Genomic DNA, 72,089 nt, shown 5'->3' with positions numbered 1-72,089 from the left:
AAAGTGTCAGACACCGGGCGTTCTCCGCCATAGTGAAATTTTTCCGGGACATTGATGCAGACAACAAGTTTTGAGCCTATGTGTGTTTCGTGGGTTTTGCTGTTCGACTGTTTGCGCGTCACGTGTTTGCGCGTTCTGTGACATCTCAGTGTGTGTGTACTTGCTTTCTGTCGGATTCACCACCATCACTACCACTAATCATCATCACCAGCATCATCATCGCCATCATGCTTCATTGGCATCATCATTCCAGGAGTTTTCCCCAAAGTAACTGGTGCAATCGGTGTGGAGTTGCGGGCCTCACATTAGTGAAGCCAAAATTTCCATTTTATTTTTCCCTTAAAACCAAACCAACACCTAAATTGAAAGAGCTTGTGTCGCACGTGCTGCTTTTCTCGTTGTCACTGGGCCAGTACGAAAACGAAACATACGAAAGCATCGACAGTGAGAAGCAAATTTGCGGTCGATAGTATAGAAAAACCAAGTAACAGTGCTATCGATAGTCAAGTATCATAAAACTATCGATACTACTATCGATAGTCAAAAATCGATAGTCGTACACTACCGATAGTACCATTGACAGTCGGCTATCAATAGCTTTTACAACACTATCGATAATTGTGAAAAAAGGCCATAGATAGTATCGATAGTCAAGTCATCGATAGTTTTGCGTCACTAAGCTGTGCTTGAACGATCCACCGCTGCAGTATCCCGCCTACCAACATTGCTGTCCTCCATTCCACCCATACTTTGCGGAGGGAGTCCAAAAGTCACCAGGAGCCAGTGGCAATCTGTTTGCCGGAAATTCAGCCCATCAGTAAGGAAGAGGCTTCTTGTGTGTTCTTGTGTCTTGTGTGTTCGCAACTCACGTAACACGCCTCGTTATCGTAATGTGTCTCGTGAGTTGCGAACATTGCATTCATGGTTTTGACCAATTACACTCCATGTGATCGTACCAGGCCTCGTTAGCGTAGCTTGGCATGCGAGTGACGTCTCGTGTTTATTCATTCTTTGCTTGTTCTTGCTGAACGTCAAACATCCTCTGGAGAAGGCCAGGAATCATCAACCCGGACCCCAAAAACCAAGACCGCCAAAGTCGAAGCAGACTTGGATTCATCAGCGACTCAACACCGCCTCACAACCTCAAGACCTCACGACCGGAAGACCCAGAGACGTTCTAATGAAGTGCCTCCTGAACTGAGGACAGTTCAGCCTTCAACGCGGAGGTCGTGTGAGCAGCAGCAGCATCGTCATCGCCGCCGCTGTCCAATCATCGTCTTCATCGTGGCATCGCCCATCCACAATAGCGATGGGCGCGAGAGAGGCCACGAGAGTTCATCGGCCAGCGTCGACGCATCAACATCTCATGAACTGTTTAATTCGTCCCTTTACCAACTTAAAGCGTTAATAAACGTATATCTTGCCTTTTTTAACATGCCTGCTTATCCGTACTTTATTCAACATCTGTCCCGGCCAAATGAGGACGTCATCTGGACCGCCACTTTGTCATCGCAGGCCGTTAGCGACCATAGGGACCCACGCCGTCTTCCCACTTCGTGCCTGACAGTTGCCACAGATTCAGGCCGTTTGCATTCGTGTGACATATTCATTAAGGTAATTTGCTTCATTAAACTCGAAAAATTGCCGAACAAACGCATCATTTTTCTTTTTGAGTTCGGAAGCACACGTTCCAATCAAAATCACCTGTTTTTGTTTTCTTTGTTTGTTTTCGTGTTTCGTGTTTGTTTCGTGTTTGTTTTTCGCGAGAATTCTACAAACATTGGACGGCCGAAAATCAGTCTCTGGGCAAAGCACGCCCAGTGAAATTAGCGTTTGCGGAACTCTTGACTCCGCCTATATCGAGGCAAACCGGAAAGAGGCGAACGTTCTCTCAACCGCGAGCAACTAGAGAGAGCTCCCAGGCCTCGGCAAGTGTGTCGCCACTGTAGTATCGATTGGGGCGCCATCACTTCGCAAGCCAACAAAATGTGAGCCGTTTCTTTGAAAGCTCGTTCTCTTCCATTTAGAATGTGTGTTTCGCGTGGTCACATTCTCTGACCGCCGGCGAGCAAATCGAATTCCGAAGCTTTGGGCGCGTGCTTTGAACCGTTGGCCGTTTGAGGGGAAGCTGGCAGCAGGTAGCAGTGGAAGCGGGTGCCTTAGTGTGCGCTCAGTGTCAACCTGAATTTGTGAAAGTAATGAACCGTAGAAATATTATAAGTTATGAATGGTCTTGGGTGGGTGCGTGAACTGCTGTGCCATTTTGTATTCCACAGATTGGGGGGGGGGGGGGGGGATAGACAGGATGGACACGGCCTGCGGAGGGCATGCGTCATTTCAGGAGTCCAGGAACCGTTGACCCAGTCAAAGAGGATAGGATTGGAACTTCTATCACGTGAGGTTGGAAACTGCCTTCCCTGTGGCCGGGAGTTCTGACGACCAAGACAAGAACAGCCTACTTATATCGTCATTGAGTCCAGAAGCCTTCAAGCGACTATACCATTCATTACAGCCACGCGACGTTGCCCAGGTCCCCTTCAACGAGCTTCTCAAGAAGATGTCAGATCATTATACGCCGAAAAAATTCAAAGAATTCGAGAGGCTGAAGTTGTTCTCCACCCGTCAAGAGGAGGAAGAAGCGGTGAGAGACTACATGGGGAGCGGCTATCTGCTATTGTCGGTCGCTGCGGGTATGAAGCAGAGACGGATCTTCGGACCTGCTCGTTGCTAACTGCGTTCATCGTTGGACTGCGAGACGAACGCCTCGGGACACGGCTTGTGCTTGAGAAGGCCCTTACCTTGGATTCTGCATTCCGGTTGGCGGAAAGTTGTTTGGCAGCGGAGTCTGAGTCTCAGCAGCCGTGAGACAAGAATGCCGTGCACTTGCTGAGGCCTGACGGCAACATTCGGTGCTTTCGGTGTGGAAACACCAACCATACGGCAGACGACTGCCGTTTCCGATCCGAAGACTGCCGTTCTTGCTTGAAGAAGGGCCACATAGCGAGGATGTACCACAGTGGAAACTCCCCAGCGACGTCATCAGGCCGGTCGAGAAGAGGAAGGCGCTCTCGCAAGGTCAAGCTCGTGACTGACGTTTACATAGCGGAAGAACGTTGTGACTTGCCGGATCCAAGGGGAAGAGGAATAATATGTCCGAGTTTGGTATAATTGCCTTCAGTTTCATGACGTGACATATTTGTCAGCTCTGATTATGACATGATGTACCACTTACAACAGCAGCAGTAGCTATCGGCACTGCCGCTTCACCTCTGGAGGACACAGGAAGCCCTCCTGCGATGCCGGTCACCGTGCCCCAGCCAACTAGTGTGCCATGACACGTTGATTGGTTCCAGACAGGAGGGATACAATGTCCACTGGCGCAGCAGACCCAGGAGCAATGAAGCCACTGCCTCCTCCTGTAGTGTGCATTTTCTCGGATATCTCTCTCTCGAACTCTGTAGCGCCAATCTTTCCACAGCTGGTGCCACCCCTTCCCATTCTCTCCCACTGGGCTCTCCTTTGTGCCGCAGTTTCCTCCGTGATTCCGTGATTCCTCCCATCAGGGAGTGCTAACACACCTCTGAAAAGCCCGTGCAAAGCCAGTGAAGTATGTAGGGGAAACAATATATAATTTGATTGTGCACTCCCTATATATATATATATATATATATATATATATATACGCTACAAAATTTAGGTTCGAACGACCAGGATGTTGAATATCAATAGGGGAGAAAAGACACCAGAGACTGAAGTAGGGAGTAGGGGAGAGTTATTTATTAAGCTGACATTTAGACTAAGGGTCTGGGGAAGTCTACGTTTCGGCGGAAGCTCCGCCTTCTTCGGAACTGAGACGAAAATCTATGTACAAGGTCTTTTAAAAGGTTACAAAAGTGTCGTCACAGTTGGTACAATTCCACTGCGAGGCAGTCGTCAGTGAGTCATGTTCTGGAAGATTCCGGAAGGTTCCTGGGTCATCGGCCGGGGAGATTACGTGTCAGAGCCTTGGGTTGCACTCGTTGAAAACCTGTTGTCCGGGGTGTTCTTAGAGTCATTGTGTCCAGCTGTAAAGAAAAGAAGAAAAGAGGCAGCGGGCACTCCGAGGACATACAGAAAAAAAGTTATCCGGATATGCTTCTTACAGTTGATAGCACTCCTTTATCCTCATTTATTAGAGATTGGAATTTGTAGATCAAGTACGATTCGCGTTGCTCTCTGCAGCGATCGGATATGAAATTTGACTCTAAAATAAAAAGTGCGACGTTATTAATGGAATGACCGGGTCGACTAAAATGGCGAGAAACCGGGAGGCTACCTTTTTTCGAAACATCTGATCGGTGGTTATTGAATCGAATCCTAAATGAATTTTTACTTTGACCTACATATTGCGCGGAGCATGTTGTACATTGAATGATATAAATAATGTTACTGGAGTTACAGTCAAAGTCGCCATTGATTTTAAGGGAGAAGTCGGAGTTTGTACTCTTGATCGCTACCGTGCTTTGCATTGATTTGCATATTTGGCATCTTTTACCATTGCATGGATGGCATCCCGCCGTGGGTGTTAATGGTTTGGGAACTTTGGAGTTGACTAGTCTATCTTGGAGGTTGCGGGCACGTCTGTAGGTAACTCGTGGCTTCTCGGCAAATATTTGTCGTGTCCGTTCAGATTGCAGAAGGATGCTATGGTGGTGGTGGAGGATACTGTTAATATTACCCGCGCCTGCACCAAAGGTAAGAACAAGGTTTACGCGGTCGCCTTTGGCAACGACGCAACGACGAACCCAAGGGCGACCGCCTAAACCTTGTTCTTACCTTTGGTGCAGGCGCGGGTAATATTAACAGTATCCTCCACCACCACCATAGCATCCTTCTGCAATCTGAACGGACACGACAAATATTTGCCGAGAAGCCACGAGTTACCTACAGACGTGCCCGCAACCTCCAAGATAGACTAGTCAACTCCAAAGTTCCCAAACCATTAACACCCACGGCGGGATGCCATCCATGCAATGGTAAAAGATGCCAAATATGCAAATCAATGCAAAGCACGGTAGCGATCAAGAGTACAAACTCCGACTTCTCCCTTAAAATCAATGGCGACTTTGACTGTAACTCCAGTAACATTATTTATATCATTCAATGTACAACATGCTCCGCGCAATATGTAGGTCAAAGTAAAAATTCATTTAGGATTCGATTCAATAACCACCGATCAGATGTTTCGAAAAAAGGTAGCCTCCCGGTTTCTCGCCATTTTAGTCGACCCGGTCATTCCATTAATAACGTCACACTTTTTATTTTAGAGTCAAATTTCACATCCGATCGCTGCAGAGAGCAACGCGAATCGTACTTGATCTACAAATTCCAATCTCTAATAAATGAGGATAAAGGAGTGCTATCAACTGTAAGAAGCATATCCGGATAACTTTTTTTCTGTATGTCCTCGGAGTGCCCGCTGCCTCTTTTCTTCTTTTCTTTACAGCTGGACACAATGACTCTAAGAACACCCCGGACAACAGATTTTCAACGAGCGCGACCCAAGGCCCTGACACGTAATCTCCCCGGTCGATGACCCAGGAACCTTCCGGAATCTTCCAGAACATGACTCACTGACGACTGCCTCGCAGTGGAATTGTACCAACTGTGACGACACTTTTGTAACCTTTTAAAATACCTTGTACATAGATTTTCGTCTCAGTCCCGAAGAAGGCGGAGCTTCCGCCGAAACGTAGACTTCCCCAGACCCTTAGCTTAAATGCCAGCTTAATATATAACTTTCCCCTACTCCCTACTTCAGTCTCTGGTGTCTTTTCTCCCCTATATATATATATATATATATATATAGTGAAGAAAAATAGCATAGGCTCTTTGGCTGCACGTTGAACATATGTTTATAAGTCCCAAACGTCGCCACACCAGCATTGGACAGCTGTTTCGGCCTTATTGGGCCTTCATCAGCAATGCGTAGGTGGGCGACGTTTGAGCAACTGGCGTCGGAAGGTCACGTGGAACGTGATGTCCTCCCGTCAGGGTGAGTGACGCACCTCTGAAAGCCCAGTGCGAAGCCAGTAAAGTATTAAGTGAAGAAAAATAGCATAGGCTCTTTGTTCCACGTGACCTTCCGACGCCAGTCGCTCAAACGTCCCCCACCTACGCATTGCTGATGAAGGCCCAATAAGGCCGAAACAGCTGTCCAATGCTGGTGTGCCGACGTTTGGGACTTATAAACATATATATATATATACAGGGTGTTTCAGTTAAATCCCCGGGCTAAATAATTCTCGAACCGGTGCACCAATCGAATAACTTTCTTTTTTACAAGTATCTGTCCAATACCGCCTACAAGATGCGCACCGCGTGAATGAGCGGGAGGCGCTCATTATTTAAATAAAAATGCAAATGAGTTTCGTAAAAAAGCGTAACTTCTAAAGCAGGCCGCTGTCGGTATTAAAATGGGTACTACCCCTTTTGGGACCTTCAGTGGACACCTTTCAGAGGAAAATCTGCCACCGAAGCGGGTCATTTGTTGCAGTAATTAATTGGTTTCGGTTTACGTATTTTTGTCGCGGCTGGTCGCGGCGAAGCGCAAAAGGACGTTATTCATTGGTGTAATTCATTGGTGTAATTCATTGGTGTAAGGATGTAATTCATTGATGGATAAGGGAGTGAAAGAGCATCTTTTTGCGCTTCGCCGCGACCAGCCGCGACAAAAATACGTAAACCGAAACCAATTAATTACTGCAACAAATGACCCGCTTCGGTGGCAGATTTTTCTCTGAAAGGTGTCCACTGAAGGTCCCAAAAGGGGTAGTACCCATTTTAATACCGACAGCGCCCTGCTTTAGAAGTTACGCTTTTTTACGAAACTCATTTGCATTTTTATTTAAATAATGAGCGCCTCCGGCTCATTCACGCGGTGCGCATCTTGTAGGCGGTATTGGACAGATACTTGTAAAAAAGAAAGTTATTCGATTGGTGCACCGGTTCGCGAATTATTTAGCCCGGGGATTTAACTGAAGCACCCTGTATAAGTAGAATTAGAGGAACGCTGTTGACCACGAAAAATGAAGATATTCAACAAGAATCAGAAGGGTGGAGACAGTGCTTCTACAGAAAAGGTATAAAACGGGGACTTTATTAAAAACTAAGAGGGGGTATTCGACGTTTCGACAGGGCGCTGTCTTCAACAGGAAAGGCTATTTCGTCCTAGCTAAATAGCTATTTCGTCCTGAAGAAGGCGGAGCTTCCGCCGTAACGTAGACATCGCCCCTCACTTTTATAACTTGCAAGTTTTAATAAACCCTTTTTTGTTACTTCCCCTACTTTAGTCTTCTGTCTCCCATTTATCCCAATGTTCACTATAATTACGTAGCCGTCCGACCTAGCTTTTCAAGATATATATATATATATATATACAGGGTGTCCACGCCAAGTGTGAACAGATTTTTAAAAATATATATAACACTTTTTCCAAGATGAAATCAATTGCAATATAGCATATGCTGAAGGGCACTCCCTAGCCGGGCATTAGCAAAGTCCAAAGGCAATGTCTTAATTAACTTTCATTAATTAACTTTTTAATTATAAAAGCTACAAAGTTGTCCCAATGAGAACATCTGTTCCTTTCGGTCACCTGATATCGTAACCGTTTTCAGAACAAAAATCCGTTCGATAGATCGCCCGCAAAAAATTCGTGAAGGAACGCCATTTTTTCTTTATTTTGTTCATTGCGCTTCTTAGAAGACGCGTATTTCCTTCATCCCCAACGGGAGAGGGGGAAGGAGCACAGTGCCGCCTCATGCGTTGAAGATGAGCTTTAACTTGCGGAAACAAAACAAAAACAAATGTATCGGGTGACTCTATCGGAACTGGCCTTATCTTGGGTTGCATTTTCTGTTTCCTTTTAATCTCTCTCCAGGACGCGAGAGCCGAGAGGCGATAGTGTGCTCTTTCTCCCTCTCACATTGGGGGTGAAAGAAAGACCCGCCTTCTAAGAAGCGCAATGAACAAAATAAAGAGAAAAAATGGCGTTCCTTCACGAATTTTTTGCGGGCAATCTATCGAACGGATTTTTGTTCTGAAAACGGCTACGATATCAGGTGACCGAAAGGAACAGATGTTCTCATTGGGACATCTTTGTAGGTTTTATAATTAAAAAGTTAAATAATGAAAGTTAATTAAGACATTGCCTTTGGACTTTGCTAATACCCTGCTAGGGAGTGCCCTTTAGCATATGCTATATTGCAATTGATTTCATCTTGGAAAAACTGTTATATATATTTTTAAAAAATCTGTTCACACTTAGCGTGGACACCCTGTATGTATATATATATATATATATATATATGACTCCGTTATCTACAGCAAAAGCATGTGTAGCGGGATGTCGAGGTGCTCTTCGATACCACCTTCTCCGCGCAACTTCGATCTGGAACACGGTTATCCGTAAGGATGCCCGACAGAGTAGTAAAGGCTCTCCTCCTCCTATACCAGCTCCCCGTTTTCACCTCCGCCAGTGAGATCCTCCAACGTTTTGCAGCGATCACTCCAGGGATGTTGAGGACTGGCTCCTCCACACCTCTGCAGAGATAATACAGATAATACTACTGCGGTGCTATAGAGGCAGAGGGAAGACCCGTGTGGGCCCTCGTACGTCGTCCTGTACACGCGAATGGTGCTACAACACCAGTATACAATGGCATTTCGTGTTTTATCACTGATGTAAATGTTCCACTTATGTTCCTTTATACGCGCTTAACTACACGAACTACAGCTTGCGCTAAAACTCCACGGAACACGCGAGCGGCATTTTTCTCCGCGCCGCGCCACCCTAGCGGCGGCCGGAAGTTGGCGGGAGCGGACAGGTCCATTCATTTTGAGGGGGCGCAGGGCATAACACAGGCAGCGACCTACTGTGGCGTTTGCAGCAATTACCCCAGAAGGGCATGCCCGTGGAGCCTTTCACCAGGAATGACACAGAGCGACAACAGTTGGCTAATGCAGTTTCTTTTCTCTTTTTCGTTCTCGTCTTCCTTTTATTTTGTCTGGTAATGACGGGCGCTGGCACATAAGAGCGTATGATATTGACGTAGAAACAAGAGAGGGAAGAAAGAGCCAAATGACACTTCATTCATATCTTATTTAGTACCGCGTGAAGCCCCCGTTCGCGGAGATCACAGCGGACGTGCGGTCTGGCAGCGATTGATAGAGCCGGCTCACGAGGTGTAGTACTACGTCTTCCTTTAGGAACGTCCATTCCATATTTATCGCCTCCCATAAGGCGTCCTTGGACCGAATTGGCACCCGCTTTTCGCACATTCGGAATTTCATCATGTCCCATATATTTTCAATCACGTTCAGATCCGGGCTGCACGCGTGCCACTCAAGCTGCATGATACCAAGATCGTCTAGTCTGCGCTGGACAGTCGACGACATGTGAACCGGGCTTTTGCCTTGCTGCAGAATAAAGCAACCACCGTCAGGGAAGAGACCGTCAAGGACGTATGGGAGCAGATGATCTTCGATGACTCTAACGTATGCTGTTCCGTTGAAGCGGCCGTCTAGGCGGACAAGAGGCCCCAAGCCCTGGTGCGAAAGGGCGCCCCACACACGCACGGAGTGCCGTCATGTATTTCAAAGTATTTCATCATGAAATACTTTGCAGTGTTGTAACAAGTGTTCCTTTTGTTTTCAGTCAGACTCCACTGTAAGAAAGGAAATTTAAAATATTTTTTTTTTCGCACGGAAACGTTTAAACCGCCTGGCACTGACCTTTCAGTAACACCAGATGAGTGGATGGTTTCAGGTTTTACTGCGGTTGGACGCACCTGTGACAGTAAAAATGGCCTCATCGTGGCAAATTACATCATAAATCAGTCGCTATTAAGACGGAAATACAAACTACGTGCAAGTGAGTTGTACATGAAACACCATGAAGGGCTTGGTGTTACGTATGAACGCATCCCTTTCATTAATAATGCAACGTATTTGAAAGCAATAAGCAACTCACAGCAGTCAACACAAACACTTGAGACTTGTCAGCGATGAGATCCTCATCCGCTACGTCTATGTTCCTTTGGAAGACTTCGTCGAAGACTTGATGAAACAATGAGTTCCGTGACAGTATGCTACTTATACTACGTTTTACTGTAACTTAGAAAAACTGTCTCAAGTGCAATGTTATTACCTGAAATCTGTCCTTGTCTACGTTCACCACCGGCGACAGCAATGAACATTCTCGAACTGCAGCTTTCAACGTGCTGAGACGCGCGTCACTCAACGTGAACTTTCGTACAATATCCGCGCTTGAGACAACAACCAAGCACGACACCGATGCCATGGCTATTGCGCACAAAACAGCAAGATGTAATCGCGCACTGTTGAAGCCAGAAGTGCCGATGACAAACTTCAGTAATGGAAAAAACAAATTCTAAAACCGCGCTACGCTGCCGATCACCATGAGGTTAGAGGTGTGCGCCGAGGGCAGTTTTGTCGTCGGCGGCGCATCTTCTGTTTTTGTGCCGGCTTCGGCGGCGCAACGCCGATCTGCTTCTCTCGGCGTGACCCTTCTCCGCCTTGGTCCCGCTTCTGTAAGTGTTATGTAGAAGTGCGGAGTGAACACGATACCGTCGTTTTATAGTCTTTTAAGCACTAAGTTTCGAAGCTTTTAAGTTCAAATTATTGCCAGCATGCTCTGAATGGACGTCTGTCGGAAAAAGCAGAGTTATATTTCGGATTTAAGCAATACAAAGAACGTGTACGGGCTCTTGCCACGGCCAGCCCTTGCGGTATCGGCGCCGCGGCGCCGCGGCGCCGCGCCGATCCCTCTGCATCGGCGGCGGCGGCGATGCTTATGCACTCGGAGGCGGCGCACCGGCGCGGCGGCGCACACCTCTACATGAGGTTGTACTGAAAAGGATGCACGGCAGCGAGCAACATAAAGAGGCCGCCGCCGTCGTGAATGGCGCTAGTGCCTTGTTCGCATTTATCTGCAAGAATTAACAAGTAAAAAAGCCCAGCCTTCGTCTTTTGCGGCCTATCGCTTAATCAAGATATACGGGCACGCCCAATTGTTCCACGAAGTTTTTAATCCTTCTAACGCAGTAGTAAACAATGGAATTCCCGTTGCTAAACCGAAACTATACTTCATGATGAGGAGGTCAGGACTTAACAGGAGGCTCAATGGTGTGCACGGTGTGTCTGTGATTATGTTATCGGTTTTGTACTAAAGCTGTAAAGCGCGCGGGCCGAGAAGGGTGTTGCGACTCTGCGAACTCAGATGAGCAGCGTAGCTGTTCACCCGGCAATGTCATCGCTGAACCGCGGCTGCATATATGTAGGGTACGTACCGACGTTAAATTCCTTTAATGCTAATCTGACCAAATGTTTCACAGTTTGTTTTTGTATGCATGTGCTTGTATGTGTATCTATGTTTAAAAAGAAAAACATTCTGAGTGCCATTTTGAGTGAAATGTTATGGCCCATTTTACTTGAACCCTTTGTGCGGTTTGTAGTATATCTAAATAAATAAATATTTTACAGTGTGCTTGGCGCAGTACATAGCGCTTCACAACGAGAGCGATAAAAGAAAAAGAGACGCTCTGCTACTTGAGTTACAAGCAGGTGCTCCGTCAAAGGTAGCATCTGTTTCGAACACAGTGCCACAAAGACACCCTCCGGTTTCCTTTTGCTGCTCTCCTCGTGAAGTGCTCTGTGCTGTGGTCTAACATACCAATGTCGTCATATTACAGATGCCTCCAGTCAGGCACTTCCGGTGTCCCCGTTGTCGTCACAGGGCTTTCACTCTGAAATCGCTCCTGCGTCACGTAAGGTCATCCCACGGGCACGAGCTGAATTGGAAATGTGATTTGGGAAACTGTTGCGTCACATTTGAGTCATTCCCTTCCTTTCGTCGTCACATCCTCACGAGACACAGTGATGAGAACCCACAGAATGTGCCCGCAAGTATTCCGCATCCTTATGTTCCTCAAAGTGTTGACACAACGCAAGTGAGTATGAGAATGTTGGCAGAAGCATCAGCCCTCTGGAACAGGAGAGTGAAGCCGAAGTAGCACACAGCACTCCAAGTACAAGCAGCAGAGCCTTGGAAGCAGCAGCGGAGGACAGTCTAGGGAAAAACTTTGCCCAGTTGTTACTCAAGTGGAAAGAGGGGAAAAAACTTCCGGAGTCTACCATAAATGGGATTGCAGATGACACGATGTCACTGCTTCACAAGTTAGGAGCACAGCTTTCAGAGCTGTCTCCCGAGAATGTTGATCGAGAAGTTTCACACTTGCGTACAAAGGCTGGCCGTGAGCGCTTTGGGGAGGACATGTTCAGTTATGTCTCACCTCTCAACGTGTCCCTAGATGAAGCAAGTGGAGCACGTGCAAGCTACCAGTACATGCAAGTCTTGGAAGTTCTGAAGTGCTACCTCGAATGGTGTACTGCATCGTTCACAGGTTACCACACTGACAGTGACAGCATGCTGAAGTCGGTATTTGATGGGACCGCTTTTAGAGTCCATGACTATTTTTGTGGTGATCACCAAAAGCTGTGTATCCATCTCTACACAGACGAGTTCGAAGTTTGCAACCCCATAGGAGCACAGAAACAAAAACACAAACTCATGGCAGTGTACTACACAGTTTTCAATGTACCAGCTCACCTGAGGACACACGTTGCGCACATCCATTTGGCACTCATATGCAAAGAGAAATACATAGAAAAATATGGGATGGATAAGGTACTTGAACTGCTGCACCGGGACGTGGAAAGCTTGGAGACAGAAGGAATAAGTGTGAACGGCAGAAACGTCAAAGGCCGTGTGCTTTGTCTCTCAGGTGATAACCTTTCAAGTCATCGTATTGGGGGGTTCAAGGCCAGCTTCAATCATGGACACATCTGCAGGTTCTGCATGGCGCTACATAGCGACATAAGCAGCAAGCATCGAGAGCAGGACTTTGTGTTGCGCACTCCGTCACTACATCATTACCACTTGGACATGTTGAAAGGCGGAGTGGCAACGTTGCCGCTTTTTGGGATAAAAGCACCCAGTGCATTGCATTTCAGTGGGTTCCACCCCACAGAGCACCTTCCCCCAGATATCATGCATGACTTGCACGAGGGTGTCCTGCCATTTGTTTTGCGTCATGTCATAGCAAATCTTATTTCAAAGAGATTTTTCAGCCTCGACGAACTCAATGAGCGCATACGTAACTTTGCATATGACAAATGTGACGCAAAGAACAAACCTGAGTCAGTCTCACCCAAGTTCTTGTCCAGTGGTGGTGTAATGAGGGGAAGTGCATCACAGAAGTTTTGTCTATTTAGGAATCTCACATTGTACATAGGCAACAGAATCCCCAATGATGACGAAGGCTTGGCAGTTGTACCTTTCACTCCGTGAAATCGTTGCTGTCATAATGTCCAGACGCATTCCACTGGTGTATGTTCCCTACCTTGAGCGCTGCATTAATTTGTTTCTGAACAGTTTTGCATCATTGCTTCCGCACGCTCGGCTTCCTTGCAAAATGCATTACCTTGTGCATTATCCGAGATTTTTAAGGATGTATGGTCCTCTTGTGGGCATCTGGTGTATGCGATATGAATCGAAACGCCAATATTTCAAGGACATTGTCAGGAAGGTTCGTAACTTCAAGAACACTGCTTTCACTTTGGCAAGACGACACCTGTTGTACCAAATGTATGTGTGGTCTCAGCCTCACATGGACCATGTCGGAGCTACCACAGGAACAAGAAAGGTTGCAATTCAGGGTGCTCCTGACAACTTTAGGGCTTATCTCTCACAGCACAATGCAATTGCTGAATCTGTAGAGTATGTGAGCAGCATTACAACTGATGGGCAGACACTGACGGCAGGCTGTGTCATTGTGAAAGAAATACCTGTTGATGACCTGCCACGATTTCCTGAAATATCGGGAATCTATGTAGTGAATGGAGTGCTATTTTTGCTTGTAAAATTGCTATTAACAGTTGAATTCGATGAGCATTTGCATGCTTTCATTATGTCTAGAACTGATGAGGAGTTCGTTGTGAGCATCCTTGACATTGGATAGGACATGTTAAACCTCCATAAGCTCGCAGATGGAAGGCTTGTAGTGAACCCGCATCATGCGCTTTTACAGTGATTTTTTTATTCAACTATTCAAGTTGTTATGCTCACTTTGTATGTTGTGCCTGTGTATGACAATAAACCATGTTCCTCCTCAGATTGCACTCAAGTTACACCCTCTTTTTACACCGTCAGCCAAAAAAGTGTAACATATGGCTATTACACCCCAAAGTTTTTCAATTACACCCTCAGGTATCCTTAAATGAAAACTTGAGGGTGTGAAAAGGGAGTATACAAGCATGGCACACCCCTTTTACACCCCTTAGGGTGTGAAAAGATTTAGAGTGAAACTCTTTTCTTATTTATTTAACCCACATCCAGAGTTCAACTAGCATACATGCATGTATGAAGGTGTATATGTTGTACAGAAGCTATACAAGAAGTGCTATCGTTTATGACTTTGCTTGTAAATTGCTATTGTGCGGAGACAAACCCCAGCACATCAGCTGATGAAATGTTTGAAAGATTATTGCAAAGCCAAAGTGAAATTAGAAATGCGATTGTGGAAATATGATCATCACACTGAACCTTTGAGAGGAGTGTAAGCTCGGCGAACGCCGAATTAAAACTGACGGCATATAAAACTGTCATTTGGCCTAAACTGGAATATGCTAGTATTGCATGGGATTGTCATACAAGGATCGGTATTAGGAAAGATGGAAATGAAGGTATTGAGAAAATAGAAAACGTTCATAAATTAGCATTACGCTTTGTCAGTGACAGGTGTTGTGGATTCACCTCAACTGCTGAGCTGTTACATAAATGCAAGCTCCCATTGTTACCGGAGCATCGCAAACAGGCAGGACTGAGATTCATATGTTCTCTTCATTCCAACAAACTAGGTATTAGTTCCTTAAATGATATATCAGGACTAAATGAATGACAAGGGTTCAGGGCAACGAAAGATACCATGAATAATATTATGAAGAAATAACAGTCACGAAGTTTACTGCGACTAGCAAGGGTGGAAATATCAAGGAAGTTTACTTAAAATGCGCTCATAGTTGTCAAGAGGTCGCTTACAAATAGATGAAAAAGTAGATGCCCTAGTGAGAACCAGTCACATAGTTTAGATAGGAGCCCATATAGTGCAATTTTACTATAAAATGTGGCCTGCATAGGTGGGCATTTTCGTGCGGCCTCACTCATCCTCACCTCACGAAGCACATACTTTATTGGCCTCACTCACCCTCACCAAAGTTTCCTCACCAGTAACTAAACCGCAGTCGCCCTCACCCTCACATTCCATTTTAAATGTTGCCCTCACAAACCTCACCTCAGGGCATCGGGATCCAGAGAGGCCTCACCATCCTCATCCTCACATGCCTTCACCTCATGAGGATCCTCATCCTCACGTGTCCTCACCTCATGAGGGCCCTCATGTCCTCACGTGTCCTCACCTCATGAGGGCCTTCATGTCCTCACGGCGCCTCACGTACTTTCGCCTAATGAGGACCCACATGGCCTCATGAGTCCTCATCCTCACGTGCCCTCATCTCATGAGGGCCCTCATGGCCTCACGTACCTTCTTTTCATGAGGACCCTCATGGCCTCAGGAGCCCTCGCCTCGTGAATGCCCTCATGGCCTGACGTGTCTTCAAGTCACTAGGAGCCACATGAGCCTCAAAATAACTTTCCGTCATGTTCACATGGCACGTCGACGTTGAACTACTGTGTCGGTAGTTGGTACTAATGATACTGCGGCATTAAACTGTTTATAGGGTTTCGTGCTGTGCTTGGATAAATTTTGTAACAGTTGTTACCGAGTGTCCCTATTTTTCGTCGCTAAAAAATGGAAAATGGAGTTGTTACTGTCACAGTGAGGTTTAACGTTAGTGTTTTGGCATCAGGAGCACGGACAAAAAGGAACCCGAACCCATCACCTCATCCGTGAGGCCCCTCACGAAAGGCCTCATGGCCTCATTCGTGAGGTCCCTCACGAAAGGCTTCATGGCCTCATCCGTGAGGTCGCTCACGAAAGGCCTCATGGCCTCATCCGTGAGGTCCCTCACGAAAGGCTTCATGGCCTCATCCGTGAGGTCCCTCATGAAAGGCCTCACGGCCTCATCCGTGAGGTTCTTCACAAAGGGCCTCACGGCCTCATCCGTGAGACTCCTCACGGAATACGTTGTACCCTCACGTATTGATGGCCTCACGACGACTGGCCTCATGAGGGCCCTCACGGTGGGCCTCATGAGGGACAGTGCCTCACGACTGTCCTCGTGAGGAACATTCAGCGTGGCCTGGCCTAACTCACTCTGACCTCATCGTCGTGAGGTGAGGGTGAGGCGCCTTCATGGTGACCTGTGACCGTCTATGGTGACCTGTGAGAGAGAGGGCAAAAACACGTCAATGTGAACGATATTATTGTGTATGTTTCACTATCCCATTCCAGGACAACCAGCAACATGGACCCAGACATCGCAGACACAGAAACACACCAAGACATGAACACTTCCCGCGCACTTTCCATCGACAGTAACATCACTCCCTCTCAAATTTTCCAATCCATGTCTCCTTTTCCTTCTTCTCCACTGGCCTCTTCTTTTTCTTCTGCTATGCTAATCACTACTTCTGATTGAGGTCAAAGCCCTAATTCTCCTTGCTGCCCCTTGTCCCCACCTTTGCAATTAACGCCTGGTTCTCCCTCAGCACAGCAATCTTCTTCATTCTCACATACCCTTTCCCCAGGCACTAACCCCTTTCGGAGAGCACGGGCTCCATCACACACACAGAAAAAACGAAAAAGAGGCGCTGATGCTCTCATTGATGAAATTGATGGACAGCTGGCCCAGAAAGTAGACGAGGTGGACCACTTGTTGCTGTCGCTTCGTAAGCACTACGTAAAGATACCAGAGCATCTCCAAGGACGGTGCGAGATGTACTTGCTAGAAGTGTTATTAAACTGCAACACAGTCGCTTGAGGCAGTGCCTCTGCTCCCAAATGACATGTTACAAAATGAATGTAAACAATGTACGCTGCTGGATTACTTGATTGTATTACATTGCGAATGGATACACAGAGCAATACTGTACTATACTGTAATATTGCACTACTGTAGCTGCTCCAAACCTCGCAAAATATATCACCACGAAAATCAGAATGAATCGACGATGGTACAGGTCCCGACAAAAGTTTACGGAACGCGCGGTGTATTTTCCCCTCGGTGCGACACCTTGTGCGGCGCCCCGCAGCACGCGGAAGCGGGCTTGTTCACTCGTTCAGATGGTTAGAGGAGTGCGCTGGCAGCGACACAATCAAGCAGATGGGTCATAGTCGCCATATTGTCATGTATTTCCGCCTATTCGCCACGTAAAACCACGGGGGTCGCCGTCTTGTGGGACGGTTATCGCCAACATCGCAAAATCTGGCACCTAGATGTGTACCGAAGTAGAAATTATCTACAAACAATGTGCACCGAGTGTGCTATTTCTCAGAATAGCCACTTCAATCCGTATCCTATCCAGCGTGAGTTCTTCTGCGGATGCCGTCCGTGCTGAATGGGTGTGTTCACACTATATCGCCTATCACCGCGGACGTAGGATCCTGTAGTGTTGTGTTCAGTTGTATCTGTCGATTGTGATGTTCATGAACTATTGTGATGCCCCCCAGGCAGCGCAGCCCGCTTTGGATGATGTAATGGAGGTACGCAGCGTAATTCTACGACGACATTGGGCGACGAGATGACTACATTTGTATCTGTCATCCAGTGTAGGTTGGGTGAAACACTTCTTCGTTAGTGCACAGATTATGTTTTGTGATCGTCCATGAACGGCAGCGCTTGAAGTATAGCTTTGTTTTCGCTTGCCCAAGTGGAAAATGTTTCCTGTCACAAGTACTTCATGAAGCAATTTTCTCTTGAAACCACCCTGAGAACCATGTTGCAAAGTTGTTTGCTAGTGGATTTTTTTACAAACGCTATATTCGCAATTGCAGATATTTTTGCGACTGGGTTGTGAAGTAATAACACAGAGTGCATGGTAGTGGCAGAATTTATTTCTAACAAATATATATTTGATATATCAGACATATTGGAAAGACAAGTTGCACAATCACTTCGAATCTCTCGGAAGTGGTTTATGATTCAATTTCAGACTAGAAGTAAACTTTTTTAAAATTATGGTATGTAAAGTCCATTTGACATTTTTTTAAGTTTGTGAAGGTGAAGTTTTGTCACCGGCTCGTTCACGTCAGCAACCTTCTACATTCAAAGAAAGCGGATTCAGGGCGCAAGCTGTTCACCTGTATCGTAAACGACTGAATGGACCGTTTCTACCGTCGAGGACAGGCTGTTGACACTGATATTCACACAAACCATATACTTTTCAGTTTTCCACATATGCAAGCTTAATACAAGAAATATGTAAAACAGTCATTACGTACACAAAAGATATGCACATACGTAGTTGTTACTTTGCTGTGGATAACTGATTATTGATTTCTTAACAAACTATGCTTTGAGGACACGATAAGCATAGTTGCCCTGAACTTGCTCTCACATGAGCCGAGACATCCATGTGAGTAAGGAATCTGTGCAGCAGTAGAAGCTTATACATTTCTAATATCTGTAACGTTCATATTCACCAGAAGCATATGCTTGTCACTTCTTCCACACAAACGCTTCATACTTGATAGAAGGGTAGTTTCATTTTAAATCGAACGGGTAGTTTCATTTTAAATCGATACGTGTGAAAGTCGTATTTTTTAATTCGCCCAGAAAAAATATATGTTAGAGGACTGTTCAAACGACGCAAATCGCGCCATGTGCGGCGCTCGTGCATGGAGTAGTTTCCGCGTAGGAGAGGAGGAAAGTCTGAGGCTGCTTGGGCGCGCTTTCTTCTGGACCGACTTTGACGGGATCTAGCACCGCTGCTTTTATGTCTAGGAACTGGAGAGTTTTTGTGATTATAGGCTGCACCATAGACACTGTCGACAGCCACCCACAGAACTCTGAGAGTCACAGATTTTCTGTTAAAAAATTCCAAACTTGGCGTAAACGTTCAAAAAGGGCAAATTTTGTTACCAATTTGCTTCATGACGGAACATCTGACAACATTGAGCTCAGTGCCATTCGATAGGACATTGAAAGAGCTTTCGTGCTGTACAGAGTTAATTTTTCTCAGCCCAGTGGTTTCTGTGTTATTAGCTTGAGAATCACACATTCTAGGCGAAAATTGCCAATGTTGCATCTCAATTTTCTCAAAAATGCCATCTTCGATTTCCTTGATTATTTTTGAAAAGGTGGCGTCATGTCTCTACTTTAGACGCCAAGTGAGATAATCTTATATTTTTTCCTGAGAGACGCGCAGCGATTTTTTTTTTTTTTGTGAGGCAGGGTGCATGAGGCTCCGGCCTTGCGCGCCCCGCCCACGAGCACGCGACCTTCAACCTCCTCTTTGCTACAGGTGTCCCGCTTATGGAGAAATCAATGACCACACTGCGTGAGCTTGTTGTAGTGTCCCCAGAGCGTCACTTTACGTTTATCCAATGGTCTCCCAGTTCCGTCAGCCTCTTTCAAACCGTGGGAGGGCACATGAGTTGCCTGTGCGCCCTTGGCGAGAAGCCCCAGTTCGACGAGCGCATGGATGCCAGAAGGACTACTGAAGACCACACCGAGGGTTTAAGGTACCTACGGGGTACCGGAAACGAGGGATTTTAGTTGTGCGTTGTTCTGTCGGAAATTTTGATTCCCACGGTGACACTGACACATCTCGTGGAAGGCGAACGTGTTATACTTGAGAGCAGCAACATACTGTCATCATAGCGGTCTTATGGGTTTTGTACCACTCGTCGTGGTTCCGAAATAACGCTACGGAGCATAAAACTAATTAAATAGAGCATGCACGCCTTCGGAACTATCACTTATTGCGCCCAAGCTAAGAGGTGGCTGCAACCACGCGGCCACAAGTTTGTATTCCCAGGTGTTGTAACTTTCTGCCCCCCGTGGCCGTAGTTCTGCCGCCTTAATATTAACTCGCACGACAGCCTCATAGCGTGCGTATGTGCATTGCCTCAAGCACATGTGCGGGAGAGTACTGAATATGCGCACGTGCGTACGCACACGTCGTGCGTGCGACTCCCATGAAAGAGCGTAACAGCAAGTTCAAGTCGCCCACGAAAGTATTGCCCTGCGTCTCCAAAGGAAAAAAAATAAGCATAGGTACCATCAGTGCAAAATAAGTACATAATGCAACATCTGGGCATTTAATTACAAAGCAAAGACTACGTGCAAAACACGCCCGCAATAGGAAGAGCGCCTTTGTGTGGAAACATCGCTCCACGGAAAGGTAGCCCTACGTCTCAATCAAAAAGAGAAAAGGTACTTTACCAGCAGCGCAAAGCACCGGCATAATTCTGCCCCTGTGGAATAAATCGTGAAAAGCATTCCGGCTTTTTAGAAATAATTAAGATCGAACATGCAAAATTTTCGTGTACCACTCGTGGTTTTTCGATACTAGGCAGACAAAGAATGCGCTTGAACCCAGTCACTTTATATCATGTGAGAGGTCATGTCTAAAGCTATCGGATGATGCTAATCCAATGGTGGCAGCCATCACCTTCAGGGGTCTCGCAATGGGCACATTTTACGTTTTTCGAAACTTTCGGTTTTCGTTCTTTTACCAATGAAAAGGATGTGCCTTTCACACTGCCTGAGGGACTGGAGACAACCTGAAACAAAAGCTACGATGTTACCAGTGGATAAAGATCTTTACGAAGCGCTTCGTTTCTTCTCACTGCTTTGTCGGTATGTTCGTCGAACTGGGGCTTCTCGTCAAGGGCGCACAGGCAACTCATGTACTCTCCCACGGTTTGAATGAGCCTGACGGAACTGGGAGACCATTGGGTAAACGTAAAGTGACGCTCTGGGAACAGTACAACAAGCTCACGCAGTGTGGTCATTGATTTCTCCGTCAGCGGGACACCTGTAGCAAAGAGGAGGTTGAAGGTCGCGTGCTCGTGGGCGGGGCGCGCAAGGCCGGAGCCTCATGCACCCTGCCTGACAAAAAAAATCGCTGCGCGTCTCTCAGGCAAAAATAAAAGATTTTCTCACTTGGCGTCTAAAGTAGAGACATGACGCCACCTTTTCAAAAATAATCAAGGAAATCGAAGATGGCATTTTTGAGAAAATTGAGATGCAACATTGGCAATTTTCGCCTACCATGTGTGATTCTCAAGCCAATAACACAGAAACCTCTGGGCTGAGAAAAATTAACTCTATACAGCACGAAAGCTCTTTCAACGTCCTATCGAATGGCACTAAGCTCGATGTTCTCAGACGTTCCGTCATGAAGAAAATTGGTAACAAAGTTTGGCCTTTTTGAACGTTTACGCCACGTTTGGCATTTTTTAACAGAAAATCTGTGGCTCTCAGAGTTTTGTGGGTGACTGTCGACAGTGTCTATGGTGCAGCCTATAATCATAAAAAACCTCCAGTTCCTAGACATAAAATCAGCGGTGCTAGATCCCGTCAAAGTAGGTCCAGAAGAAAGCGCGCCCAAGCAGCCTCAGACTTTCCTCCTCTCCTACGCGGAAACTATTTCATGCACGAGCGTCGCACGGGGCGCGATTTTCGTCGTTTGAGCTGTCCTCTAACATATATTTTTTTGGGGTGAATTAAAAAATACGACTTTCACACGTTGTTCGATTTAAAATGAAACTACCCAGAAGTGAAATATGGAAGGCGGTTGTTACATACACAAAATGTGTGCACACGTAGTGTCGTCACTTCGCTGGGCGTAACTACCGATTGCTTTCTATTGAAATTTGTTTATATAAGATGTCTCAGAAAACGTGTTATTGAATTATAATACAAACACAACGCCATCTAGAATCACGCGATCAACGGTATCTGTTGTTATTCGGTTTTTGCCACCTCTTGATATGAATGTCATCTGACTTAAGTTCTATTATGCTAATTATTACTAACTGAACTCAAAAATTTGCTAAGTAAAGGTCGCTTTTTTACCCTACCAATGTGAAACGCGTGGCATATTTACTCACATTCATGATAAACGACAGAGTCATTGAGGAGCTATCCCATTGGAAAAAATAGCCGAACACCATGCTTTCCGGAGCCACCAGAGTGTAGCGCTCGACGATTTTTTGAGCGCTTTCGTGCAGTCCGACGAAAGGGGGTTGCTAAACCCAGCCCACAGACTGATAGTTGAAAAAGTGAGAGTTCCTAAAATCGGGAGAGGGAAGCATGATCCCAGCAGAAGCGGGATGTGATAAGCCATGTCTGTCTTATCTATCTCTACTATCACGGTTTATAACACGAAAAACGACAACACAGACAAGGTCTCGACCTTGAGACTTGAGTCTGTGTTGTCGTTTTTTGTCCCCCAGTCTCGGGTTTTTAAGTTATGGGTATTTTTTCATGCTGAGCTTAAAAGAGTTCGTTGCAAAATGATCAACAAGTAAAAATTAGTAATGACTAACCTTTGTTGTCTTTGACGTTCTCAGCGACTGTTAGCACACACCCCTACGGTCGCATGGCCGCAGTGTAACGCATGCACGAGCTAGGGGGACAGTTTCGGTTTCCTGTTTGCGGATTTTGGCGTGCTACATACCATACACAGCCACACCTGTAACCAGAGGCTGAGCCAAAGTCGCCCCGAAATGTTTTTTACTAGTTACTAATTTTTACAATACATTACATTACTGATTTTTACTTGTTGATCATTTTGCAACGAACTCTTTTAAGCTCAACATGAAAAAATACCCATAACTTAAAAACCCGAGACTGGGGGACAAAAAACGGCAACACAGACACGGTCTCGACCTTCTGACTTGAGTCTGTGTTGTCGTTTTTTGTCCCCCAGTCTCGGGTTTTTAAGTTATGAATCTATATCAGCAGCTCGCTTGCTACCTCCCTATCATGTCGTTGTGAAAAAAATGCAACAGTGATGTTTTGTGCTTGTGCCGCTGTAAAGAGCAAACGTTGTTTCTCAGGGTCTGGCATCTGCGGTCCACAAGATGACAACATGCGCTGTTGGACGCTGATTCAACCGCGGCTTGTCCCACCTGCATTCAAGCCATACCGAAACCGCCGCGTTGTGTCGCTGTCAGTGCACTCGCTCACCCCTCTGTACGAGAAAACGAGCCCCTTTCCGCTCGCCGGTATAGGGTGTTGCACCGAGGAGGAAATGCACCGCTCGCGTGTTCCGTAAACTTTTGGCGGGACCATTACAATAAATGCTCCATTACGTACTCGACGGCTTCTCCGTCGTACAGTGCCTCGTCATGCAGCGGCAGCGTAGCCACTAGTCCGTCGTGGCAATACGATTAGCAAGCGCACAATTACCTACAAAAAATGAACATTATGAGCCTAAACTGAGTCACACCGCAGAAAAAACGGAAAAGAACAAGGGTGAGGCGCGTCCTATCCGCGTCAGATCAGTTTGCTGCTGGTCGATCCGTCACCAACGCTTTCCGTGTCGTAAAATGGCAACGGGTCGCTTATGAAGGATGGCTGTCGGTCACAAATATTAATGCATTAATGCCGTCTTTCGACTCGCAATCTGCTGCCGAACAGTCGCTCCGCTAGACACATCTGCGTTTATGGTTTGGGTGCTATGGCGTCGCCGTCAGCTCAGCGATTGGAAATCTCGTCGGCAATACCAATTATGTCACCGGAAAACATGCGACGGGGAAACAGGAAAGGGCGTTTCAACCAGAAGGTGGCATTTGGTTCCGGAATCGATGTTTTTGATGTTTTATGAAGAAATACGAACGAATTTTGCGAAATATTTTTAGTGTTTTCTTCATGGAAGGCATCCCGAAGTAGATATCACATTCACTTTACAATTCCAGATTCCCGGCGGACACCAGCTTTAAAAGCACACGGAAGCAATACCACAAAATAATTCCATCATTTTTCAATATATTCAGTGAGGCCTAGATTATAAGAGTAATTGAAATTGAGGAGGATCGCAACGCATGTCTCCCTGAATGGCAAGAAAATGAAATATACAGGAAGAAAAAACTATTTTGTCCGTGTGGCGTTTTTTCTCCTGTGTGTTCAACGTTTCCCCCCTTATTGAAATTAGCGGCAGCGCTAGTGGCGAAGGAGTAACCCGCTATCCGAATTTGCAGCGGGATTCTGCGAAATGGCTCTTGTGCTACTGAAAAAAGTAGTCAATGCGGTAGCGGCGCTACCAGTAGCGCCACTAGGCATAGCTCTGGCTCAAACGTCTTGGGCTGTGCAGGTTGCGTGGTCACGCTCACAAAATACGCAGAAGGAGCAGCAAATAAAATTATATCAGCACGACTTTTATTCCAACAAATTGGTTCTTAATCAGAGCCACTTGATGTTTCACTTCATTCTTCTCCTTCAAAAGTTGCTATAGTGTAATCATAAGGATCATATTCACTCGTAGCTTCAGTCGGACGTGGTCTCAGGTTGCTGCACGTGATATTTGAAGGCAGGCAAATGCCTTGAGAGCAATTGCCGATGAAGTTATCGCCGTCACTAGGCACCTAAAGCAATAAGACGTAAAAAATAAATAAATAAATGAAGGTAGAGAACAGAGCACGAAGAAAGAAGACGCAGTGATCGTTACGTCATGAGAGAACTGATGTTCTGAGGCTGGAACATCAGTTCTTTCATCTTCAACAGTTGCCGCTTGCGTCGATCCCTGTCGTATGAATGTGTGTATGAGTGAGCAAAAATGTAAGAGTGAAAGGAGGATGAGTGAGAGAGTGTGACTGGTTTGTCCTTTCAGATGACGCACCCTGAAAGTCACTGAGAAGGTGTCTTAGCTTAGCTCAATTGGTAGAGCCCTGGACCGGTAATCCAGAAGATGTGCGTTCAAGTTCCACAGCTGGCTAACCGTTTCAGTGACTTTCATCTTTCATCGTTATGTCGTCTATGATTTCAGGTTCAAAAACGGTGAGTGCCTGATAGAGCTATCATGAACCGTACACTGCGGATGCACCTTCATATGATGACGTCATGGATGATCAATGGACGTCATGGATGGACAATCACGGATGCCTACACGGACTTCGTACGTTAAAATTTCCGTATGAGATGGGGTTACGCCCGATTAACGGGAAGTTTGACAGTAGTGGCACTGTTGATGGTTGGGGTAGTTGGTAACGTGACATTGTAGATATTATGCAGCAAAAAGACAGGGACACACATAGAGGAAGACACAACACGATGACTGCAGTCGTGAAGATATATTGCTGTCATCGTATTGTGTCTTCCTCTATGCGTGTCCCTGTCTTTTTGCTGCATAATATCTACAATTGACAGTAGTGAACTGCTGTGTTGGAACACCACACCCTTAACTTCACTACATAACACGGTTAAGGCCAGCCATTGCACAGAATGATACTCTTATCACTAGACCCCGGATATCTAAGCAAGTGTTTTCTCTCTCTCTCTCTCTCTCTCTCTGTAGTCCTAATAGTGCGTTTTCAGTACAGGAGCACGAATTGTGTATTGGGGATGGCGGCGTAGTTTTAATAGTTTTAATAAATGCCTGCTTCTGTGTTACTGCTTATTTTGGCGCAAGGGCCTAAAACGCCATTTTTTCTGCCGGCCAACCCAACTGTGGCACCTGTGGGACTGTTGAGGACACTGAACATATGTTATTATCCTGTCTACGGTATCAGCACCACAGACAACCTGTACACGCTTCCTTAGCTCGGCTGGATGGCAGACCATTTGATGTCGTCGCGGTTCTGGGCCCTTGGACACCCGACCATCAGTTTCACGCCATGCAGGCGTTTGCGCAATTTTGCACAGACTCCAAGTTGGTGGACACAGTGTGACTGACAGTGTGTGTGGACCGTGTGTGTGAGTGACTGACTGAGAGTCTTTGTCACTCATTGGTTTTATTGTAGATAGCCATTTGTGTTTTATTAAGTGATCTAGAGTAGCCGGCTCTCGTAATGAGTGCCTATTTCTCCTTTTTTTTTTTCTTTTCTTGTCAACTCAACTCAACTCAACTCTTGGAACATTGCCTAAAATTGCATTTTAGTGGCAGCAGTGAATAGGGAATTGGACATCAGCAATTCAGCCACTTTTTTCTTACTTTTCATCCTGCAAAGCAGTGGCGTTTCCTACATCATAATTGAGAACCATCTGCTCGTGCCACAAGAGTCCGTACCTTCCTCAGGTTTTCTACCATTATGTATGCGTCCAATTTCTCACATCTGAAAGAGCATCTCCGACAGGATTCAGCGCGAACTGCGCAAACTGTACACATTTGAGAGGAGACTCAGCAGAACGCCGTTATGTATGGGGGCGCGTAAACGGTGCCGGCTTTGGTGACAGGCACACGCAACCCTGAGTCCACTCCTAAAACCTTTTAGTGACCGCCTTTGCTGGCTGTTGCACGCCTGCAACATGCTGAAACCAAAGTCGAGCGGACTCCGCCCCATTAATTCGTGGATGGACAACTTGAACTGTTCCACTACCGATTGGAAAGTGGGATTGTGTCCCTCGTGCGGGGGTGGGGGTGGGGGGAAGGGCGTATACTGGACGTTTCCTAGCTCCTCGAAGCCGAACGAATCACGTTTGCAGGTGCTTTAGCTGCATAGCCTTTTTCTCCTTGTGGGCAATTTTGGATTTTTTCTTAAATACAGGTACCCTGCGAGGATACTGTAGAAGTGTTTTTCTTTTTCTTGTTTTTTTTGCAGAATTATTTTTATTTTTCGCGGTTTTCGAGCATTCCTCCAAAATCGGGAATAAGTTTCCCCCGAATAACCCTGGCCATATGAGGGCGAAAATCGTGCGGCGTTCGACGCTATACCGTGACTACCTTGACCCTTTCTGCTCCATCCAGCGTAGGCAGTTTAAGGAAGCCGCGGAAGAGTGTTTTATCCCATCAGGCAAGATGTAACGAAATGGAAATTGATCACGCTTTTGTTACTTCCACAAACGCATTGCAGTGTACATATACAGGGTGCTCAAAATTAAGCTTTCACTAGCACTTTATAAATAGGCGAACAAAAGAAACACTGGTGCTATTTTTCTGTTCCTTGAGTAAGAAACAGACATACTACATAATTAGCAGCACATGTTTCTTACACAAGTAGCGTAAAGCTATCATCCGGTTTCCTGTCATCGCTGTGTTTGCGTAGCGCTCGTGAAAGCTTAATTTTTAACACCCTGTATACCACTGTACCGCGAAGCCGCAAAATGCCTTTCCCCGCGTTTTCAGAACCAGCTCGTATGATAGTGCATCTCAACCGAACCGTTCAGTGCCCTCAGTTATAATGAATGAGAACTGCTAAAATGAATTGGCTGACCTGCACACGGCCAGTACTATGGCCTCCTGCAGGGTCCCTAAAGGCCATTGCACAGGGCCTTTCTTCCCATGTCTGTGAGGAGAAGAAAGGGATTGACCTAGAACGCCGCGATCCCCGTGAAAAAGAGATATCTTAGTACGTTCCGAAATATGCCCGAGTATTGACGGCGGCACGATATGCAAGAGCGAAGCACTCCCGGAATACTGTGTCGCGAATTTAAGTTCTCGCGAATCATTCCTCACACCAGCTTTGTTCTAAAACGCGAAAATATTTTCCACGCGGAAAAAATGACTTCTACAGTAACTACAACCCAGACCAGTGCGGCGACGGTCGTCCACAAGCTCAATTCTGCGATAAAGCTTCCATCGACGTGTCTTCACAGCTTGGATTCGCTCAATATATAACAAAAATTGAGAACAGACTCATTTGTGGACAGCCCTCGTAGCGGCGAATATTCCGTGGAACAAACTCAACAACCCATTATTAAAGACTTTTTGGAGAAGTACTGCAACACAAGAATACCATGTGAGCCCGGATGCTGCGCAAGAATATCAGATCTATGTATATGAAAAAGGGTTTGCGCAAAACTCAATCTCAGATCGAATGCTGCTGAGATCTGAGATTGGAGGACACAGGATATGACCTTCTGGGATGGGACTGCCGGTGCTAATCATCTGTACATCGCTAACATGGTGATTGCAAAACTCGACCCGGATGGATCGAGCAGGCGGTTCCTGATTACTGACAATTAAGCCACTCGAAAAGAGAAACAACTCTCATTCATTTTATCACATTTTTGTGCAAACTTAACTCATACTGCATCGTGTACTTTCCGTAGGGCCGAACACACGCACAACGAACGCAATAGTTCATAGTGTCTATAATACCACATTTAGTGCTTAAAGGGACTATCGCTACCACCGCGGTCGATTGCGAAACTTTAGTACCATGATATTCCCGGTGATCTCTGACAAGGGCAGCGAAAGCCCCACGTGAATAGGTTGCGTATTTACTGAACAGTCTGATGAAATACGTTGCATGAGCAGACGACGGATTGCTGAAGTCCCTCTCCACAAAGTCCCCGAAAACGTCACGCGTAATTGCACCAATGAGAGCACGTCTTCTCACGCAGCTGATCGGCGGGCAGCGGAAAGGCCAACCAGCCAGCCGGCCAGCCCCGGTTTTGTCAGGATCCTCGGAATTGGAAGCCGACGTTGCTTCGCTTGCAAGCGATTCTGAGGAGTACAGCAGTGATGAAATTGTGCTAGATGAAGACTCTTACTCCATACACCCTCCGCCACTCGGTCCTGTCGCAGGTGAAGGTGCAGACAGTGCGAACGAACCGTTCGATGACACTTTCGTGTACGCTTCGCATCTGATCGCTCATGATTGTGCACAGTTCAGCCAAGCGTTTTTACCGCGGTCCACTGAAAGATGCCTCTGTGCTCCAGTGGAACCTGACGAACACCTATGCTGTAGTTCTCAGACGGGTAGAAATCCAGTGAACCGGTAAGGAAGTATTAAGGGAATTGCCTCAGGACGAGAGCCGCCGATATTTCGAAAAGAGAATGTTCTTCTTCTGGGCACCGTCCTCATCATTGGCATGTTATTTAAAGCGTTAGGTATGACGTGTTAAAGGTTCATGCGTATTGAGGGAAGCATGGTACAAGTATGGGCACACCTGTTGCACCCACGTGCGCAAATATCTTCATGGGGTGCCTAGAAAACAAAATTTTTGGTGCCCATCTTTTGTCGCAGTTAGAGCATCATGCGTCTTTTCGAGACACTTGGCACATGGCAGTGATTTTGAATATCGCAACAAACATTACGGGGGTGTCCCCAATAATTTACGTGTGCGGTGCTTGTGGGAAGTGGGAGGGTATGAGGAGTGTCGATGAATCATTGCCGATTGGTGTCCTTCCTGTCCAACATGCCGTGCATGCACTCTTGTTTCCAGACACGAATAATGAATAAAATCCTGCTGAAAAGCGCGGCGTAGTGGACTGTCGTATATTCTTTTGCAGGGACTTCGTTCAGGATAAACCTAAAGCAAATGCTCACCTGCATGTCGGTTGTTTCCATTCGGTCTTGGAACAACGTGGGCACAGTGCGTTGGGCTTTAGCCGCTTTTATTTTGCAGTCAGCCCCGTAAGGCTTTGCAATAAATCTCCTTCCACACGCTCTTCGTGGGCAAAATACGATGTACAAAGGTGCCGAACGCGGAATCCTTCTGCCTCTACAGGAAGCCTGCTGCTGCCGTTTTCGCTGGTACCCCTGTTCTTGGGTTCGTGAAATGTGAACTCTGATTTAGCCCCAGACGGTTTTAGCAGACAGGAACGCAATGCCACGCTCCCACATTCCGCCTCATGTCGCAATTTCGCTATTGGGGAAACTCATAGCAATTTCGAGGGAACAGGTTCTTTCGAACACGAAGCCATGCACGACGTCATGCACAAAGCAGACAATATCCATATCTCGGAGCGTTGCTCGGAGTGAAAATAAGCAAGAGCCGCGCTACCCTCGCACTGGTCGAACTATGTCTTGCGTCACGATGGTGTTATCGTTCGTTTTCCAAGACAGTGTGCTGATGGAAAAAAACTAGTTTATTTGACACCCGAGCATTGCTCAGCAGAAAGAAGAAAAAGAAAAAGCAACGGAGAAATGGAATATCCAGTAGTGCCATGCAGTCTAGTAACTGTTTCCTACCAATGTGTCCAGATGCGACAGTGACTTTAAACATGGATATTTGTTGCCTATTATGGGCAGCCTCATTTTTTTTTTTCGTGCCTGAATGTCAGGGCTCTAGTCGTCATCCCTGATATGCGGAATGCACAGAACGTACGCCTCTTTGGAACAATTACCATAACTGCATAAGTGTCACAAAATGGCGTGCGCCTCATGTTTTCGACAAATCAGGGGACAGCGATGTCATTCAGCATTATTGTTGGCTGCGGTGAAGTTGTTTTTCAAGAGTGTAGAGTACATCAACTTCATAGTTGAATATACTGTATAATTCAATATCTACTGACTCACAGATACACGAAAGTGTGTGCAAGGGTTGATTTTGTGGAATGGAAAATACGTTCGATTCTGAATAAGTCGGCTGATTTTGTCGGGTTTGCGGGCAGTAGGAAGATCATATGAAACGGTCAACTGGCAGCAAAAACTAGAGCTACTGCAGGCGCGTACAACGTATCGAGTGTAACGGCCGTGACCGTGCCCAAGGCCACCAAGCCGTCGGTCACAGTGCCTCGATGCTGCATTCCGTTTTCACCAACTTTGCAAAGCTGCTATTTGTTTACTTCGTGCGAAAGTGTAGTGCATATAGGCACTGCATATCATGCGTGGGCCTCAAAATGGCGGATATTGTAGCAGACGACGCAGTTTTTTTCACCCTATATAGAGGAAGCTAGTATTCAGGCACACTGCACACTGGAAGAGAAGAACCGTGGAGAGATTGTAGTGAGAAAGACTAAAAAGAAATGTTGGAAGAGAGGGAGAAATCGGGGAAAAAAGGGTTTTGTAACGGGACGGCGCTCTCTCCCATCGTCCAAGGTCAGAAGCCGCCATGACGTGCACGACCACCACTGCTGCAAGGTTATGTCTCCGCCGCCAACGTCAGCGATTTCGGAGAAGTAACGACAGCGTTTTGCATTCTGGGTATCTAACCCAATCGGAGTCGCGTCTACCCTGTGGACACTGTCCGCGAGCCGTGTTTTCCCTGCTCGCTGGCATCGTCGGCTCTGAAAGCGCTCACACTTACGTGACATGGGGCTCCATCTTGCACGAGTCCATAATCATACCCTGTCTCCGCTTTTCCACATCGGTACAGACAGCTTTTATATATAACAGCCGGCTGCAAAATAAGGAGAAAATAAGTTGCTGAATCGGAAGATTGCCTCATGTGTCCGAAACGGATCATGCGGCAGTGATGTCTCATAGTATCTGAAGAGCTTGCCCGAGTTTGTTTCATACATGCCCAAGCTATTTGCCGTTTTTACATTCAACAGCTAAGAGTTTATACGCCCATGTCATCATCACTTCTTCATTTATTGTTGTTGTTGTTATAGGCCTTCACAACAATGTTACTGTAGCATACTTTAAAATTGACTGTCGAGACGCTTGTCTCTGAATATCGAGACAGCAACCAATAATCCAGAAACGCAACGCAACAAAGCTCACGAAAAATTGTATGCGGTACTTTTCTAAGAAAGAAGGTGAAGAAATCTTCGCCGTGAGAAAACATGCCGTGACAGAAAGCGTAATGGTTAAGGCACTTTACTGGTACGTGAAACATAGGGAAAGCCGCATCGGCACATCACTGCCCCCCTCAGATGCAGAGCGATGCTTGCGGCTGGGGTGCGCGCCGATATCACGAAAAGGAGAATGGGGACAGGTCCGCCCGATGCCCCGCAGGACCTATCTCCTATATACTTGTCCTGCCTACCCGCCTGAGCTCTACCTTTGCGGACACCCAACGCTGCGCTCTACACCTCAGCTACGACGGGTGGGCCTTCCAGTGCCCACAACTGGCATCGGCAATGCGCGCACAGACACCGTCCGCGCCCCCTTTCAGTCACCCTACGATGACCCCCTGTTTGGATCTGGCTCTGTCGGAGCCTGACGTATTTCCGCCTACCCTTCCACGGTACCCTGACAATGTCTCTGTATGGACCGCCTCAAAGCCGCATAAATTCCGAGGCCTCGGCCGCCGCCTGGCGTCTAGAGCCCGCTACCTGAGATATCAGACCTTGGACACATTCTCATCGCCTCCAAGCCCCCCCCCCCTCCCTTCCCCTACGGCTTCAGCATTTCGGCCTCGCGCCCGTCGTGTCCTGTGACATACATCCCCCATCACGCCACCTAACACCCCATGTCACATCTTCCGCCAGGGGGGAGCCATATAGCAACCCGCCCACTTCATCCCTTCGGCATGGTCACCATCACCCTGGGGTCGAGCCCCGCCGCGTGCCTCGGGTTGGTTTTGTTTATCCATCACCGCTGACATTCCGTCATTGACCTTCGTTCCATTGTGAAGTACAGTGGTTTATGGCCCATTACTCTAGAATGTAATTCTGCTGGTGTCAACAACAGTGATACAATTAGCCAGCCAATTGGTTACCGAGAATATTACTGTTTCCGGTTCCGTTTCCAGAAACTGAAAAACTCGGCTTTTCGTTTCCGTTTCTAGACGATTTTCGGTAGTGGTTTTTGTTCCCGTTTCCTTTAAGAATTTTTCCGTTTCCGTTTCCGAGGTAATTTCGTTACTGGTTTCTGTTTGTCATCCGGAACTCGTACTGTCTGGTTTTTCATGTCAGATACCCTAGTTACATAATAGATGCAAAAGGACAGCCACACCAAACACAAACACTAAAGACTTTAATGCAAAGTTCGTCACGAATCTTATACACCGCAAGTAGATGCCTCTCTAGGTTGCAGAAATACATGCCTTTTTAAGTTTAAAAATATCCGCTCGTGCGCAAAAATAATACGTCAAACTTTCGCGTTCATCTTGCGGCGCAGTGGGCTCAACACGAAAGAAAGTCTCGAAAATAAACGAATGAATGAATGAACGAATGATGACTGGAAGAATAGTGCGGATATATATAATTTTCATATTAACGCGAAAATACAGGGAAACGTCCTGCGAATTTGGTTTCCGTTAACGTTACCACTTTTGAATTTCGTTTACGTTTATGTTTCTGGTAGTGGAAACTAAAACAATTTGTTTTCGTTTCCATTTTCGTCTCCTGTTGAATTTCTGTAATTACCGTTTCTCGTTTCCGTTTCCGGTAGCCAACCCTGCAATTAGCATCCCGTGCAGAAGGACAAACTTGCGCTATTGAGACGCTCCGACGTCTTGATGATTTCTTTATAAAGGGTGACGCTGACATAAACCGTTTGAAAATGAAACGTTGCAAAATAATTACCTTAGAAATCCAACTTCCAAAATAACTTTTTAAAAATAAATCATGTAAATATCAACATTGGAAGAATAAACTGTGGAAAATAAGGGTCGCGAAATCAACAAGTCGAAATAAAAATTCGTAAAATAATAAGTTAAATAATAAAAATAAAAATAAATTAAATAAATTCCATCCTCTCTAATTGGTGGACAGCCGGAGCTGCCTACGTGCGCGTCGCAAAATAGTACGCTATTCACTCTTGGAATGAGCATTCATCTATAAGAACGACGATTTCGCTCTACTGGGAGTAGATTGTGTACACATTCTCCGTGACTACGTCGTTCGGAGATTTGTATTTCTACTCTAAAGGAGAACAGTAGAGAAGGGGACGGATTCGAAGCGTTTGCCAGTTGAACCCACTTGTAGCTGTCCATGCGTCCACCACTGTTACGTGCCATGACTACGCAGGAAGCATATCGTTGAGTTGGGGGAGAAAACAAGATAACGGACAAACAAACATACAACACAATCCCTTTATGTCATGAGGCCTTCCAGCTACAGGGTGACTTGGCGCTCTTTGGCCTAAGTAGCCCATGCGCCAAAAAAACTCGTACTACATACATACATACGTCCAGGTTACCCGCTAGGCCAAATCTATTATTTATTTTGACCGTGTCGATTTTAAGGACGTGGATTCTTAAATGGTTTCATTTCAGTAGATGGATGTTGGCGGGTGGAATTTTAAGCTTGGATTTCTTAATGTTTTAGTTGGAAGTGCTTATATTGGCGTACATCCCTTTATAATCCATGTATAAATATGAAAATTTTCGATTTTTTATGCTGGGTTTCTTGATCAGGGACACCGTAGGAGGTACAGGACCCCTTTGTGATTATCCCTGGTGGGAATAGTAGTGTTCCAAGCTGCTGGAGGTATAAAAATGACTCTGGGCGCCACCCATTGGGGGCAAGCCATAACAGGTCACAGCCTGTTTTCCAGTGTCGTTTTTCTTTTTCTTTTGTTGTTGTTTGTTGTTTTTTGTAGCGTGTTTTGCAATTTTGCGTGTAGTCGTTTCGGGATTAGTTTAGGAATTTGGAGGTATAGGTAGTCATAGCGTATCAAAGTGGCATGTACAAAGCCGTCCTGACGGCCATCTCGGGTAACGTGACACATATAAAGTACCAACAACGTCTCGCGTGGAAGCCATCAGCACAGATTACAAACCTCAAAGGAACTACGTTGAAATCTGCGCCAAACCGGGAGGTATTGAAGGAAGTCTTTAAGCACCTAAACTGCTAGGCATTAGAATTGTGCGCCTCTCTTTCTGTTCCATCAGTCTATCAAATCACTGTTTGTCTGATCGAACCGCTCTAGGAAACGACTTCCACCTAGACGTTACAATGCAACAAGAAAAATTCGTTATAACAAACTTCATTCTTACTATTGGCACTGTTATACCGCAAGTGGTGGGTGGCCAGTAACGATCCCATTCAAACGATAATCCCATCTCTACAAAAGGGAAAGATTAACATCATCATTCAAATTGACGGTGACAGCATGTTGGACTTCACTTTGTTCCATGCATGGCAAACTGTTCATGACGTTCTATGGAAAACCAGTGGTCTATGGCCGTGACCCCCTGGTCAGTACGCTCTACCGAAACAAAGCTCTTGTACTGGTTTTGTTCATGTACCATCGTCAACGTTGTGAACGTCCTCGTACTAACGATATAAGTTAACATGCATTTGCTATAGTCGTTCGTAACAAAACGTGTCCAGCTAAAGCCAGACATCCAGACATGTTAATTCGCGGAAGTCCGAGGGGGAATCGAAAAGGCGCATCAGTACGGTTCCTTTTGATCCTAAGACGTTGGCAGAGGGCAAAGGTATATACTAATATATATAATGAAAATCATCGATGAATCAGGTTATTTTGCTACATATAAATTGATACTATGATGCCCGGCGTAGTGGTTAAGCCTACTTTTCGCTTCAGGTGGTCAATAATGCTTTCCTGCAAACATAAAAAGTTATGCGCTGCTATAGTGCTACACCTAAGACTACTTGTAGTGATACTTCCAATCACCACAAGGGGTCATATCACGGCTTGTTACATTGCGAAAGGGCATCAAAATTCCGTTTTGCGACGATCACCTCACACGCCATTGCTCGTATGGTACTGTGTCGTTTTATGATGTAACTCTTACATGGAACGCCAATTTGTCGTCATGCACATACTATAGGTGTACAAAAACAAGGTTTACACGCTGGAGCAGAAGATATAGGCTATTGCAAATCACTGGAAGAACTTTGTTAAAAATAATCTTCTGAATCCCCCTCCGTCGCCCGTTGGTATTATATTCTACGAAGCTGTATGGACGTTTCACCATGGGTGAAGCTTACCGTAGGCGATCGTCATGAAAAGAAGGAGTCCCCTTACTGCAGCCATGCTCGTTACCACTTCGTTCCGCCTCGTGGTCCGGTTTGTGTTTCGGAAAACAAAACTCACTTTTATACTGCTCTGTATTGGACGAATAAACAACTTAACGGCTTAAATAAAAATAATTTGAAGTGCGCGTTATATCGCAGCCCAACGAAATTACTTGGTACCAACACCATTAAGGACATGACCTGCGGGACCTATATGTTTCGCATGACAAAGGATCTGCGCTAACGAATGATGATGGGAACAGTTCAACGTTGTTCTAACGTTCGCGGTAACATGTACGTAGTGTAGCCACGGCACTAATACGCAATCTCTTCCTGTTGCATATTACGGAGAATATACAATTGGATTTGTACGAACAGTCAGCTTTCAGGAAAGCGTCCCGTGTGCTTTTATGGAATCCTGTTTTAGTGAACTATTTCCTGGTAATGTGGCCTATACCATGCTGGGTGGAAATTGGCAGTGGACTTCCAATTAATTTCGTTTAATTTCATTGTGTTAGCTGTGTTTTGGCGCGCGCCGAGTGTGTTTCGCTGGACAGCCGCTAGGATACCACTTGAGTGTGAAAAAGGTCAATTGAAATGCTTTCAGTCGTTCGAGCACATGGCTGGCACATTTATATCTGTCCGGACGGGGAGAAGACTGTGCTCTATCATTCCGGGATAGATGAGCAGGCTATGATAAGCGCGGACGCGCGACCCAATGCGGACCAAGACAGCGCGCTCATTTTCATGTTATTTTGCTTTCGTCAGTGAGCATTCCCTCCCATTTTCGAGCCAATCAAATCCTCTTTACCTCCTGAAGAGAAAATTCGACTTTGGGGTTAAGGGTGGTTTTTCAGTGCCCATATAAGCTTTCTAGTATGATTCCGGCCGTAAAGCGCCTTCGTCCAGTGGATTCATATAAGACACTGAAATAAGTGTGTGCCGTCTGTTAAGAACGATGTTTAGTCTCTCCCCTTGTCTTGCCGAAAACAATATGTTGGCCAAATGTTTAATGTCTCAATGACCGTCTCCGTCAGCAGAGGCCCAGCATATATTCTTCTCGAAACATGTTCCTTTAACCCTGAAACCACACCTCAGCGTCTGCCGGTTTTGTACCCGTCTTTTGGACAAGGCCGATGTTTCGTACAGACAACCGTCCCGGCTCGAATGCGAAATTGTAGAAGCTAGCCTCATTGAAAGATTCCCCAACAACGTGCCAAATCGTGCCAAATGATCAAACAACGTGCCAAATGATCCGTGAACTTGACACTGTTAGTGGTTGCCTTTGTGTCTCAGGACTTTCCAGACAAAGCGTTGAGCGTTCAATAAATCCAGTTGCTAGTTGAATGCTCGTGTCCGTCTGTATCTTCTATGCGTTCCATCATGTCAAGTTTTAACCAACCAGGGTCCCGACCTTCAACTTGTTATCCCGTAACGGGAGTTAAACGCATCACTTCGCCGGGTGGTGCACGATTCGCCCGATTTATGCTCCTCCGTCCCGATTCCCCCGGCACGAAAGAACCGGCTCATCTCCATCGCCCCCAATTCACCCGTCGCATTTTCCCCGCCTTAGTGCAGTGACCCGCAAGGGTTACAACAGAAGAATAGCTTGGGAGGCTAAACACCTTTTATATCTTATTTTTAAATGGCGAGGCTAGAGCGTGTCATGTCAACATGCCGCGAAAATGTTGAAGTTTGTTGTGGAACTGAATTTCAGCGTTTGTGCCTGTTTTGATACAAACGCCTGTAACTAGCTTTATTGCTATGCTTTTCAGCAGCAAAAACAGATAATGCTTGTGGAAGGCTTTACGATACCTGGTCGGGCCTTCTCCGACTGATTTATTGCCTGAAGGGGCGCTTTTGACAAATCTGCTGATAAAGAACAAGCTTGGGGTTTGAGTGGAAGTCAGTCGTTGGTTCCTTATACTTACCGTCATTTGATGGAACGGGTCACATGGTACTATAGCAATGTATTCGAGCATTTCTAGTTATATGTACTGATGTCATGTAACGAGTTATTTATTTTGCTTACAACAGCCCTGATAACATAAGTGCGACCGTAGTTGAAGGGCTCACTTTTGTCTTTCATGTGTCATCACGATCCACCCCTTTCTCTGCTTTGGGTTGGGCTCTACGTAGAGCACGAAAAAATGGGATGTACCCTGTCATGCCTATAACTCCGTTTTTAGTGCCTTAAAAGGGGTTTTTCTTTCTTTTATAGACGCCTAAAACCAACATTTTTTTCATGGCTGGACACGCAGGCTCTAGTCATCACAGTGACTGTACCTTTATATCATTGGTGGTTTTGTCACTTTCTGGGAAGGGTGCTCATGGAATGTTCAGTACCGCCAAAAATGGCCCGTACAGCTGACCATTGCTGCGATCACTGATTAGATACCGACCGCTCAACCCCTAAATGGGCCACATTTGACGCCTAGCAAAATCTTCCTTTCCTTTTTGAAAGGCAGACTACACGGAAACTGTCACGGGGGAGGCGGCGTGGGGGAAATGAGAATCGTGCTACACACACTCTCTTTGGTAGGCGCTCTTGCGAGAGCCTACCAAATCGGCTTTGGAGCGCGGGAACTTTAAATATAACGATAACGCTTCCCTATTGGAAAAACGTCTTGAGGTTACCTCAGAGGTCCTGAGGTTACCTCAGGCTGTCTTGAGATTGTCTGAGCTTACCTCAGAACTGCCTGCGGCTCTCTTGAGGTTACCTCAAGAAATCCTTAGGCTCTTCCTCAAGACCTCAGACCTGGCTGTGGGTCTTCTAAGGATACCTCAAGAAATTCTGAGGTTCTGCTTCAGGACCTCAGACCTCGCTTTCGCTCTGTCGAGGTAACCTCAAGAAGCTCTTAGGTTCTACCTCAAGACATTTTGCAATTGCTATGTCACAGTTCAAGGTCGGAGCCCTGCTGTACACCTTCTATCGTATATCTCGCGTAGCTACAGAATGTCGCATTTGATGTATTCTTCAGTTTCTTTTACTTTTATAGAATTTATGTATTTTACAAGATACGGTACAAGACGGTATAGGTAACAGTATGCAACATTGCGTAGTTGTACATATTTTATATTATATATATATATATTTTTATTTATAATTTCGAGCATTGTCTTCGTTTGCTTTGATCAAAAAAACGTTGCTTTGTTTTATCGACGCGTGTGCCTGGTAATGTGGCCAATACGATACTGGGCAGGAATCAGCAGTAGTCTCCCACTTAGTTTATACGAAGTTCGGTGGTCATACGAGTAAAACCGCTCAACTACGTCACGAGGCCTCGTCTCCCATTTTCCTTGTCACAGTACATTTGCAAATACCGAGTTGCACGCGACTATGTGATATGGCCATGCACATACTACTCACAACATAGTACACAAGTGATCGGTTGGGCTAAGATGATGTTGTGGTGCTCCGTGCGCAGTGGCAGATCCATGGGGGAGGGGCGATCGCACCCCCCAAAAAACATCAGTTTATACACAGGATTTCCCCCTCTCCCCTCCCCCACTACGCTCTCCGACAAAGAACCCCACCCCACCCCAAACCGAGGGTCTGGATTCGCCCCTGACGATGCGCAGTTTTTTCGAAGCAGGTAGAGGCACCAACGCCTGCATGCCCATGGAAATTTCTTATTAACATTGCCTTGAGTTTGAGGGAAAACACAGGACTATACGATTGATTTGTAAAAAAAAAAAAATGAAGATGTTAGTCCCGAGCCACTCGGGACTGGCTACTCCAGGACGCGTTATTCAGAAAAGAAAGGGAAACTACACACCGTCGCCGAACGACGACGCGGCGAACATATACTCATGACCTGTGAACAGAACATGACCTGTCTGATCTATATATTTTCCGTGACATGTAATTTGCGCTGACTGATTATGATGAGAACCCCAACAACACATTGCACTTCTATGGATGTCCGAGGAGTATCCGAGAACGGGCATTCGGACGTCCCATGTACGTACCTTTTAGGTCCGTTTTATGTGTGAGAGAAGGGCTGAATGAGACAGAAAAACAGCGCCATTGTAGCGCCCAGGGATGTCCCGTGCGGACATTAACGAATCAAAATGGGCAGTGGAGGGGACGTGTGTTGGCTTTTTATATTTCTGTCAGTTTTATTTTTAATGTTGACATAATTTCCCCACTTCTACATTTCTTCAGAAAGACTTCAGACTCGCGCATTGGTGACACTGTTTTATTATGTAAAAAGGTGCACTGTGTAGAAATTGGTTGTTTCATCCAGTTACTCCTTCTCTGTAGCTCCAAGTCTCGTGCCAACAGGTGTGGACAAAGCCGTCGAAACAACATGCGAAAACCACTGGAAGCTTCCTCGCGCACATTTGACAAAGTGCGACGAACTTTTCGTTGCAGCGTGTGCTAAAAACGAAGACCTACGATGAGTCATGCGCGTCCACCTCTCAGCATGCGTACCACATTCGCGTCGACGCAGTGTACTACGTAACTCGCATGACCACGTCTAAATTTTACGTTCCAGTAGTTGACGTTTCCTTCGTGTCGTGCCTTGTAGTTACGACAAGAATTTCTGTTACTATCTAGTTCTGAACTCCTCAAACACACGCAGACGCGACAGAACAACAAGCCAAACCCTCCACACACAGAGCAGACGACAGAGGAGCCGACGCTAACGCCATCTAGGCGTTCAGATTCAAATTACGCCGTCAGATATTTCCACCGTGGACGTTCTAGCGGCATGGTCGAGTGGGCTAAGGCATCGGCTCGTTGGTGGTAACCAAGGTCGTGCTGTAGACTGGGAGGTGGTGGGTTCGAATCCTACCGCCGGCTGTGCTGTCTGAGGTTTTCCCTGGGTTTTCCGAAGACTTTCCAGACGAATGTCGGCACAGTTCCCCCTGAAGTCGGCCCAGGACGCATACTAATCCCCCTGTCCCCCACTCCTTCCTGCTGTCCTCTCTCCGTCTGTCCACATCTGTACGCCGTTCATAGCCACAGTTGCTTCGCGGCGCTAACACGCAATCAAAAAAAAAAATCACCGTCGACGTTCTTTCAAATTAAGCGTCCATCAGTGAAAACGACACTTTGTTTTGAATTGCAAATGACACATTTGAGCTTCATTTATTACTACACCTATACCGGCCGCACTTTCCTACTTTTTGTCCCAGACGTGCATGATTGATCCTGTCTGGACGTTCCCCCGCGCGCCATATGGCACACTTGGCAGCGCCTAGCGATTCCGCAAGAACACTCGCGATCCTCAGGACATCCTCAAAGTGTAATTGCGTCCTTGTCCGTGTTGGGATGTCCGGAGGAGATCCAGACAGTGTCATCATGGGATCTTCCAATGATAGTCATTTGCGTACGTCCTGCGGCCGTCAGCCGGAGGACATATATAGGAGACGTAAATTAGTTTAATACTGCGTTGTGCATTTCAGTGCCTCCACCCATTAAGTCGTGTTCCGTTTTGTTTGTCATAACCAAATTCAACTGTACCAGCAGTGATCATGTGTAAAGTACGAAAAATACTACAAAGAGAAAACACAAAAATACAGGGGTACAAATACAAATAGAATGATATCAATGAATACTCCATGCACTGGGTTTAATGTGCGATAAAATATAGCTTGCTAGGTCTTTCATTGTGATCTTGTTGCCATTCACATCCGAGCAAAGTCCCTGACGGGATGCTACACAGAGCATTTCCGTGGAAGATACAGAAAAGTGATGGCAATACAGCGCTTGCTTGACTTTCGATGGATGTTTGAAATCAACTAAGTAGGAAAGATGGACGTTACCTTGGTTTTAACCTAATACTCTAAGGAATTCGTCACTGCAGTGTTGCTTATACATGAAATTTAATTAGACTTAGGAACCTTAGGTTTTGACTGAGATGCTAGGAGGACCCTCGCATATGCGGGAGTTCACAACACAAGCAATATATACTATATGTTTTATCTGCCAAAAGAAATGCCACTGCCGCATATTTCTTTCAAAGTGGACGGCCTTAGACGTAGTGGCACAGGACCTTCTATATTTTTGCTTTTTATACCGCGGCACCCACTCTTCGTCATCGAAAACAATCGAAGAGGAGAAACTGAAAACGACAAGCTGGTGGCCGAAGTTGAAAAACTGAGAAAAAGAGAGTTGGTTTCTACTGTAAACGTCTGCTCACTTCTAAATGAGAGAAATGAAAGAAGATTCACTATAGCTACATGCAGAATAACATGATCCTATAGTGCTTCTGAGACTATCCCATTTTTGTTCCCATATGTTGTCCCTAGGATCATCTCTGGAGTCTCATTCTAACACTTTCTAACAAATTGAGGATCCTTTGAGGATATTCCCAGGATGTCATTTCTGTCCCACAGTGGCATCCTCAGGATGAGTGAGTGATTAGTGAGTGGATGAGTGATTAGAACAACGTCCGCCGGATGTACGTTGGGAACTGTGGACATTTGGATCTGTCATGTACATCCGACGGACGTTCGGTGTTGTTGGGGAACAATACAACGTTGTACTGAGATTCGCGGTAGCATGTCACAGCTACATCCGCTTTTATCGCAACATTTAGCGCTTGGCTGCCTGTATTCAGAAGCTAAAACCTAGACATAATTGAGGCATATCTTAAAGGTAAAAAGACCGTTATACTTTGTGGAAAGGCTTGCTTAAAAGTTAATCGAACAGGCTCATGCAGCCGTAACTCATACAACATTACTTCTATACAGGAGACTTGCTACCTGTAGTGGGATGGCTTGCCTCCTCTGCGCATGCCCACTTCACACAACAGAACACGTTTGAGTGAGATGCAACAAGGGCCCTTCGCAACCAGGGGGTGGTCTTGTCTTTGTGTGTCCGAGTTTCAAGTTTCAACTTTTATTTTTATAAGGTGCCAATGAACAACCTATGAAGGTCTACCTAACGCTGCACATTAACCTAAAACGAAATAAGAACACTAGAAAGATCATATTGATTTGACTTGATTTTAAGAAAAAATAAAATCGAGATTTTGGCATCACTAGTGTGAGTACCACATTATATAATGAACAGCTATACAATTGGTTTTACAACACTAGAAAATAAAGTACAGGTCATAAAAATGCTGCCGATAAAGGTGATTGAAATTAGTCGTTATGCGTGTTACTACTGTTACTGTTTGACTATCGTCACTGTGTTGAGCGGTGTAGAAAACAGGAGAATGACGTAATACCATTGACGGTACATTAAAAGAAAGGGACGATAGCAGATATAGGTACAATCAAGGTGGGCATGAACTACTTTGAGCAGGAACAAGCGATCATGAAAAGCTCGACGAGATAACCGTGAGACAATGGATGTTCTGAGGCTGGAACACATAGAAAGGACAAATAAGCCTCAAGTGCCTAAGAAATTAATGATGAAAGATGGAAGTCACTGGGGGAAGAAAAGGTTAGCCAGCTGTAGGACTCGAACCTACATCTTCTGGATTACCGGTCCAGGGCTCTACCAATTGCGCTAAGCCAATGTCTCCTGTATCTCTATGCCTGTCAAGTCAGCGGGCTCCCCGTTCTCTGCGTATGTCCGCGTTAGTATGCGGGGCCTCCGTCTGGTGGCGCCAAATCCCTAAGATACGCATACGCACCGAGTGATAAAAACGCAGCAGCTGTAGCTGCAGCAGGCGTCCGCAAGCAGAATTTATCCTCGCGTTGCGGGAAGAAGCCCTTCAATTCGAAGAATTTCGAAAACATTCGAAACGACAGTTCTCACGAGTCTCGGGAACTATAGAGCCACCGCTGCATAAAAGGGGCCGCGGGAGAGGAGGAACAGGAAAGGGGCGCTGGAGTACGGAGCGACCGTCTTGCCAGGCATTACAGATATAGGGGGCATTGGCTTCGCTAACACACCAGTAGTAATGACTGGACACAGGCTGCCGCCAACTCACAACTAGCCTTAAACACGATTTAATTAGCAATTAGAGTTAATTGGGACCCCCCACAGTAATCAGCATCATTCAGTGAACTGGTGAATCACTCAGTCCGGAACTGGTGGTCACAGCTGTGATGCTTTACAACCTGCCTCTGTGCTCCGTCGCCCAGCGATGGTCAGCGGCCGTTCCAGACCACTTTCTTCAAGATGGCGTCGTTGATCTTCAACTAAACTCCTTCTCTACACTCAATCTCTATCAATTTTTTCTTTTTTTATGAACACAGGCTGCCGCCAACTCACAGCTGTCCTGAACACGAGTTAGATGCTCCCCAATTAGTGTGATGACTCACTGGATGATGCTGATTACTGTGGGGGTCCCAATTAACTCTAATTACTAATTAAATCGTGTTTAAGGCTAGTTGTGAGTTGGCGGCAGTCTCTGTCCAGTCATTACTATACTCACACGTCCACAGCGACTTCCATCATTCGTCATCATTGCGTCATCTCCCCAAGAACACACGCGGTCCTCAGGATGCCCTCAAAGTGTCATCACGTCCTCGTCCGTGATGAGATGAACGGAGGAGGTCCCCAGGCTGTCATCATAGGAGCTTCCAGTGACTGTCATTTGCGTACATCCTGCGGTCGTCATCCGGAGGACGAGCACAGGAGAAGGAAATTACTTTAGTACTGCGTTGTGCATTTTAATGCCTGCTAGCAGTTATCAAGTTCCCGATTTATTTCTCATTACCCAATAAAATATCAAAGAAGGAGTGCTCATGCACAAATTTAAAAATACAAACAAAATATAAAATAAAGACAGATATAGGGGTGCAGATACTGAGCTTCGGATTTTAAAGGAATCCGTCCATGTGCTGCGTTTGACGTGCAGTAAAATACAGTTTGCCAGACCTTTCACAGCGGTCTTGTTGCGTGAGTGTCCGCAAAGGGTCCCTGGCAGGAGGTTGCACGGAGCATTTTATTTCCGAAGAGACAAAAAATAATAGCGTTTCACCGCCCAAGCTTCACTTACGATGCATGCCTCAAACCAAAGCAGTAAGAAACACGGACACTACCTTGATAGCGATTTAATACTCCAACGATTTTCTCAGTTCATTGTTGGTTATGTGCAAAATCAAGTTAAACTTAGATACCTCACCCTTTGTTTTGACTGAGATGCGAAGAGGACTCGCGAATCTGCTGAAGTCCGCAAGACAAGCAATAAGTTGTATCTGTTCTGTCTTGGAAAGGAAATGCTGCTACACCATATGCCTTTCTAAGTGACTTCGGTTGTCTTGTGGTCTACGGGCCTTTTATATATATCTCTTTTTTTTTGCTTTCTAAACTGTGATACTTATTGTTTGTGATGAGGAATACGCTGAACAAATACATATGAAAAACCTCAAATGGTAGCTGCTGACCGAGGTTGAAAATATATAAAAAACACACACACGCTGACTGGGTGCTGCAAATGTGCCCTCACCTCCCAAAATAAATAATTCACTGAGATACCTGCTTGCTCCCAGAATTCTACTAGCCGCGTCCTTTGGTAGCTCCCATAGGAGGTCCTGAGGATATGACGGGGAGTCTCACTTTGTCACATTTCTAACAAATTGAGGACCTGGTAGGGAAGTCCTGGGGATGTTATCCCTGTCCGCTGAAGACTTTCCTCGGACGTACACAGGAGGTCACTGTGTTCTTGGGGCTGAAGGGACAAACCAACCACTCTCTCACTCATCCCGCTTTCACTGCGATGGCAGCCTAGGAAGTGAAGAAGGTCTTGGAAAAGCTTGGATTCGAATTGCCGGCCCCTGTCAGTGGTGATGACGGCTGGGACGCCGAAACGGGCGACCCATGTTCCCATGAAAGCGCGGGCGACGGAATCTGCCGTGATGTCTGGGATGGGTTGGGCTTCTGGCCAATGGGTGTAATGATCCATGCAAGTGAGTAAATATCGGAAACCTCTTGAAGATGGTAGTGGCCCAACAATATCGATGTGCACATGCTTGAAACGGTGCTTCGGTGGTGGGAATTTCTGGGGTGATGTGACAACGTGCCGGGTGATCTTCGCCTTCTGGCACTGCAGGCAGGAACGTATCCACTTGCGGATGTCTGAATTGATGTGGGGCCAGATATAGCGTGCAGTGATGAGCGCTACCACAAGTTCAACCAAGATATACTCTGAGTCGTAGCGAGCAATTCCGAAAGACACCCAGCTATCTCAACGATTCATAAGTTATCTCCCTATAAACACCAGATTTCATTGAATGATAGCAGTTGAAGAAAAGGCACTGGCAGTGGGATACGAGCCCACACCCTTTGATTGCCAGTGCGAACAAACTGCATTTAAAGATAGTCTTCCCCCAAGAACACACTGTTATCCCAGGGCTATCCTAAGGTTGTCAGATGGGGACAGGGATGGCATCCCTGGGATATCAAAATCTGATACTCAGAGTATCATAATCGCAGACAGAACATCGTGTCCCATAATATTCCCATATCGATCATCCATGTCCGCATCCTGGGCAGATGTCCTAGGGAAGTCCCATACGGATGTGAATATTTCCCCCTCAAAGGCTGTGCGCGAGTTGTCCGACGATGATCCGACCAGGACTGGAAACGAATGCACCTGCGCTGTGTCACGTGGTCGCAACGGTCGTTGCATGTTGCACTGCGAAGAGCAATCATTGCGCAATCGAAACGACGCGGTAGGGCGTAATCTGTGTGTAGTTTCGAAATGAAAATTGTGTAGGTAGATGGCTAGATTCAGTTTCTTGGCATTTCTTAGTTTATTTTGCAATACGCCATGCTGGAATACGAAAAAATATTATTACTATGTGTCTTTGCACAAGTTTCGCATTCGCAAATATCGTGGGTACGAAACTTGTGCTTGGAATGTTCTGCTAAATCTAGACCAACCGCCCGTGCTGTTTGAATGGGTTTGAGGTGCGATGGTGAAGCGGTCTCTGCGTCTGCTGTGGAAATGTTGATTGGACAGCCTGATTTTGAATGTTCCGATTTTGAACCGATATGTTCCGGAATCCGCTTTTCAGTCTGATAATTCAGGTGAGTTGTTTTCCGCTAGCATCCATGCGCCGTTTGACTGATTTCATGCCACACGAGTGACTCTCCCTTTTCAGGTCATCTGTCTGTAGTGCGAAGCTTCAACCACAATGAAAAGGGCATACCTCGAAACTGCTAAGGTAAGATCAGTTTGGCGTAATGCTTTGTGGTGGTCAAATTTATTCTTAGCGCCTGCTTAAGTGGCCTGCCTTACACCATCAGTTGCTGTTTTTAATGTCGGTTATGCTGAACTTCATGCTGGTGTGCATCTTTTACTTGCTTCGATTTTCCTTGAGTTTCTTTTATCGGAAGATCATACTGCACGGCTCTTGAGACGCATGATTTAAGGGTACTGCACAATGATTTTAGTGCTCATGGCAAACAGCGTCTGCTCACTCTTCACGTCAACAGGCATACATGAAAACCAGATATCGTGGCATTCTTTGAGTAACGCTGTGTAACTAAGTTAGATACTAACATTTCACCTTGGAGGAATATAAGTGTGTTAGTTTTCTTAATATGATTTGTGTGAATCTTCTTTCAAGGATGTATCTCGGATCTCGTCTCACCTTGCGTACAGTTGTGACGCCGCCGACATAGTTGAGGCAAACGACTCTTCCCATCGGAAGCACAACAGAAAGCAAGCACACAAGAAAAACTGAAATTTCGGCACACTGAGTAAGTTAATTGTGTTCCTATCTACCACTTTGGAGGAATATAAGTGCATGTGCTTCAGATTTGATAATGTGATTAGCATGCATGTTCTTTGAAGCCCAATGTACCAACAATAAATGTTCCATCTCAAGCGCTGTCAACTTTCCTTTGATGTTTAGGTTGCTTTACCTGGCATGACGACACGATTCCTGCACAAAAGAGAACACAACGTAGAAGCAATCAAGTCGTGGTTTATAGGATGCATCAGAACACCTGTTGCGAAAGATTCAATGAGTTCCCTACAAGGAAGCATCAAGCTGCACAAATTCAAAAGACTGTTTCACAACATATATTCGTTTATCTGTGGGTGTATGTGTGTGTACAGAGGAGCATGTGCTTTGCATCTTGACTACTCCAATTGTTTTGCCCCATCCCAACATCCTTATTTCTGAGGAATTTACAAAACACTTTTGATCGAGTAATTTTGGGTGTTGGAGAATTGATGCTTAGGGTTTAGCATACATTAAGCATTTAATTTTCCGTAAAGTGTTTTTGTCCCATTCAAGGGATTGAAGAGCACGTTTATGATCTATCACAATATCAGGATTTCAGCATTTGGAAGTGCTACGATTTTTCCCTTTGTTCTGAATCAGCTCACATTACACTTTTCACCGATTCAGTTTGGGATACGTTGAGGTAGAATTTGCAGTTGATTATAATTTACTTCATTACTGAACATTCTATGCATATTTCTGTGTGTGGTACCGCAAAAATATGTGACATATATGTGCTCTGGGAATATAGTTCTGCTGCTGTATGTCGTTCTGTCACTTGTCTGAGAGCTCCTATAGGCTCTGAGAAAAGGCCCATTCAAACATTGCCTTTTATGATTACTTGTTCGATATACTGTGGAGTTTGCCCAAATTTGGCGTGTTACGGGGTTGTAAAATATTCGTGTACCTATATCTTATGTTCTCTATGCATAACAGTGTAACTGTGTGACTGACTGTCCTCATGATTTTTGTAAAACGGAAATTTTCTAATCAAATTTACAACTGGTGTAAAAATGTAGCGTATGGGCTGCCGAATGAGAATTTGCATGTTTTTATATCATGGTCCCACAAGTGTTCGAGGAAAAATATCTTAACAATTACTTCTAAAATCTGCCCAGGAACATGCCGCGACACTCGTAGGCAGGCCTCTCGACTTACGCCACCGACAACTTTGTCGTGTTGTCATTGCGCGATGCATTTCCCTGAAACGTTTAAGGCTTAGGTTAGGCTGAATTTATAACATTACTTCTGTGTGCTGTACAGACATTCGACAAATTCATTTTGTGTGCTGCTTGAGACTGGACATAACTTTCCAACAGTTGTCCACCTGTATATTGTAGCACATGTTCTGATGGACGGTACTGCTGCGGGGTGTAAGCGTCATTGCAACACAAGTGCCATGTATATGTATCATACGTAAAAATAAACCACTTCTGTCCTTTATAGTGATTTAATTCATATAGTGATTAAAAATAAACAAATCATTTCAATTCCAACATGAAAGGGTACTTCCGTCCGTCGTCCGTCACGCAACCCGCATTTTCAAATGGGACCGTCGTAGGAAGTCACTGGGATGATCGAGGAGCTGACAAAACGGTGTCCGTAGGACGTCTTTTGTCCCGCTAGACCCGTTCTGCAGGATGTCCTAATATCCCGTTTAAGACGTCCGTGGGACTTCCGTGGGACCGATTTGTTCTGTCTGGGATACTACCACTTTCGCATATGAGATGACGTCCCCGAGGCTGTCCCTCGCTCATCCTCAGGGACCAATTTAGACAGTTTAAGTACACATGGACGAGAAAGCTTTCCCTCACTTCCAGGGAAGTGCAAATCAAAGCAGGGATGCTTTGATTTGCTTTACTTTGCTATTCCTGGCACGTACACCCGCCAAGTGCTTACAGAAGTTACATCAAATTTTAATGACACCAAAGTTATGGCAGCATTTTTATTGTTCCAGTGATAAACAAAATTTTGTCATGGGTACTAAGTCCGAGAAGCCCACTGAGAAAGGTACTAGAATTATCTTCCGTAGCCACAACAGATACAATATATTGCTTATAACGCGACCCTCAGTAAATTCGAGAGTCCGGCGCACGTGCGACACAAAACGAAAGGTGAGCCGTGTATGTTTCTTTGGATTACGCAAAGAAAAAATACTCAAAGCGAGGAATTTGATTGAAGCATTAGCTCTGCAGCATTCCAAAGTCGATGTTTCTTACTCCCTTTGGTTTAAGACGTTCAGGTAGGACCTTTAAAAGTGAACAGCAGTGCGACAGAATCACGCGTTTCTGTCCTTTCCACGAGAAATGCTCCATGTATCATCGACAGTCCTCCTTTTAGGAGGCAGAGAATTTGACGCTGGACCACCCTTTATTTCAGAAAAATGTCAATCAGGTCCTGGGATCGACCCCCCAAAAAACAAAACAAATGTGTTTAGGGAGTCTGAGCAGGTAAACTAAACAAAGTAATATTTCTCGTCTCGCTAGCTACCTACAGTGACGGGTACAGGACATACCTGAACGACTCTTCACGGACAGTGCGCGAGTATTATCCTCAGGACGTTACGCCTGGGGTTACGCCTCGAAGTACGAGGACACGATGACATTGTGGGGACGTCCTGAGGACTGTGTGTGTGTTCTTGGGGTTGTGTTGTTCACGTTTAAGCTGCTTCAACGTTCCTGACTTGACCTTTGTAGAATATATTATTAGATCCTAATGTGTTTCTTAAGGCACATGTAAGATGACCGAAACAAGACGTCGGCTTGCAATTCATAAAAAAAAAAGAAACAGGACAGGAAAACTCAATGAGAGCAACATGGCCACAGAAATAGTATATGAGTAGTCAAACTAAAACAGATGGTTACTATTTTGCTAAAACCTAGTTAGTTAAGCGCTGGCAGTGGGCTCCGAACTCCTTTATGGTGTGACCTGTTTATTACTTGTTCTCAGAGTGTTGGCATCTCTATCATCCGAATATACTCTCTTGGACGTTACGCTTGTTATCGACTCTTATTACGCTTGTTGTCATTTTTACTGGTAGTCATCAAATGTTAGTGCTTCAGGAATAAGTTTTATCGCGCTCCTGCTGTTTGCTGATTCTGTCTACTGTCTGCAGGCTACGTTATCAATCAAACATGAAGGATGCCGAAAGAGCAAGTCATATCTGTGCGTCAGGACTTTTATTGCAACGAGTTCGTTCTTAACTAGACGGCGTCATTTCCTTCTTCGTACTCGTATTCCCCTTCTGAACTTCGAGGTTCAGGCGGGCGTGGGTTTTTGTTCTCACACGTGATACTTGAAGGCAGGCAGATGCCCCGATCACAAACGCCAATGAAATAGCCGCCATGAGTAACCATATTTGGTGCCACCTAAAGCAAAAAGAAATGAACAATGAAGATAGAGAACAAAGTATGAAGAAATAAGTCACGGTGATCAGCGATGCGCATTGTCGACTGTCATTAAGGCTAGCAATGGGGTTGAGCATCGCCCCTGGCGATGAAACTCCGCGATCATCATCATTAAAATAAAGTAGTAGTAGTAGTTGTTGTTGTTATATCAGCTTCAAAAACGGTGAGTGCTCAAAGAACCAGCGTGTACTACCCACTGCGCGTACACGATATCAGTCGTCCCATATATGATGACGTCATAGCCTAAGCACGATGATTGTCCCATAGAGAAACTATTCTTAGAGCGCTGTTTTAACTACCCGCATGAGTTCTGCGAAGGTTGAAGGAGGATTTACAAAGAAGAGGAGGTCGAGGGGTATCAGGATCTCGAGACAGGGAAGTAAAGACCTGTTTTCATGTGGTTTTTGTTCGAATTATTTAACACTGCGCACTCGACACAAGAGGGACCACAGTCAGCTTCTGCAAGCACGTTTGAGGTCCTCTCAGGTACGGACCTTTCAGCGATTCTCCTCCTACCCAAGCCTGTTCTCATAGACAAATGTATCGAAGCAGGGCTAAGCACCAGCAGCACTAATGACAGGATGATACCGTTCACATGCCACTGGACAGAACGTACGTCTTTTTGTGACAATCAACATGCACAAGTGTCACAAAGAGGCATGTGCCTTACATGTTCAACAAATCAGGGGACAGAACGAGGTCATTTGTGATGATGGTTCGGTGGGACGGTGTTAAGCAGTGAAGATATGTTTCGGTATTGTTGCCTGTGCAGTCGGCCCAGGAGGCACGGTCTCCCTGCGATAGTCATGACGTTGCCTGCCTAAGTGTGGCCGGCTACAGCACGCAGATACATCGTCACCACCACAACCTGTTTTGAAAGTGAAGCGTCCGTCAACTTCATAATCCACTATCTACAAGGCTCAGAGACGTGATGGTGCTTGAAAGGGAATGTTCCGTATAAAGCGAGGTACGTTTGATTCCCAATAAATGCAGGATTTTGTAGACCAGTAGGAAGACCACACGAAACAGCCACTGGCTACTACAGGTGCGTGCAGAGAAGCGGTTGTGGTTGTCGCGCCATTGCTACAGTGTACGACCAGCCTGCACGACTCTAGGCGCTTATCGCACGACTTTGGCCCCCTGAGTGCGCATGTGCCAATGTGATACGAGTATCACTCAATTCCGAACACAAAGCCTTGTGGGGGTTATTAAGCGTATGGCGGCCCGTGGACGACGATGACGCGCCTTGCTGCTACGCGCTACCTTGCTGGATCGTCAGTTCTGTCGGCAACGTCCTCATCACATCCGGCCATCCGGGACATTTAATCACCGCACATAAGGCCTCATTTGGGGGAATAACTTCTCTACATTTGGTGGCCCACACAGCATCTCAATCTGGCAAATAATCTGCCGCCTTCTACCAACGCTATTGCAAATTTTGCAACAGCTTAGACGGCATGCTACCGAGGGTCGAACCCGGGACGCCTCTCAACCCGACAACGCCCCACGCCCGCAAGAATTCTCAACGACAGAAAGCATGCACATTCTTATTTATTCTTTAAGTATGGTGCACCGTATGCGGAAATTTCAGAGCGCGCGCGCGTGGGTTCGGGTAGGGAAAATTAATTCTCGGGACTACCGTCGTGACGTTGCACATATAGTCGTATTCTTTGAAAACATAAAACCAAAAAGTATTATTATTATCATCATCGTCCCTTGCTATGACAGCAGTTGTAGAGCGGGTTGCAATCGTTAAGCAATGATGCTCCTACTCGCAACTCCCGTTTCCTCCAGATCACTCATCAGGTGCAGCGTATAGCGAAGTTAAGTTCAGCGAACCACACTCGGGTTGGTGCCCGATTTCGGCGAAGTAGGGCTAACTTTTGGGGTTCCAGGTACCTAAACCTATCCTGTCGTGCCTTCCGTGTTCCATCATCGTCTTCGATGAAAGCACTCCGACTTACGTAACATGGAGCTCCATCTTGCACAATTCCAAAATAAGTTCCCTGGTTTCCACATCGGTCCACGCAGCTTTCATATATAACATTCGGCTGCAAAATGACAAAAAACAAATTCCGGGTCAGTGCATCCTCTCATGTGTCCGAAATGGTTCATCCGACATTGGAATTAAGTCACAGCGTCCAAACTGTTTCCAGGAGCGTATTTCGAGCATGTCCGGGCTATCTCCGGTTTTAACATTGTGTACATTAAAAGTGTTAGACTTTCACTACAATGTTACTTAAACACACTCTTCTAAGAAATATACCCCCTTCAAAAAAAAAAAAAAAAGAAGAAAGAAGGCAGCACAACAAACTTGCGCTGTGGTTTCACCACTTACAATGCTGTCCTATCCTGAGAGAAAAGGTGAACAGACCTTCGAAGTGAAACATGCCATGGTTAGCGGCTTAGCGCACTTCACTGGTAAGTGAAGCATGGGAAAATTAAAGCATCACTTCCCTACCCCTCAGACGCGGAGCGATGCGGCTGAGGTGCTCGTCGGTAGCAGATGCTCAGATGCGTCAGATGCTCTTCAAACCTGTCCTCCTATTTGTCCCGCCTCCTCTCTACCTTTGCGGACATCAAGCCCTACCCTCCACGTTCACGATGCAGACGCTGTGCCTTCCAGTGCAAAGAGCTGGCCTGAGGAACGCACGTGTTCGTGCGTCGGGACACCGCCGGCGCCCCCTTCACACACCCTACAATGGCACCTGTCTGGTTCTGGACCGGTGCCCCAAGTATTTCCGCCTCCTTTTCCCCGCGACCATAACAATGTCTCCATGGACCGCCTCAACTGGGCATATCTCGAGCCCCCGCTCCTAGATCTCACAGCGATTTCGGGTGATACATCTGGTCATCTGAGCGAGAGCGCCCAGGTCCTGTGCGCGCTGTACACGGGAGTCGCTCTGGAGAGTCATCACCCGAATTTGTTGCAAACCCTACCGCTCTTCTACAAGGGACGCTGCGCTCGCTACACATTGTGCGTTCGTGAATTTCCTGCACCGTCGTTAGCGTCGTCGCGTACTTTCGCCTGTTGTAATCCGGATCACAAGCATGACTTGCGAGATGATGCATTCGCAGATAATGCATTTGTATTATCGGTGTCGATTCAACCTTTATCGCTACTACTTTCGTGAAGATCCATGCCGTCAATGGTAAACACAACAAAGAAACCGATGACAGGCACACAGCCGCAGGAACAATACGCAGCACAGGACACTCGCGAGGCGCATATATGCGCATGCTCGCCGTCGAATGCGGAAGAAGAGAGTTGAGGGCAGTTCTGGCTCAGCCTCTCGCAGCAGGAGCCAAAAAGCTGCTCTTGGGGCTAGCAATCTGCTCCATGGTGCATGACCTGGGCACTCGGCTCTTGGTCCGACAGCACCACCCAAATTTGCCGCTCGGGTTCGGGGGAGAACAAAGTACCCCAAATGCATCACTCAAAATCGCCATCAGGCATTGAACCCCTTCTTCGTCGCCACCGAAAGCTGGGGGCTGATGCAATATTTTTTTCGGGGCGTCAGAGTGCTTGGGGATGCTGAGAAAATCCCCCCCCCCCTCCCGAGTGCTACACCCTATACCACATCTTCCACTGCCGTGGGGATGGGATGAAGAGCCACGTGGCAACCCGCTGCGTTCATCCACTCGGGCATGGTCATCACCCCGGGTGCACGCACCGCCGCATGCTGAGGTTTAATAATAATAATAATAATAATTAGAAGTAAATTTAGACGTAAATCAGCCTATTTGTGTGGCGACATGCTTCACGCGTCGCAGGGTAGGGCTGCGGATAATTTGAACTGGGGTTCTTTTGACGTGCGCCGGAAATCTCTGACACACGATGCTGAGGTTTCGTTTTTCTATCCCCGCTGACATTCCGTCCTTAAACATCGTTCCATTGTGGAGCACAGTCGTCTGTCGTCACTCAATATACAATGTTATTCGTCTGAAATGTCAACAGGGCTGAAACAGTTAGCATTTCATGAACAAGGTCCAGCTTGCGAATTGAGATGTCCCGACGCCTTGATGATTTCTTTACAATGAACGCATAGACTATGAGATGTCTGTTATGCTGGGGTACTTGACCTGGTATACCCAAGGATGTAAAGGACTCCGTTCTGACTATATATCTGTAACGGTAGGGTTCGGAACTCTTGGAAGCATGCACAGGACTCCCACTCTTAGAAAAAGAAAGGTTTGAAAAGGTGGTAAGCGGCTCTCTTACCAACCAAATGCAGACCACCGTTGTGGAAGGGTATAAGGGGACTGTTTACCCCCTTGATTGCGTCGACATCTTTCAGTGTACAACATTCACACAAGTTCACAACAATAATTTCTCGAAGAAATGGCATCATCGTATTTGAGGAGTAATTGAAGTAGAAAGCACAGTCAGCAACACGGTTGTATTTTAATCCGAAATGTTGTCACATGTGGCGGCAGATTTTCCGTTACTACAGTAAGGATAACTCCGAACCCTCACTTGCAAAGTCGCTTGTCAGACGAAGAGAATCTCAGTATTTGGGAAGTCGCAGCCTATTTAATAGTATCTTTTGTCCGACGAATCGCTCCCCATTTGTGATTATATGGCGGTAGTCTGCACGGCATTTCAGCCTAACACCCGTGCTTTGCGCGTGCGGCCTTGCCTGCGAAGTTTGCATGTTTGTAAGCGGGCTAATTTCCTTTGCGTCTTTCCCTTGGTGATCGGTCAATAAAGCTAACTGCTTGATTTCTTGTTCTATGATCTGTAATAACTTGTAAACCCAAATTTCACTGACAAGTTACGACTTCTATATAGATCGAAATGTGCACACAAAAAAATCACGAATTTCATATGCATGTATATATCACACTAAACACGTAAAAAACAAAAAAGAATATAAGACAAGCGCAACAGAACATACACTATGAGCATATTTCGAGGAAGTCGTACTGTTCGCAGCTCAAACGCTATAGGCCATCGAACAATCCATTTGTACTCTTGCAGGGTATAAATTTGACACCCAGGCCGGTAAAGTTAGGACCCACGTCCAGGGCAGAATAGTACCACACTGCCAAAGGGATTCAACTTCACACATTTGCGGACAAACATTTGTCAGAAGCCATTACCAACCTAAAAGGGATAATACTGACCACATTTTCTTTTAAGAGTAGGAGCCATCCATTGGGACCAGCCACAAAACGTCACTCTTGTTTTCCAGTGGCATTTTTTGCAGTTGTCCGTGTAGTTGATTCGAGGTCCGTGGAGTTGATTCGGAGATACATGCGTTCACAACGTGTACCAATGTCGCATGTACAAAGCCGTACTGCTGGCCGTCTCATGTCAGAGATATAAAGCTCCCACAATTTGGTAAAAAATTGTAACCCGAGAAAGGAACAGAGGAGGGACGACACGACACGTTCTCGAGAACGTGTCTTGTCGTCCCTCCTCTGTCCCTTTCTCAGGTTCGAATGTTTCACCGTGTACCAGCTTGCCTGCACCCTTGCCCTTCTCCCATAATTTCCCGCTCTAGCGTGGTAGCCATCATTAGAGATTTCAAACCCTGAAGAAACTATGTTCAGAGATGCGTCAAACTGGAAAGTTTTTATGCATATCGCGACGCCTAGACCGTTAAGGATTACACTCGTACGTCTCTCTTTCGTTCTATCAGTCTATCCAATCAGTGTTTTTCTTATTGAACCCATCTACTAGAGGACGACGTCCATCTAGGTGGCGCACGGCCCGAAGACAAATGATTTGTTATGGGAAAACTTTCTTACTATTGGCACTGTTATACCGCAAACGTCGGGTGGCCAGTAACCATCCTCCTGAAACGAAGAAACTGCAAAAAAGTAAGATTCTTGTTATCAGTCCAGTTGATGACGACAAGAAATCTAATGCAGGGCTCAACTGCATTGCATGCATGGAAAATGCGTAACCCGTTCGCGAACTAGGGCGACGTCATCCCAGCAACACCGCTCTGCCGGTTGGGCTCGTGTTTCTCTTGTGTCCCCTTCTTCGTTTGGGGTGTCCTCGTACTAAAGGTAAAAGTTCACGCTATCTGCACTCGTTTGTAACAAATGACACGCAGTTGAAGCCACGCCACCGCACCAAGGTTATCGGCGGAATACTGGGAAGGGAAGTGAAAAAAAAGGGGGCATGAATACAGGTCCCATTAACCCCATGATGTTGACAGGTACCGATTTCCATGAAAGACTTTTGTGAAACCTGGTTATTCTGGTACATACAAGTTCATGTTATGGTGTCCGACGTAGCTAAGTCCACTGTTTGCTTCAGGCAGTCAATAGTGCATTTCTGCCCAACTCAAAAAGGTTATGCGGTGCTCACGTTAGCTATAGGCTACTTGTAATGACACGTCGAATCACACAATGGTCATATCACTGCTTGTTTCATGGTGAAATTGCATCAAAACTCAAGTTTGCGTGTACCACTTGACACGGTATTGCTCCTATGTACAGTGACATTTCAAGATGCAGCGCTTACATGGCACACTGATTTGTCGTCGTGCACATACTAGGTGTATATCGTGTACACGAACGAGGTTAACGTGTGGGATGAGAGGGTGTATTGTAAATTGCTGCAAATACACTTCCTTTAACATCGTACCACCACCACCACTTCCTTGTAAATAATCTTCTGAATCCCCTCCGTCGCACGCTGATATGGTTCCATGTAGCTGTATGCGTCAACAAGAGTGAAACTTACCGCATGACAGCGTCATGAAAAGAGCGAAACCCCCTACTGCAGTCATGCTCGTTACCGTTTAGTTCCGCTTCGTGAAACGGTTTGTGCTGTGGAAAACGGAACTCACTATTATGACTGCTCTGTATTTGGCGGTTAATCAACGCAACGGCTCAATTACAAAGAATTTGCAGCGAAATGTCTCAATTCTCTCAATTGTCAAACCTTCTAATTCAGTTCAGAGAACCTATGTGTAACCTATAAGTTCTCCATGACAAGAAATCTGCGCTTACGAATGACGGTGAGAACAATACAAGGTTGTTTTAACATTTGCGGTAACATATGTGTCTGAAATGTAGCCATGGCAGTAATAAGGAACTCGTTGTGGTAATTGAATTGATTTGTTTTATGGACACTTGTTTCAGTCAAAACGCTCTGTTTCCTGGTTATGTGGGCAATAGGCTTCCAATTAATTTATTTGCAGTTCGGTGGCCATGGCAACAAGATGAATAGCTGCAAGGGTACCTCATGAGGCCTTGACCCCCACTTTACTTCACACAGTACATCTCTAGCCCACCACTGATACCGTTGCCCTAAAGTGCTACACAGCAGAGTTGCGGAATTAGGTGGGCCGTTCCATTCCAGTTCCATTCGAGGGTTGGAGATATGTGCAAATTCCATTCCTTTCAATTCCTCAGAGTGGAGGGCTATGCTCAATTCCCATGCCTGGAACAGCTTGGCAGCGCCCATTCCGAATTCGGGAACAAACAAACAAGACAATATGAATGAAATAGGTAAGAAGTCTGATACTTGCCAGCCGAGCAGTGCAGGTGTGGGTGATGTCATCCGGAACTAGTCTCTTTTAGTTTCTAGCTAGTTTATTACTTCTAATTCTAGTTAAGAACTTATTTTAGTGTAGTAACCAGTTTCTTTTAGCTCCCAACCAGTTTCTTACTTCACTCTAAGAAAAAAAGGTTTGTTTTTTTACCTTTTGGGGTAGAAGTGCGTTGTCCCAAATTTTCAACCTTTTTGGGGTAGAAAATGAGGGGTAGAAGCAGTTCTACCCCATCACTTCTACCCCAGAGGTAGAACAGACCTACCCCATAGTGGGCTGGCAGTTCTACCCCCTTCGTTGAAGAGTTCTATCCGTCCACGGTTGAGTATTATGCCCTTTAAGGCATATGTGTTATACCTCATGGGGGAGCTACGTCTACCTCGAGTAGGCGAAATTTGCGGAGGGACGGAGGGACTTTCGCGGAGGGATGTTCTACCCTTGGTAGAAGTGACCTGCCCTACAGGGCTATAAATTTCCACTCCTGAAGGAAGCAACGGAGATATTTTTCTACCTTAGAAGTGATATACTTTTGCCGGTGGGGAGGGATATTTCACACGCTTCGGGAGAAGCATTTGCCACCATATGTATAGAAATCTTCTTCCCTTGCAATGAGAACTGTTCCCTCTGTTGGGGTGCACGTGAGGCTAACAGTAACGACATGCAGTTAATGAATGCTGTTCCGAAGTGGATAACATTGACGCACACCGAAAAGGCTGTTACAAATTACAAATCTTTATTTTGCACAATCTACTTCAATGAAGACACAGCAGCTTTATCAGATGGGCTCACCAATGCGAGGGGTACATTCATTAATTTGTGGAGCACTTGCAGTGTAGAAGCGGACTTCGGCATGAATTCGATGTCCATAAGCCAGTAAAGCGAGAAGAGGGTCCACACAGGCTCCTTCAAGCTGGACATCCCAATGGTCTCCTTCTCCAGGCATAACAGCGCTCGCCCCGGATGGAATACTTCCCGGGAAAAGCACACCACGTGACAGACATGTTCGTTCTCCACCTAGAAAGATACCAGAATACATAGACAAAATCTTCCAAGTATATTCAGCAGGACGTTATCTTCGCGGTCGCTCTAGAGACACCAATAATAAAGTACGAAAAATGCAAAGCTCGTTCCCATAGCTACAAAACAAAACCTTTTGCGATGTACAATAAGAACGAACGTTATAGGTACTCACCTGGGGTGTGATGAAGGACTCGTACCATTCATGTACCAGACTGGGGACCACAAGGAGTGTGACTATCATTGCTGCACATATACATAATCACAATATGAATATTCACCCGACGTAAAGAAAAACACCCCTGCAATCCATACGCGCTATGGAAGCCATAAAATTCATGAAACGTCCGAATTATCTGTGAACTATCTCGGAAGACAAATCATCTTACCGTCACCATGTTCAGACTCTAAAGGCTTCAAAGAACGCTTCCAATTGGCGCTTCTTGCGACTGTAGGTCAAAACCGCTTCCGAAATGCCCTGCAGAACTCTGTCCAAGGCAGTTTCAATGACAGTCCCTGTGATCGCATTGCATTCTTCTCTAATCTGAACGAGCAAAAAGTGCCATGAAGGCGTATAAATGGTAAATTCGTTTCTAAAGAGAACCAAGGTGGGAGCTATAGGGTCATGAAAAGTACCTGATTGTGCTGTTTCCACACAGATGTCAAAGTCGTCATGGTAGATGTGTAAGGAACGAAAGAAAGCATAATTATCCCACTGCGACATTACATAGCGCGCCATCAGTAAAGAACTGAGCAGAATATAGCTGATGGCTACGTCAATTACCTATCACGAAAAAAAGTACATGACAGTACTCACTGTAAGGCGCTTGCACATTAGTTCATCGTCCTTCAGGCACAGTACCGTTGAGATGCCGTCGCAGGACACCACCGCCATTCTTTCGCCGTAACTTGTTATAATCTTCATTGCTAGATTCGCTGCATGCGGCATGCACGACTGTCTGCCTGTATGCCTAGAATGACGCAGTTTCTTCCCTTCGTCTCTCGCCCATTTTCACGAAGAAACACAAAAGCAGCAGACCACGTACACTGGCCTTGAGTGTTTGGGTGTTTCCTAGCACGACCTCAAGATGAAGCTAATGTATTCCCCCCGGATTAGTGCCTTTGGAGTATTATGGTCAACGCTGTTGTTCCTCGAATAGCGTTGGCGCCACAATATCTCTAGGGAGAACAATAGCCAAGCAGAGAATGAGAGTATAAAGAGGTTCTGCACAACCGCATATTCCAGGGTAAAATACCCATGTGTGAAGGGAATCTCCCCTCGTGTCTGTTTTAGTCTATTCTATACATTTTCCTCCCTTTCAGTTTAATTTTGTTGCAGAGGCGGCAGAATTAATCAGGTGATTAATTCAACCTATCCTTATTTTTGTTACAGTAAGTAACTATGCATGCATCGTCGTCTTTAAGCAGAATGCGAAATTTGAAATACCATATTTTATGTAAATCCGAATTTAAATCTTCGTTAAAAGGAAAGACAAATCAAATCGACTTGACAGAAATTTATATGCGGATCAAACATGATTAGATTTGATAACGCAACTTGATTTGCATTCGATTTGTCACCTCATTTCAAACGCGGTTTCGATCTAAATCCGATCTGGTCTTTTTGTACCTTTTTTGCTTCTTTTTTCTCTTTTGGTAATAGCAGATCGGCCGCGGCCTGTCTGACCTTTCCTCTTTTCCTTTTTCTTCTTCTTCAATAAACATATCCCCCCCCCCCCTGCACAGAACATGTTTTTTCAACGCATGATGTGCCTTCGCAGTTCCAAAAGCGTAGGTCAAGGTGGCCTGCGGTAAATAGACCAAGAACCAATTAAGAAGGTCGCATTAATCACCGGACCAGGTTTGTCCCATGCAAAAGTGATGTCATATACTCTCTCCTGTTATCCTGCGGGGAAACTAAAAGAAGTTCGAAACTAGAACCAGAAATACGAACAGGTCGCTACGCAGCACTCAGACAGGACGAAAGGAGGGGCGGGAGGGGGGGGCTAAAACAAGGAGACAAACCTATCTGCAGACTCTCAACTGACAGGAATTTCATTTGCACAGGCATATTTATACAATCACAAGACTGATAGGAGGCGTTCTAGCTACACAAAATTTCCTTCCGTTAGTGAGGCCCACGGGGGCCCCAAAGTTCCCCACACTGCACGATAAAACCTTTTTCTAGGGCAGTCAGCGCAAGGAACAGGGCACTGATACAATACGACCCTCTTTTGTGAATACGAAAAGCTTCAATTATCTCGCGTACAGTCTTATCAGTATTCCTGCACAGATACAGATCCGCCGCCAGACGTCTCGCAGCACCCTCGCGTTTAGCTCAAATGCTCTAGCGGCAAACACGTTCCTCCACTCCATCGACCCGAGTATGGAACACACCCTCTCCCAGCGGCTGTCGCGACAGCAGGAGTCGATCCTCCATCGCCTACGCCTCCATGTTGCCCTGACCCCGCTGCTCCTCTCTAAGATGGATAGACGGACGTCCGCGATATGTCCCTGCAGTGCTGCAGTCGCCGACATGTATCATCTTTTGTTGCACTACAAGCGGTACGCCGGCCCCCGAGCCGTTCTCGCCTCAAGTCTCACTTCCCTAGGGCACAGGGAACTTTCCCTGGCGACGTTGCTGGGACCTGTCCGGCACTCCAGACAGTGGGCAGTCAGCCGAGCCCTCCTGCGCTACCTGAAGGACACTGGGCTGCTCAGCAGCGTTTGAGCCACGCCATCGTCCCCCGCCACTTATTTCTTTTCCTTTTCTGCTTCTTTTTTCTCTTTTGGGAATAGCAAATCGGCCGCGGCCTGTCTGACCTTTCCTCCTTTCCTTTTTTGGAAAGGAGGCGAGTTATTGGCGGCCTAGTCCAGGTCTGTATTTGCGACTTTCTTCACAATGGTCCGCTTTTTCTGCATCAAAGTTCAACATAATAATCATGACGAAAATTAATTTCTAAATATTACCTAAGACGCAAGAGCGTCCGGATTCCTGAAGTACAAAAACCCACGGTGTCCCCAACATACACAACACAGGAAAGGAAAAGGGGCGAAAAGGAGTGAGAGGGAAGCGAAACACGCCTAACCCCATGCAACTGTTCACTTCCACCATTATCCTTGGCTGTGTCCTCAAAATTACTGACCCCTAAGAGGGAGACAGGTCAGTGGAGGGGCAGAAATGCAGTACTCCGACCTTCCTGTAGTGTCTCCGTCCCGGTTGTGTCAAAGGTACGACTAAACAAAGGCCCCAAGATCGCCTTGCTCCATACCGTTTATTCCAGATAAACAAAAGTGTTCTTTTACACGCGCCGTCCCCGACGTCGTCGTCTTCTCCAAAAACCCAAACACATCATCCTCTTCTCCGAGGATATAAAATAAACAACACTACATCCCTCCCCTAGTTCATTAGGCAGCGTCCCTCATTCAGTGGAGTAAGGTGTCTCCGAACTTCTGTGGAGGCTGCCCTCGGTTAAGGCGTATTGGATAGCGCCTTGGTTCTTCCAGCGGTGCCCTGGCCTCAACGGCGGTTGGGTCCTTGAAACCTTGTCCAGTTGATGCTGATTCGAGGTTTCCAGTCATAGCCCCGGATTGAGATGACTCCAGTGTTTGATCCTTCGAAGTATCGTCGATCATAGTACTATCCCAGTCATCTGCAGCGTCCTGGTCCCTACAGGGAATGCGCTTGAAGAAAGATGCATTCCTGACTATCTTTCGGTGGTCTCGTACAGCCGTAACTGCGGTCCCTTGAATTCGGATGACCTTGTATGGCTGAGGCTCGTATGGTGTCTCATGGGACAAGGGTGCTGTCCTCTTCAACAATACACTGTCTCCCTTGTGTAGACCATGGTGTGCGGCATGACGTCTGTGGTCAGAGTATGCCTTCATTTGTCTTTTCTTCCGACTGTCCCTCTCCTGTATATCTTCGAAGCTAAGCTTCTGCTGCATTTGGGGAAGCTTGGTTCTGATCTTTCTTCCGAAGAGTAGTTCTGCCGGAGTGACACCTGTGGTAGAGTGCGGGGTGGCTCTGTAGTTCAACAGATACTCATCTATCTCGTCCTTCCAGTTATGTCCCCCTACACAGGCTGCCTTTATGGTCTTCTTCAGATTCTTTATGAATCGCTCTACCTCCCCATTCGCTTGCGGCCACAGAGGTGTTACTCTATGGTGACGAATACCATTGTGCTTCATAAAGTCGGCGAATTCTTTCCCGAAAAACGGGGGACCATTGTCTGTCTTTACAACTTCAGGGATGCCATGTACGGTGAACATGTCGTTCAACTTGGTGGTCACCGTTCCTCCGTTCAGAGATGATAACGTCGCAACCACGGGGAACCGTGAATATTCATCTACGACGACAAGCAGATACTTGTTGCCAGGTAGTGGACCAGCAAAGTCTGCTGCGAGTGATAGCCATGGTCCGTCGGGAAGCTCTGTCATTACTAACGGCAGGTTCTTCTTCTCCTCTACTGTCCGTTGACATGCCTCACAGTTTCTGACCACAGCTTCCACCATCTTATCGATCCCAGGAAACCACACCTTCTCTCTAATTAGCTGCTTGGTCTTCACCATACCCTGGTGTCCCCGATGGGCTAACTGCACAACCTCCATCTGCGCCTTTTCGGGAATTACCAAGCGTGGTCCTCTCAAGACCAAGTTGCTCTCTGTTACTGTTAGTTCTTCTTTTATCTGGTTGAAAGGCTTTAACTTTCCGTGCTTCCATAGATGTCTGCAAAACTTCTTGTCAGGTCTTCGGAGGGCTGCAATCAGTAAGTCCATTTGTTCATCATCTTTGTAAGCCTTTTGAACGTCTTGCAGCGTCATAGCCTTCGGCGTAGCACACCTAACTAAGAACGACACATACTCTTCGGCGGCAACGGCTTCTTTCATGGGACTTCCTTCTTTCGTTGAAGGTGGATGTCTGGACAAATAATCCGCCGGGTTCGTTTTACCTGGGATATGTTCCACGTCAAAGACGTAATGTTGCAGCCTGAGGCTAAGCCGTTCTAGCCTTGCTGATAGCTTGGCGCTTGCATTCTTGAGTATTGACACCAGAGGTAGATGGTCGGTTTTGACGGTGAATCTTCCCCCCGCCAAATAGACACGAAAACGTTCGACCATCGACACTATGGCCAGCATTTCTTTGTCGATTTGCGGATACCTCTTTTCCGTTGGCGTCAGCGGTCTGCTGTGGTATGCCAAGATGCTGTGATCCTTTTTGTCCCTGGTTTCCTGGACTAGAATTCCAGCAACTCCCTCTGGTCCAGCGTCTGTGATGACGTACGTATTCTTTCTGTCATCGAAGTACGCCAGTGTCGGAGCGTGAGACATCTCTTTTCGGAGCCTTTCGAGGGCATCTTCTTGCTCTTGATTCCATGAGAACTCAACATCCGTGTGTGTGAGTCTCCTCAGGGGCTCCACAATTTCTGCTAACCGGGGAATGAAGCGACTGCAGTAGTTCACCATCCCAAGCAAGCTCTTTACTTCGGCTGCATTTCTTGGAGAAGTCATTTCTGCCACTGCTCTCACTTTTCCTGGGTCAATGGTGACTCCCTGGGCAGAAAAGACATGGCCGAAGAATTTCACACTCCGGGAGCCCAACACACATTTTTTCAAGTTTAGTGTAAGCCCTGCTTCTTCAAGGTTCTTTAGGACCAAACGCAATCTTCGATCGTGTTCTTCTATAGATCGACCGGATACCAGAATATCATCACTGATGTTGATGATTCCGTCTTCATCGGGTAGAACTTGGCTGATGGCGTCCTGGAATATCTCAGCTGCCGCATTGACTCCAAACAACAGCCTTTTGTACCTTCTTAGACCGCAGTGGGTAGAGAAAGTAGTTATTCTCCGTGACGACTCCTCTAGTTCTAGCTGATGATATCCTTCATTCAGGTCCAACTTGGAGAAATATGCTGCGCCATTCAGTGTATTGATAATGTCTTCAACCGTGGGCATCACGTGCCTCTCTCGAGCGATAGCCCGGTTAGCTTCTCGCATATCAATACACATTCTTATCGCTCCTTCTGTGTGTGGTTTGGGAACCACAACAACCGGTGAGACCCAAGGGGTAGGCCCTGTGACGCGCTCAATGATGTCCATGTCTTCTAAGCGAGTCAGCTCGGCCTCCAATGCTTTCCTCATTCTGAAAGGAATTCGGCGATGTCGTTGTGCGACCGGCTTGACGTTGCTTGATATTGCCAACTTAACTTGAAAATTCTTTAGTTTTCCAAGTCCTTCTAACAACCTCGGAAACTCTCTTCTGGCATCTACCGATGTTTCCTGGCCCACCGACTGTACGATGTTGATGAGGTTGAGCTCCGAGGCTGTTTGGTAACTCAGCAATGATGCTTGTGGCCCTTTTACTACGAATATTGGTGCTCGTACAGATTTTCCTTGAGTCTTGAATGTCGCTGTGAATGTTCCCATGACAGGGATTTCTTGCTTCAGTCCATACGGAACCAATCGTGTTCTTGTTTCTTCCAGCGTTTCTTGGAAATGCTCGCTCCAAGTCTGCTCTCCTACGACGTTTACTCCTGACCCAGTGTCCAAGAAAAAGTCCACGGGCGTTTTGTTCACGATTACTGTGATTACTGGGAGGTTGTTTATGACACTCTGTACGTGGAACACAGACTCCTCCGAACTTGCTTGTCGGAGCGAGGACTGAGGTTTGGACGACGTAGTGAGAGACTGTATCGTTGCTGTGCCCTCTGCTGTGCTTCGGCACCACCTCGCAAAATGGTTTCTCTTGTGACACTTGAGGCATGTCGCCCCCCATGCCGGACATGTTGTTTTGCCGTTCGGGTGGGGCCAGCTTCCTCCGCATCCTGTACACCTTTCAGTTCTTCTTTTGTCTCGTGCTTTATTCTTCGGACGAGTGCTGTGCGTTCCTTTCTTGGTTTCTATCTTCTGTACTGAGTGAGACTGTGCTGGATTCTCTATGCTGGTGGCTTGGACCTCAGCATTCTCAAGGCTACGACCAGTCGCTAAAACTTTATCCAGTGTGACGTCAGTTTCTCGTAGTGCTGTGCGACGTAGTCTCTGTGATGTGGTGCCCTCTATAATCTGAGAGAGAAGCTCCTTGTCCACGTCTGTGAATTCACACGTTGTACTGAGCTTTCTGAGTCTGACGTGGAACTGGTCCAGTGTTTCTCCTGGGTTTTGCCGCGCAAGGCGGAATACGTGGCGTTCGTACACAACATTCTTCTTTGGGGCAAAGTGTTGCTTCAGACAAGCAACAGCAGTGTCATAGTCTGATCCGGTATTGGAGAGCGTATTAAAAATATCGTATACTTCTTCACCGGCATAATGAAGTAACATGGCACGTTTGCGAGATGCGTCTGTAACGTTTGCTGCCAGAAGAAAATTGTCGAAGCGTGCTTGCCATTTTATCCAACGCTGTGCAAGCGATGTTGCGTCGCTGTGTGGGTCAAAGGGCGGGAATGGAGGTAGAAGCGTCTCCATGTGCTCGGTGCTGTTCTTGTGGCGAGTCCTACGTGGTTGCTGTTTGCTGTGGGTTATCTTGCGTAGGAAAAACTTGAGATCTTCGAGTTGGAACCCTCGTCGCCAGTTTTTGTAGTGTCTCCGTCCCGGTTGTGTCAAAGGTACGACTAAACAAAGGCCCCAAGATCGCCTTGCTCCATACCGTTTATTCCAGATAAACAAAAGTGTTCTTTTACACGCGCCGTCCCCGACGTCGTCGTCTTCTCCAAAAACCCAAACACATCATCCTCTTCTCCGAGGATATAAAATAAACAACACTACAGACGGGGAGAGAAAAAGGAGGTCGGGAAGAAGTGTGGCATTTCTACCCATTTTCAACCTAAAAGAAGTTAGAAAGTAGTACTATAGTACTACGTTATAACTTCTTTTAGTTTCTAAATAGTTCCATACTTCTAATCAACGGGAGGAAGAGTGCGAGTTGGTGATAGTTCATGCCGCTACACTGCAGCACTCAGAAAGGACGAAGGAGCTGGTTAAAACAAAGAGACAAGCGTATCTGCAGACTCTCAACTGTCAGGAATTGCACAGGCATATCTATAGAATCACAAGAATGATAGGTGGCGCACTAGCTACACAAAATTTCCTTCCCTTAGTGGGGCTCACGTGAGTCCCCAAGGTCAACCCCACACTCCACGCTTAGAAAATCTTTTCCTAGGTCAGTCAGCGCAAGGGACGGGGCGCTGGTACAATGCATCCACTTTTGTGAATATAAAAAGCTTCAATTATCTCGCGTACAGCCTTATGAGAATTCCTACACAGAACAGATGTTTTTTTTTTTTCTTCGAAGCATGGTATGCATTCGTAGTCCCTACAGTGTACGTCAAGGTGGCTTGATAGAGTGCGGCGTGTGGTCGAGCCATGTTCGAAAAGTCGAATATTCAAGCACCGCTCCGACTGAGCAATATAACAAGCACCACAATCTAAAGGAATAGAATATATAGTGCCGAAGACATAACCAACAAAGGGCTTATGTTATATGTTATATTCTCTGTTCCGCATAGGTTGCAAAGGCTTCGCTCCCGCATTAATGGTGAACCCAAATTTCGTAGGTGTGGCATTCGCCACAAGAAGCCTTTTGTTGGTTGTGTCTTAGGCACTATAAATTCTATTCCTTTAGATTGTGGTGCTTCCTATATTGGTCAGTCGGGGCGGTGCTTGAATGTCCGACTTTTGGAACATGCCTCGACCATATGCATCCATCGGACCACCGCATCAGGCCACCTTGACCTACGCCTTTGGAACTGCGAAGGCACACCATGCGTCGAAAAAACATCTATTCTGCGCAGGGGGTGGGGATGTGTTTATTGAAGAAGAAGGAAAAAAAGACAGGTGGAAAGGTCAGACAGGCCGCGGCCGATTTGCTATTCCCAAAAGAGAAAAAAGACGCAAAAAAGGAAAAGAATAAGTGGCGGGGGACGGTGGGGTGGCTCAAACGCTGCTGAGCAGCCCAGTGTCCTTCAGGCAGCGCAGGAGGGCTCGGCTGACTGCCCACTGTCTGGAGTGCCGGACAGGTCCCAGCAGCGTCGCCAGGGAAAGTTCCCTGTGGCCTAGGGAAGTGAGACTTGAGGCGAGAACGGCTCGGGGGCCGGCGTACCGCTTGTAGTGCAACAAAAGATTACATATGTCGGCGACTGCAGCACTGCAGGGACACATCGCGGACGTCCGTCTATCCGTCTTAGAGAGGAGCAGCGGGGTCAGGGCAACATCGAGGCGTAGGCGATGGAGGATCGACTCCTGCTGTCGCGACAGCCGCTGGGAGAGGGTGTGTTCCATACTCGGGTCGATGGAGTGGAGGAACGTGTTTGCCGCTAGAGCGTTTGAGCTAAACGCGAGGGTGCTGCGAGACGTCTGGCGGCGGATCTGTATCTGTGCAGGAATACTGATAAGACTGTACGCGAGATAATTGAAGCTTTTCGTATTCACAAAAGAGGGTCGTATTGTATCAGCGCCCCGTTCCTTGCGCTGACTGACCTAGAAACAGATTTTCTGGTGGGGTGTGGGGAACCTTGGGGCCCCCATGGGCCACACTAACGGAAGGAAATTTTGTGTAGCTAGAACGCCTCCTATCAGTCTTGTGATTGTATAAATATGCCTGTGCAAATGAAACTCCTGTCAGTTGAGAGTCTGCAGATACGTTTGTCTCCTTGTTTTAGCCCCCCCCCCTCTTCCCGCCCCTCCTTTCGTCCTGTCTGAGTTCTGCGTAGCGACCTGTTCTTATTTCTGGTTCTAGTTTCGAACTTCTTTTAGTTTCCCCGCAGGATAGCGGAAGGGAGTATATGACATCTCTTTTGCATGGGACAAACCTAAACCGGTGATTAATGCGACCTTCTTAATTGGTTCTTGGTCTATTTACCGCAGGAATTATTCTAGCCAGTTTAAAGGCACAGCGGGAAACTATTTCTACAGGAAAGGAGGACGCTACTATTTAGGACGCTTCCCTGTGTGTGTCGTCTTTGTCTCTCCGCGTTCTCAATCATGTTCAGTCCCAACCTACACGCTCTGCACATTCTCGCACTCCTACAGTTACTTTTCTACAAAAGTAAATTGTAACTACGTACCCCTTTTGGTTAAAGTTACTGTAACATGTAACCGTAACTAGGTCACTCAGGTATGCCAATATTTTTCCTAGCATCAGTTCCCCAAGTCGTTTTGTCGAGAATTCAAATATTCTGCCGTTTTTCTTAACCAGGAATTCCACGAATTTCGTCATTCCAGACACCGCCGGGAACACAATAGGCTAAGATCGCGCTGTTAGGGCCCATGGTAAATGTAGTTTAGAGAATCGAAAGAGCGATATAAACATGCACATCTTCCTATTTCGGAGAACTTGAAAACAGCAGCAGCCCCCCCTCACGTTTCAGGAAAGAGAGAAAAAAACAAGAAAAGTAATGCTCGAAACATTTCTTTCGCTTCCGCAGGAGTGCCAGACGGCAAACGTGTGTACTTTTCTGAGGGATGTAGGAGCTTTGGTGCTGCATTTCATCAGGTTTTTTTTATTGCGTTTGCGCTGTAAAGAATTAATGTCAAGGTAAGCTTGATGTGTTGTGAGCTTTGTGGTTGCAGAACGGTGGTCACATACAGCAAGCTTAGAATTGTTATAATTGAAATTCTAATTTCGGCTGTCATTGTATTGGTTAGAACATCTTTTCCAATTAAAATTCTGTTGAAATTTGTGCCGTCGTAATGTGCGGTTACTTGTAGATTGTACTTTGATATCGGTATTGGTGTCCCTGAACAAGGGTTGATATATGTTTCTATGTGATGAGATTATTGAAAACGATTGTTTCTCTGACAGTGCAAAATATGTGCTGACAGTTATTATGATACATTGGCAAGAATAGTTTTAGAATAATATGATCATAGAGTCAAATGTGTGGTGAGTGTAATGATACGTGAGTGCAGAAAACGATTCGACTGGTAGAACAATTATTACTCGCTTTGATTTCTGTTCCTCTGACTTCAATTGAAAATTTGTCGTGAGCGTTGGAAACGCTAATGATATGTCAAGTAGAATGAGTATTGTTCGGCGTGACTCTGTTTGTCTGAGTTTAGACAAGACAAAAAGACTACGTTGATTAAAAGTAAACGAACGCTAGCTTGTCCCGTGTGTGTTCTGTGAGTATGTCTCTTAGTGTCTGATTTCGGTTGAAGGGTTGTCATGATTGTTATGTTACGCCATGTAGAATCATTCTTCTTCACAATGACTGTAAACAACAACAACTTTATTGTGTCATGATGAATGGGGAGTTTCATCGCCAGGGACGATACTCTACCCGATTGCTGGTAGTGATGTGAGGAATGAAATAATGATCCTATAGCAGCCTCAGCGGTGCTATCCTCATCTTCATTCAGCATCTCGCGCCCGCGTAGCCGCGGAAAATAAATCAATTGGGCTCTCGCCGTCAAACCAGCCGGTTCTCTTTCTCTCCTCTTGAGTTCCAACAACTGGTGACCCGAACGTTCCGTGACCGAACATTCTAGAACCTTGGCCCGTGCTCTGCCATGCCTCTCGGGGACCCGCAAGCCAGCTCTGCTCCATCCTCGACGTCCTCAGGGGCTGCCGTCGCCGTGAAGCTGCCCCCGTATTTCGATCGAAACACAGCTGTCTGGTTTCTCCAAGCCGAGGCTTAATTTAACTTGGCTGGCATAACCGCGCAACAGACCAAGTTTTACCATATCATTTCAGCCCTTACTCCCTCTGCTGCGAATGAAGTCTACGACATTCTGGCAAGTCCCTCCCCTTCTACGCCGTATGACCAGCTAAAGCAAGCTCTTATTCCAGCGAACGACATTGTCAAGCCGCTCACGCCTGCAACAGCTTCTCTCGATAGAAGAGCTCGTTGATTGCAGGCCCTCTCAATTACTGCGGCGCATGCGACAGCTGCTCGGCGATCAATCAGCTTGCGTGGACGATGCCCTTCTGCGTGAGCTCTTTCTCCAGCGGCTCCCACAGAATGTACAAATGGTCCTGGCCACAGCGGCTGACATGACCCTCGATCGGCTGGCCACTCTTGCTGACGCGGTTATGGAGGTGACCAATCCAGCTGTAGCTGCTGCGTTCCCTGCATTGCCCCCTTCGGAACCTGCCCGACCTCAACCGTGCCAGCCCCCGCAGTCCACCATTGACGACCTTTGTCGCGAGTTCCGCTCCCTGGCCGCGCTCATAGCCGCTTCCCACGCGTCAAGACCAGAAACTCATCTCCGACGGCAAAGTCGCGACCGAAGTGGCCGCAGGCCAATACGGTCCCCTTCCACCAACCGTTCCGCCAGCCGAGACCGCAGCCCTGCACTGTGCTGCTTCCTACCTTGCTCGTGGCAACAAGAGGGAAACCAGTCGGCGGACCATTGATGGCGACCAATGGCCCAGGCTCTTCCCCCAGTCGCCTCTTCTACGTCCGCGAGCAAGCTTCTGCCCGATGTTACATCATTGACACTGGGGCGGAAGTCAGCGTAATCCCCGCAAGCCGTACAGACAGTCGACAACAATCCTTGTACTCCCTTACTGCAGTGAACGGTTCCCGAATCCCGGTCTATGCCCAGCGGTCGCTCACCCTAAACCTCGCCCTCTTGACTGGACCCGGCCCGTGAAACACAACGTGGTCCATCATATCGAAACCACAGGTCCGCCGGTCTTCGTTCGTCCCCGCCGTCTTCCGCCGGAGAAGATGGCTATTGCACGCGCGGAGTCCGACCACATGCTGGAAACGGGAATCATCCGCCCATCTTCCAGCAGCTGGGCGTCGGCGCTGCACATGGTGCCTAAGAAGA

The 72,089-nt window shown here is 46.4% G+C and overlaps 3 protein-coding genes and 1 long non-coding RNA gene across 5 annotated transcripts; 2 read left to right on the top strand and 2 right to left on the bottom strand.

The window, feature by feature from the left end:
* Positions 1–12,220: 12,220 nt before the first annotated feature.
* LOC135389196 (uncharacterized) lies at positions 12,221–13,411 on the top strand. The gene has a single exon (XM_064619262.1). It carries the CDS (start codon positions 12,221–12,223, stop codon positions 13,409–13,411), a length of 1,191 nt encoding a protein of 396 aa, XP_064475332.1.
* A 37,132-nt stretch (positions 13,412–50,543) lies between these two features.
* Positions 50,544–57,609, bottom strand: LOC135388263 (uncharacterized). The gene is made up of 4 exons (XM_064617695.1): positions 57,491–57,609; positions 56,545–56,606; positions 52,755–52,841; positions 50,544–50,751 (listed from the first exon to the last, which is right to left on the bottom strand). The coding sequence occupies exons 1-4, from the start codon at positions 57,534–57,536 to the stop codon at positions 50,587–50,589; spliced, it is 360 nt and encodes a 119-aa protein (XP_064473765.1). The 5' UTR covers positions 57,537–57,609; the 3' UTR covers positions 50,544–50,586.
* LOC135388264 (uncharacterized) lies at positions 51,144–59,417 on the top strand. 2 transcript variants are annotated; one of them, XR_010421317.1, is made up of 5 exons: positions 51,144–51,757; positions 56,668–56,808; positions 57,951–58,092; positions 58,165–58,260; positions 59,133–59,417. It is a non-coding gene; the product is annotated as an uncharacterized LOC135388264 (long non-coding RNA). The 2 variants fall into 2 exon arrangements; XR_010421318.1 differs by lacking the exon at positions 56,668–56,808.
* Positions 59,418–62,744: 3,327 nt separating this feature from the next.
* On the bottom strand, positions 62,745–66,846 carry LOC135389195 (uncharacterized protein K02A2.6-like). The gene has a single exon (XM_064619261.1). The coding sequence runs from the start codon at positions 66,780–66,782 to the stop codon at positions 62,745–62,747; it is 4,038 nt and encodes a 1,345-aa protein (XP_064475331.1). The 5' UTR covers positions 66,783–66,846.
* Between the last annotated feature and the right edge of the window lie 5,243 nt (positions 66,847–72,089).

This window comes from Ornithodoros turicata, chromosome 3 (assembly GCF_037126465.1).
Source record: "Ornithodoros turicata isolate Travis chromosome 3, ASM3712646v1, whole genome shotgun sequence".
Lineage (NCBI taxonomy): Eukaryota > Metazoa > Arthropoda > Arachnida > Ixodida > Argasidae > Ornithodoros > Ornithodoros turicata.
The sequence above is the reverse complement of the archived record's forward strand: the minus strand, read 5'-3'. Positions and strand labels throughout refer to the sequence as shown.

Bases quoted from the DNA above. Each gene is read 5' to 3' on its own strand.
- LOC135389196 (XM_064619262.1), top strand. From the start codon at position 12,221: ATGTCACTGCTTCACAAGTTAGGAGCACAGCTTTCAGAGCTGTCTCCC.
- LOC135388263 (XM_064617695.1), bottom strand. From the start codon at position 57,536: ATGACTGCAGTAGGGGGTTTCGCTCTTTTCATGACGCTGTCATGCG. The intron at 56,607-57,490 runs GTAAGTTTCACT...ACTTTTTTGCAG, and splicing joins TTTCATGACGCTGTCATGCG to TTTCTTCGTTTCAGGAGGAT. The intron at 50,752-52,754 runs GTAAGTCGGAGT...TTTTTGCTTTAG, and splicing joins AAGATGGAGCTCCATGTTAC to GTGGCACCAAATATGGTTAC.
- LOC135389195 (XM_064619261.1), bottom strand. From the start codon at position 66,782: ATGGAGACGCTTCTACCTCCATTCCCGCCCTTTGACCCACACAGCGAC.